General features: G+C 36.8%; 11 protein-coding genes across 13 annotated transcripts in view; 5 read left to right on the top strand and 6 right to left on the bottom strand.

Annotated features, from left to right (window-relative positions):
* Window positions 1-434: 434 nt before the first annotated feature.
* On the bottom strand, window positions 435-7,727 carry LOC103513849 (lysosomal Pro-X carboxypeptidase-like). Its single transcript, XM_008478726.3, has 8 exons — window positions 7,495-7,727; window positions 7,174-7,315; window positions 5,867-6,185; window positions 5,368-5,525; window positions 4,752-4,924; window positions 4,356-4,517; window positions 3,580-3,764; window positions 435-3,265 (listed from the first exon to the last, which is right to left on the bottom strand). The coding sequence occupies exons 1-8, from the start codon at window positions 7,579-7,581 to the stop codon at window positions 2,839-2,841; spliced, it is 1,653 nt and encodes a 550-aa protein (XP_008476948.1). The 5' UTR covers window positions 7,582-7,727; the 3' UTR covers window positions 435-2,838.
* A 2,293-nt stretch (window positions 7,728-10,020) lies between these two features.
* Window positions 10,021-23,845, top strand: LOC103513942 (organic solute transporter alpha-like protein). Its single transcript, XM_008478833.3, has 7 exons — window positions 10,021-10,239; window positions 11,162-11,393; window positions 18,975-19,126; window positions 19,490-19,728; window positions 21,211-21,307; window positions 22,001-22,253; window positions 22,584-23,845. Exons 2-7 carry the CDS (start codon window positions 11,183-11,185, stop codon window positions 22,763-22,765), a joined length of 1,134 nt encoding a protein of 377 aa, XP_008477055.1. The 5' UTR covers window positions 10,021-10,239; window positions 11,162-11,182; the 3' UTR covers window positions 22,766-23,845.
* Window positions 23,618-26,606, bottom strand: LOC103514090 (sphingolipid delta(4)-desaturase DES1). The gene is made up of 6 exons (XM_008478986.3): window positions 26,309-26,606; window positions 25,911-26,087; window positions 25,552-25,691; window positions 24,964-25,177; window positions 24,508-24,719; window positions 23,618-24,066 (listed from the first exon to the last, which is right to left on the bottom strand). Exons 1-6 carry the CDS (start codon window positions 26,388-26,390, stop codon window positions 23,929-23,931), a joined length of 963 nt encoding a protein of 320 aa, XP_008477208.1. The 5' UTR covers window positions 26,391-26,606; the 3' UTR covers window positions 23,618-23,928.
* A 384-nt stretch (window positions 26,607-26,990) lies between these two features.
* On the top strand, window positions 26,991-32,992 carry LOC103514182 (sorting nexin-12). Its single transcript, XM_008479084.3, has 5 exons — window positions 26,991-27,478; window positions 27,789-27,956; window positions 30,382-30,477; window positions 30,894-31,018; window positions 31,216-32,992. Exons 2-5 carry the CDS (start codon window positions 27,792-27,794, stop codon window positions 31,319-31,321), a joined length of 492 nt encoding a protein of 163 aa, XP_008477306.1. The 5' UTR covers window positions 26,991-27,478; window positions 27,789-27,791; the 3' UTR covers window positions 31,322-32,992.
* A 3,121-nt stretch (window positions 32,993-36,113) lies between these two features.
* On the top strand, window positions 36,114-37,597 carry LOC103517247 (cyclin-dependent kinase inhibitor 1C-like). Its single transcript, XM_008482306.1, has 3 exons — window positions 36,114-36,123; window positions 36,838-37,228; window positions 37,591-37,597. The coding sequence occupies exons 1-3, from the start codon at window positions 36,114-36,116 to the stop codon at window positions 37,595-37,597; spliced, it is 408 nt and encodes a 135-aa protein (XP_008480528.1).
* A 2,403-nt stretch (window positions 37,598-40,000) lies between these two features.
* Window positions 40,001-41,975, top strand: LOC103514343 (calphotin-like). Its single transcript, XM_008479250.1, has 2 exons — window positions 40,001-40,046; window positions 40,423-41,975. Exons 1-2 carry the CDS (start codon window positions 40,014-40,016, stop codon window positions 41,860-41,862), a joined length of 1,473 nt encoding a protein of 490 aa, XP_008477472.1. The 5' UTR covers window positions 40,001-40,013; the 3' UTR covers window positions 41,863-41,975.
* Window positions 41,976-43,545: 1,570 nt separating this feature from the next.
* Window positions 43,546-46,245, bottom strand: LOC103514435 (zonadhesin-like). The gene is made up of 2 exons (XM_008479341.2): window positions 46,116-46,245; window positions 43,546-45,962 (listed from the first exon to the last, which is right to left on the bottom strand). Exons 1-2 carry the CDS (start codon window positions 46,149-46,151, stop codon window positions 43,569-43,571), a joined length of 2,430 nt encoding a protein of 809 aa, XP_008477563.1. The 5' UTR covers window positions 46,152-46,245; the 3' UTR covers window positions 43,546-43,568.
* A 1,756-nt stretch (window positions 46,246-48,001) lies between these two features.
* LOC103514516 (zonadhesin-like) lies at window positions 48,002-49,865 on the bottom strand. Its single transcript, XM_008479444.3, has 2 exons — window positions 49,655-49,865; window positions 48,002-49,491 (listed from the first exon to the last, which is right to left on the bottom strand). The coding sequence occupies exons 1-2, from the start codon at window positions 49,697-49,699 to the stop codon at window positions 48,385-48,387; spliced, it is 1,152 nt and encodes a 383-aa protein (XP_008477666.1). The 5' UTR covers window positions 49,700-49,865; the 3' UTR covers window positions 48,002-48,384.
* Window positions 49,866-51,010: 1,145 nt separating this feature from the next.
* LOC103514608 (glutathione-specific gamma-glutamylcyclotransferase 1) lies at window positions 51,011-61,450 on the bottom strand. The gene is made up of 4 exons (XM_008479532.3): window positions 60,870-61,450; window positions 55,558-55,593; window positions 53,137-53,441; window positions 51,011-52,679 (listed from the first exon to the last, which is right to left on the bottom strand). The coding sequence occupies exons 1-4, from the start codon at window positions 61,044-61,046 to the stop codon at window positions 52,412-52,414; spliced, it is 786 nt and encodes a 261-aa protein (XP_008477754.1). The 5' UTR covers window positions 61,047-61,450; the 3' UTR covers window positions 51,011-52,411.
* Window positions 61,451-63,271: 1,821 nt separating this feature from the next.
* Window positions 63,272-65,651, top strand: LOC103514698. Of its 2 annotated transcripts, none has more exons than XM_008479630.3 (2): window positions 63,272-63,587; window positions 64,137-65,651. In XM_008479630.3, exon 2 carries the CDS (start codon window positions 64,178-64,180, stop codon window positions 65,165-65,167), a length of 990 nt encoding a protein of 329 aa, XP_008477852.1. In that variant the 5' UTR covers window positions 63,272-63,587; window positions 64,137-64,177; the 3' UTR covers window positions 65,168-65,651. The 2 variants fall into 2 exon arrangements, with proteins under 2 accessions (XP_008477852.1, XP_017303007.1); XM_017447518.2 differs by lacking the exon at window positions 63,272-63,587 and adding an exon at window positions 63,654-63,832.
* A 1,802-nt stretch (window positions 65,652-67,453) lies between these two features.
* Window positions 67,454-69,154, bottom strand: part of LOC103517433 (pollen-specific leucine-rich repeat extensin-like protein 2) — a 7,679-nt gene continuing 5,978 nt past the window's right edge. For both annotated transcript variants that reach the window (XM_026828212.1, XM_026828238.1), the window contains exons 3-4: window positions 67,907-69,154; window positions 67,454-67,588 (exon numbers count right to left, since the gene is read on the bottom strand). The exon at window positions 67,907-69,154 is cut by the window's right edge and continues 39 nt beyond it. In XM_026828212.1, coding sequence (XP_026684013.1) covers window positions 67,923-69,154 — 1,232 coding nt within the window. In that variant the 3' untranslated portion in view covers window positions 67,454-67,588; window positions 67,907-67,922. The remainder of the gene's footprint in view (window positions 67,589-67,906) is intronic.

Consider the following 69,154-nt stretch of genomic DNA (forward strand, 5'->3'; position numbering starts at 1 on the left):
CTATAAATTAATCATCAAATTTCTCCCATTCAACTTCTTCAAATTCAAGTGAATTAAGAGAAAAGAAAGAGGTCTGAAATAAAGTCAAGTTTTGTAAGAGAAAAAGAAAAAAAAATCAAAGAAACAAAACAATTTAAAAAAAAATAAAGAAAAAGAAAATAATAAATTAAATATTCAAATGCCTAACTAACCTTACAGTCTAAGCCTTTGTTTGAAAAACAAAAGGAAGAATCGGGCCTTTCCACAGAAGCAAGAGCACTTCATTTTCTTATTGGTGCTCGAAAGCGAAAGCCCAGTTTCCATGGTTACACCCTTTAGTTGTTGGAAAAAGTCGGAGGAAAAAAATTACCTCAAAATTGTGGATGTGAAATTTCAGCCCTCTTTCTCTACTCTTTATACTCATTCTACTTACTCCATCTCTGTATTGCTCTTTCTTCCTCTACCGAGTCTTCTCTATTTTTTTCCCTCTCTATCAGTAATTTCTCTCCCTCCCCTCTCTTTTCCTCTGCTTTTGTTCTACACAATGAAGAATTATTTATATTTTAAAAAGTTCAAGGGAGTAAGGAGGGACTTTGTAGTATTTCTCCCCTAGCTCAAGATTCCCTCAACTCAGGAGGATAGGTATGCATTATGAGCAGGATAAAAATGTACACTATATTTAGCAGGGCTGATGCAAGCTCTGCAAATTAATTTATGAAAATCGAGTGAAAATTCTGGTGGAAATTGGTCAATTAACTGTTTTCCTTTAAGATATCTTTAGCCACTACCTGCCTTTCTATTTCTGTATATCATGTACGTACCATTGATAGAAAATAATAATACGGCTTCTTTCCGTAAAGAGGACGGGACAGGTAACCCGCTCGTAAAATATAATAATAAAGTAATAATTAAGCGCTATAATACAACATGGCGTTTTAAAGCTATGAGTGCCACCTACTTTTATACTACAACACCTTACAATATTTTAATAATTACCTCTACCTGCCAATTATTTTTTATCCTCAATAGTAAGGAAGTAGATGGAAGTTTTGCAAATGGAGGACTTACTTCTTTTTTTCAACCTGTTGTCGGTAAAATAATGCAAAATTGAGTAATGTAATTTTCTTTTATTAAAAAAAGGGAAAAAATAGCAAACCTAACGCAACTGAAGCAAATCTAAGAGAATATATTTTTTTTTTTTTTTTATGTAAGTAGGTACCTATATATCTAATTTTCATTTCACAGTTAAAAAGACATTAAAGAAAGAAGAATGTAAGGAATTTCTTTGATCACCCTGTTTTAAAATACATAAAATTCGAAAATATTAACAACAAAAAAACCTTATCAGATTGTATACGAGGTCGTAAAATGATTATAATTAGAAAACGAACCCTAAACGGCTTCTGATTAAAACAACGACTTTTTATAATACATGTAGAAGTCTGGTATTAGGTAGCTGCTCGTACATAGGTATTATTAAGTAAAGCTTATCCCTTATGACACCAAAAACATGATGAATTTCTGTATCATTCGGAAAAATCGAGTTCTTTTAAAATTTAAATCAGAAAAATAGGCGAAATTGATAATTTTTTACACATCATTAGGAGGATAAACTTTCGATCTGAAAACAGTAAAGTATTGATTGTCTGTAAAAGCTTACCTACGTACGTAGGTATGTACATCATAATAGGTTTCAAAAATTTTTTAATTACCAAGTGTTGTAGCCTACACAACAATTGGTAATTAAACCTAGAGCAAAAAGAAAATAAAGTTAGATTGAGAAGGTAAGTATTTCTATTATCCATTATTTTATCAACCTAATTTTACCAAAAACAACAAAAACCAGAATCCTTCCCTGACTGACTTGAAAACCGAAAGATCTATTACTAATGAAATGTACAGGAAGCATCATAAATAATATCCTTATCTGGAATAAAATCTTGGACCCTTTTTAAGTCCTAGATATCTTAGGTCTAGGACAGTGTCTACTGGAATTTCTTTCACTAGGGGACCCAAGATAATGTTTGTTTAGATTAATTGAATTGTGTATTTCATTTAGGACTACAAAATTAGTAGGTAAATATTTTAGGAGTGTTTCTATTACAGTTGAAGAGTTTATTACTTAATACGATATAAGTAATAAAGGCGGATTATACTCATCATAGACACCTGATAAAGTATTAAAATACTACAATACCCATCTCCTTAAAGGAGAAAAATCTGTCCCCACAGAAATGAAGAATACAAAAGTTTCTTTTAAACAAAGATACTGGCAGAACTTTATGCTACAAAAAATTAAGACAAAAAACACAAAACTTATTGTTGTACGTGAAAGGTTTATTATTCAAATACTCAGCCTGTCTGACACTTCATTCTGGCGAACTTTTGAATACAAAACACAAAAAAGAGAAGAAAAAAAAAATGTTACCTAATTCTTCCATAAAATAAACCAACTTGTACCTTCTGTTTCATTTGAGAAACATTAAGTCGAGTACAACAAACATTTGCAACCACTTCAAAGTTTTCAGATTTCAAAAGGCGTTGAATTCAGAAGATTTCGCAGGGCAGCGAAGCAGAAATTGAAATCTTTTAGTTTTCCGTGAAAGTTCTTTAAGAAAATTTATAGTTCATAGACTTAGTAACTCCATTTTAGATACTTTTGTGCCTACTTAGGCGTACCTACCTAAAGAACGACGAAAGTTTTAGAAGTGTAAAAAGGGATACCTACTCAAAGATTTTACGTATCTAGTGGTGGACAGCAGCAGGTGATAATTTATAATTATTTATTAAGGCTTGAATCATTCGAAGATACTCGCACACTTTTGGTGATTTTGATCTTCTCATCTCATTTGAACATCTCTAGAATTGGATTGTCGTAGGATAATGAAGCCTTTGCATTGTCAGTGCAGGATGGAACATTCCCAAGTTAGAGTGCTTCTCAACATTTCGCACATAGCTCACCTCCTTTGTGGGCACTGTCAACTTTTCTTTCACCATTCTAGTTCCCTGCAAATACCGCCAGATGTCATTTGTGTCCTCGTTACCTCTCATTTTGTACCTCTTGAACTCTTCCCGATTTCTTTGTTCGCTTATCTCAAACTCGTTTATCCATTTTCTGAAAGTTCTCTCGTAGTATTTTCGAGCTTGGATGACGGACTCAGGATCATCCTTGTTGGCGGCTCTTAGGTCAAGATGGTGAGCACCCTCCGGAATAACAACAGCCACTACAGATGAGGAAATGTTGTGAAGTACACCGGCGTGTGACCAGGGGTCGAGAAGACCATTGCTGAAAAATGTTGACAGAGGACGAATTTTGTTTTGTTAATGTGCTCGACAAATACCTATCAGATTTAACTCAAGTCTGAGAAAATCCCAGGTTATAAACCCCAGCTTCATAGTCTTTTGTAACGTTATTCTCACTTTGTGGAAAATAGAAATTCCACAAAGATGTACATAACTATATAAATAGCTCATACTTTATCACATTTGAAGAAAAGATTATGATAATTACTTTTTAGTATATAGGTTAGTTCACGCCTAGTCGTCTATCTAATGCGATACTCTGTGTCAAAGGTGACTTGAAGAAAAGTAGAGTCTCACCTGAATATGATATTACTTGCTGCCTCAATTCGCAAACCTCCATACAGCTTCTCGGCAATGTTCGGATTTGGACTCACTTGGAAAGTTTTCTCACATTCGGCTCTAAAGCCGTCAAAACTCCAAGGATAGGGCTCAAACATGTCGTTATCCTTGCTGCAGAATGGCATCACCATTTCGGTGCAAGTCTGGGGACAGATATAAGCCATTAATAAATAATATTAGAATTATCTATTTATTTGGTCTATACTCTATTGGATATATTGGTGCCTATTTGTCTCAGATATCCTTTCTCTGATGGGATCAGATATTCTCGGATATTCTTTGTCAAATCTTTTTTTTTTTTTTTTTTTTTTTTTTTTTTTTTTTTAAAAAAATTCTTTTTTTCTTTAAATTTTTTTTTTTAAAAAAAAAAAAAAAAATTTTTTTTTTAAAAAAAAAAAAAAAAAAAAAAAAAAAGAATAATAATTATTCTCCATATTATAGGTATTTCTATGGTGCTCTCCTATAATGCTTTTTTCAACTTTTGTGAACAGTACATTTTGTGCTATCATTTGCTGGGTTCCTTATAAAAACCCTTTAGAGAAAGTATTTCCCTCTGTGCTTTCATAGGAGTCAAGTACCTAGATTATCCGTATTTTCTTATGTGTGACTTTGTTTTTTGAGTCATCATACGAAATTTCTCTTTGGATTAGTTTGAACGTAATGGCGCCACCACACCCGCTGCAAGTCCAAAGTCACATAATGAAATGGGGCTTAGAATATGGGATTTTGCATACCTGAAAGTACCATCCTGTCAATCCCAATTCGTCAATGCTTGATCCAGAGTCCCATTTGAAACATTGGGCATCTTGTGTGTAGTTCAAGTACACCTGGGACGCTTCAAACAATTTGAGCAGGACATTCGATTGTGTAGACGAGTCGAGTGCAGCGCAAAATTTCTAAGGGAGAAAAAAAAATCTATCAGCATAAACAAAAGGAGAACAAGAAGAAATTAAGGGAAACAAAAATATGAGGAAAAGAAGAAGAAGGGGAGAAGAAGAAGAAGAAGAAGAGGGAGGAGAAGGAAGAGAAGAAGAAGAAGAAGAAGGAGGAGTAGAAGAAGGAGGAGGAGTATATGAAGGAAAAGAGGGAGGAGCAGAAGAAGAAGAAGAAGAATAAATGGGACACTTTACCTTGATTGGATATCCAGGCACAGGTCTCAAGAAGCTGTTAGGGTAGGGGTAGTTGACCATAGCCAAAGTTGAATAGATATCTCCAATCCAACCTTTGAACTTTTGTACATCGTCCGTTGTTTCGAGGGGGGTGCATAGCTTCCAGTTGTCAGTAAGCCACTGCTTTCCCAAATCTGTGTCATAAGAAGGGATTTTATTTTGAATTCAAAGTCTTATCCCAAAATATTTAGGTATGAACAAAAAAACAAAAATTCTCGCTCTCAAGTCAGACGAAGCTGAATACAGACTTCAGTCAATTTTGGCCAATCAGATGTTTGAAATTAATGCTTTAGCACTGGTTGAGAGTCAGTACTTTGTTCATAAATATGGGTGTTAATTTCTGTTCCAAGAGACAAAGTCTTCGCTTTTCAATAAAGAATGTAAAATATTCTACCCTTTTTTTTTAAAAAAAAAGAGGTTTGACAGAGGGAACTGTAACTGCTATGGTCTTATCGTCCCGAAAATCGAAGAGAGAAGGAAGACAGGATAGGAGAAAGCCAGCCGTTCCGAGAACGAACATTATCCCATCAGGAAAAAATCCGCCCCGGGCGGGACCCTATTTCTGATAAGTACTTACTATCTTTGGTTACGTCGTCGATAAGCTTCCAGCTGGCCTTAATGCTATCGTGACAATTTTGGGAGGCATTTTTGAATACTTCAGTGACAGTTTTCGAGTAGAAGTTGCAAGGAGCCATGTTTGGGAAAGCCCAAATGGGTGCTGAAGCTGCCAAGGCACTAATAGGGAGACGAAAAAATATCGATTTATTAGGCATACCTAAAGTCTAAAGCAGCGTAGACACTATGGCCAGTCAGATCGACATCGCCTGGCGGTAGTGTGGACATGTCTCTTCTCTGACACTAGGCTTGCACGCCGCGCCGAAAGTTCCAAGTTCGATTAAAAAAATCCAAAAATTTCAGCCAATCAGTTTGCTTAAACCGATTTAAAATCACTTTGTCGTCCCCAGCCTTAGTTGGAGATGACGAGGTTCATTCTCAAATCTTGTCACTTTTTAGTCAAGTTGAATTGGTTTCCGTCTCAACTATTTTTTCTACTTATTTTGCTGCCGATTACATACCCTTGTACAATATGAGGATACTTCATGCGGAGCCAAGAAGCCAACATGCCCCCGTACGATCCGCCAAAAGCAATCACGGGGTATCGCCTCCCCAGGTTATAATCTCCCTCAAGGGCGCGATCTTTCTCCCCCTCGGCTGAACTCTGAATATACTCGATAACGTCTACGAAATCTTCCAGCGCCTGTTCAGAGCTGAGGTAGCCTCGTGTGGAGACGCTGTCGAAGGATTTGTTCCCGAACGGGAGAGAATCCCCGTAGTACCGGTGCTCAGAGAAGACGATCAGGGCCTTGAACCTCTTGGCGGATTCCCACAGGAAACCTAGGATGAGGAGGCAAAAACTATCAATGGTAAAAAATCTGGAATAGGTACCTCAAACTCGTCGAACTGTATACAAAAATACAAATGAAGAGAGGTCCCCACGAAAGACAAGGAATTATTAAAGTGTACTAAACTTAAAACACTGGTGGTGTGTTTACTGTGTGTAAAATAATAATAATAATAATGTCTGAGGTAGTAAATAGATACCTACTAAACACCTGCTAATTTTATTGAGCCTATCCAGCCAAATTGTGATCACTGACCTTAGAAATCCTTATCTAGCTAGGTAGGAATAAAATTCGATAAAGTTCTTTGTCCATTATGGTGTGATAAGTTAGTGATAACCACAAACCACTAATGAGATTTTGTTCTCAAACTTCTGATTATCACAAAGAAAATTGGATCCATTTTAATCCACAAATCTCAACGTGTATTTTTAAGTACCTACATGAGTAGCTACCTTACTTGTTACAAGTAAAATAAATCTGAGGAGAGTTAGTCGTAGAGGTAGGTACCAACACCAACCTACCTCGGCCTGCCTCGGTGGTGTAGTGGTCAAGGCGCTCGCCTGGTAAACAGGAGGGCGTGGGTTCAATCCCAGCCGAGGTATGGAATTTTATCCTCAATATAATTTGAGAATTTGACCACAATAATAATGGTAGCCTACTGCTGGAGCAAAGGGACTTTTCAGTCCTATGCGAGCAGTATAAATAAGCACTATTATTATTATTATTATTACCTCGCGTGGCAAATAATGTTTCTTGCGTGGCGTATTGCATAATCAAACGAATTGTCAGGCATTCATACAAATTATTGTGATAAATTTATGGTGTTAGGTATTCTAAGATCTAAGCTTCTAAGATCAGCAAGTTTAAATTCAACCCTCGGATTGAGCGATCTTATTGGTTGATTTCAAAAATTTTAGCCAATCAGATTGCTAAAGAACTAAACCAACTCACTTTGTATTCAAGAATTTGTCAACACTGACCTGTATTTTCGGTGAATACTTCCACTGCTCCTTCGTTCCCACAGTAAAAGAAAATCGGCCCATTCTTCTTATCCCAATATTTGTCATTGTATAAATATTTTAGCTGGAAAGTTTGGTTGCTTGTGTATGTAAATTGATCCACCTGAAAAAAGAGGCATGACACGTAGAAGTATCACTTTTAAGATCGGTAAAACACTAAGAACTCATTGTTTTATCGTCCTAACAGAAATAACAGGGCAAAAAGCAAACTACCTAAGAGAAGCACATTAAATTTCTGAATTCTTATTCCTAGAAACTAACTCAAATTCCAATCAAACTTACCTGCACATCCAGATATTTCACTTGATATTCATACCCGTGTATAGAAACTAATGAAAATAAACAAACGAACAAAATTGACTTGAACATCTCACAAGATCCGTTTACACATTTACGTAAAAAAAGATCACAAATTTTCTATCTAGAAATTATCTCTACGAGATCGACTTTATAAATCTAGTCGAATGTTGATAGAAAGAAAAGACCGTGTCGTTTACTCATCTAAATCATTTTATGGAGCTTCTTGATAATAGAATGTCTAGTAACTAACTCCTTGTTATCAGTTGGAAATATGTATTGTATAGATGTATAGGACTATCGTTAATTTCTCCTATACAGGGTTCACAATCAACTTAACTCCATACACAAAAATCCTACTCCGAGGCTTATGTGTAGGGGCAAACAACCCTAAAGGATGGGTTAAGCTTCTACGAATACAGTGTTCACTTGGGTATGATTAGGATCGTCATTAAGTTTTATTGATGGGCTTTTTGCCAGCCTAGTTAGCTTAGAGTGCACTTGCCTTGTAAGCGCTATATCGAGAGTTCGATTCCCGCCCAGGGTGAACTGTGTATTACACATAAGGTTAGTCCTTGGAACAGTAGGCTTTCTCCTATCCTTTCTTCCTTCTTGCTTCGATTTCGGAACGATAAGACCTCCGTTGATTAAAAAAAAAAAAAAAAAAAAAAAAAAACAAAAAAAAAACTAACAGCTAATTGTAATAATCTATGTTTGTGTCTAAGTTTTCATATGGAGGTATTTTCGCGTACACAGTAGAAAACTGATTAGTAGCTAACCACATCAGTGGTAGGACTCACTCAAAAATTGATCTAAGACAATTAGACAGTAGTAAATTGAACTCGTAAAAACTCCACACTAATTTTCTCTCTCTAATAAAATTAATCATTTTTATTTATTCAGTATTAACCAGTAGGTGCTAGTAACCAGTAATAGACTGTTAGCATAATGGATTAATGGATGATCTTGCTTTAAGCTCACAATCTGAATAAAGCACTAAATGACTAATTTTGCTAGGTCTGACTAACTAACAGCTGATCAAATTACAAAGTATTGAATATGATACTTTTTAAAATTTAAAAACATTGACCCAAATTTGGAGGCAACTTTAAACGCTGTCGTTGGTAGGTCACCTAACCCTTTATGGTTTATGCCGTTTATGGCATAGGTATGCCAATATGCCATGTACAATGGTATTAGGATCCGTGGAAAATAATATCGCGTCCCATGGAAAATAGATAATGGCAAAGGAGGGAGCCAGATTTTTTTCTGAACTCAGAACAAAGAGTTTCTACTTACGTAACTTGTCAGAATCCAAATATTTACAAAATTACCGAAGCAGAAAAATTGACAAAAAAAAGTAAAATGGAGAGTGAGGATTGTGAGGTGCAAAATGTAAACCGTAGATACCGTCCTTACAAGTTCGTAATGTCGGTGGTCCCTGTTGATGTCAGTATAGGTACCTTATAAAGTTATCTTGGGTAGACGGTAGGCCGTATGCATGATAATATCTACCTTCCTCACATTCCAATCCCTATACCAATGTCACCCTTTTTTCCTCCCTATACCTACTTATATCTACTATCTACCTAGACTAGACCTAGGTAGATAAATTGAAAAGTAAAATGAATAAGGGAAAATGAACAATTTGCTTTTTAGCCCGTCCTTCCTTTATTATTACGATAGTAATGAAAAGGTATAGGTATAGTGGCAAATTGTTATCATTTCCCCTATTGATTTTAATTTGTTTTATCAAGTGATGTGTATATTCTTGAAAGTTACCCAAGTTTTTAATATTTGAATATTAAAACAGAAAATTCTCAATTCAACCTCATTCACCCATCGAAAATATTGTTCGTCGTAGAAATAATTGTTCTAATTACCCAGAAGAAGAAAAAAATACATCAAGAAGATCGTGGTTATTTTCTTCATAATTGGCACTATAATTTTCAAGACTGTTTTGAAGAAAATTGTCATTCTCATTTTGCACTTCTTGTAACTTGTATTTGCTGAATAATTCATACGTTTTTCGATCACGTGCTTCAATGGAAAAAATGATCTCTATGTGTAGGTAAAATCTTAACTTTACAAACTTAGATAGGAAAACAAATTATAATATTATCTACAATGAACATACGAGTATTTATATCATTGAATGCTGGGATTGCTGGGTCAACACAAGAACACCAGAAATGAACCCGATGAAAAATTTGCAATCGAAAAACGAGTAAACATTTTTGTCGATGGTGGGCATCGAACCCAGGACCTTTTGCATTTTAAATAAGCGGGTTACCACTGGGCTAACCTTGCCAATAACTAGCGGGAAATCGTTTAGGGAAAACATGTAAATACCTACCAAGTAGTTTGTTTCATTTCCAGAAGAACAACAGCACAGTTGAAAGAGTTTCTGAAAAAAACTAAAAAGGAGTTTGCTTATAATCTCAAAAATGCACACAATATTGCATACTTTCATTTGTGAAGGCGCTACAAGCAAAAGCGTTCAAAAGTTTCAATGAACTTGCCCAGAAGTTGAGATATCTCATGACTCAGAAACGTGTGGCAGATTCAGTAGTATCAGTTCTGGCACTACTAGTCAGTATTCTAAATATCTACCGGCTGAGAAGTATGTTCGATCTCAGGAGTGGAGTCAAATTTCAAATTTTACGTGTTCATACATCGCTTTAATTTTTGATAGTGACTTCAAAAAGTTCGCCAGATGAAAAGTTTTTAGTGAGTATTTTTGGAAGTGCAATTTGATAGTTTAAAAAAGTAAAAATTGATAAATAATTTACCAACTTCATATTGTCTCCCATGGTCTCTTCCACTTACAACTTTTACCTAAAATAGGAGCATTTTATTATCTCTAATAGATGGTGCATTATAGATGGTGCTTGCGTTTTAGAAATTATATAATAATAATAATTAAAATACCATGATTTATTTGAATTTTTCCCATGAGGATCGTACACATTGGTAAAAAGGAAAAGCGGATCATTCTAAAAATTTCTTTTCAGACTGTTCATTTAACCAAAGAAAACCTCCTCACCCAACTTACCGTTATTTATTATAATTAACGCGACTAGATCACTGACATACCAATCTAAATATTTTGCATACCAATATCAACAAAGACATACATTCTTTCCGAACAAGGCTTAAATTTTCTTTTGTAAGCAGGTAGGTAAGTGTAGGTAACAAAAATTGGGGGAGAGAGCATTCTGTGTATTCCAATGACTCGCATTTAGGATTCTCATTTAACGTAATATATTAGGCCATAATAAAAGGGTCAATGTTAACCATCGTCCTTCCACAGCCAGTAAAAACTATCTCCAAAGCTGTGTCCACACGTAGTCGACCCCGTCCATCGACCGTCTATCGATGAGGTGAACAATCTATGTTGTCGAGGCAGTGTATACGGTTTCAGTTGACGTCGATCGACGGCGGCGACTATGTGTGGACACAGCTTAATAACCACTAAAATTGACATATTGTACAATATTTTATTTATCCTCGTAGTCTAAATCTCATAGAAGATAATAATAAATTATTCCAAAGGACCAGTGGAACATTCCCATTTGCAAAGTTTTTTGCCCGGCTAAACAAAGGGCAAAAAAGAAAGTAGCTCCTCACACTTGTCCCCTTTACTTTTCAGACGTCACATCAGTTTTACAACATGGATCTATCTCCAGAAGTGGAGTTAGACGATGGTCGAAATGTGTACGACTATTCGACGCAGTCCCAACCGTCAGATCTCAGTGAGTTTGTGACGTACAAGTATGTGGACGTTGGGAGCAGTAGCCCCTCCCCGATGGCTCCTGTGGTGTCCAATGTGTCCATAAGATGTATCTCAGAACATGTACCATCCATGCGAGAATATTTCACTGGTAAGTTGATTTTCGAACTGTTTCCTTTGTCATTAAAAAGAAAGATCAATTATTTATTTATAAGAAATTACCTAATTCTAACAGTTCTCCTGCTAGTTGGTAATAAAATGCATGCGTAAAAATACAACGTATAGCAAATATACCTAACATAGTAATAAATTAAGTAGACAGTTATTCGTGTTTTTTTTTTTTTTTTTTTTTGGTCCTTGTTTCTAGCTTGCAAAAATAAAATCACTCTGTGACGTTCAGAGACAGGTCAATTAGTATAAAAGGTATATTATACCTTATCTACTAATGTGGGGTTCGTAGGATAGAAATTTAATTCAGAAAATTTTATGTTTGAAAATTTGATCCCAAACTCTATATTCTACTCGTAGATAAGTAGTATCTAATGAAAAGAAAAGTGGTTGGGTGGAAGAGCTCCTTCAGGAGAATCCTGCCACATAAAAGAAACCGTAAAAAAACTGATCTAATAGAAAGCTTGAATAAAGCTTACCTAGTTACTTTTCAAGTGTACTATACAGGGTTTATCACAAAGCTATCTCAAGCACCCTGTATAACCCTATACCTAAGTCACCCTTATGTGGAAAGCTTGATGTCACCCCTTGAATGTTCCAGTCAAAGTGATACATAAACATAGGCTTGCCAAATATCCAAAATGTCGATTCGGGACGCGAATCCGCGAACATAATTGCCAAATCCGCGAACAAAATCGCGAAATCCGCGAACAAAATCGCGAAATCCGCGAACATAATCGCGAAATCCGCGAACATTGAAATCCGCGAACAAAATCACCAAATCCGCGAACATAATCGCGAAATCCGCGAGCATAATCGCAAAATCCGCGAACAAAAATCCGCGAACATAATCGCGAAATCCGCGAACATAATCGCGAAATCCGCGAACATAATCGCGAAATCCGCGAACATCATAATCACAAAATCCGCGAACATAATCGCGAAATCCGCGAACAAAATCGCGAAATCCGCGAACATAATCGCGAAATCCGCGAACATAGTCACGAAATCCGCGTACAAAATCGCCAAATCCGCGAACATAATCGCGAAATCCGCGAACATAATCGCGAAATCCGCGAACATAAAAATCCGCGAACAAAATCGCCAAATCCGCGACCATAATCGCCAAATCCGCGAACAAAGTAAATTTTATCCAAACCAAAAGTTCTCAGGAAGCTTCGGTTAGAATCTGTCCTAGTATCCTTTCCTTCCTGGCCCTAGAATCCTAGTATCCACCCCTTTTCTATTTTTTTTTTCTTTTTTTTTTATTATTAACACACATAAATCTTGTAATCGATTGAATTGAACGTATAGCTTCAAATTTAAGTTAAATCCAATGTGTTTGCGTGATTTCGAGAATTCCACACTTATTGGCACATCAATATTGACCGCAAATTCTGTCTTATGTTGACATGTCTCATCCGATTCAAACCCATGATCCGATGGTTTAGGTTTAGAGGTTAATTGATTGAAAGTTATAAGTTATAATACAGGCATATTAAGCTTTTTTGATTTCGTTTGAATCACGTGGATTTTCTTATCCAACAATCTGCAAAATTGCCAGCTTTAAACTTTTCATATCAATGTTTGATTTATAGTTAGCTATATGTATTTGCAAATGAGTTCTTTGGTACGTCTTATATTCTTGACTCAATAAAATGAAAATGGAAAGTTATGATGGAAAGTAAGGAATTACTTCATAAACAATTATTTTTTTTTAATATCCTCGTTTTATCCGGAAGCAAAATTCCTGTATGCACGCTTAGTTCTTTCGCTTTTATTGTTCACGTATTTTCCATAATTTTCCCATGTGCATAATGTGATATATTAACGACAATGCTTTTTTATCGGTTTTATGCTCGTCAGGCGATAATATTCTCAAATTCGAAAGCTTCTTTACATCACATGTGTTTATTTCGATGGTAAACACATCGATGGTAAATATTGCTCGGTGTCTATGGCTTGATTAGTGAGAGGGCGACGGTTCGAGTACCAACAGAGACACGAAATTTTATACTAATTAATTTGAGAACTTGACCTCAATTAAATAATAGTCGAGCTTTTTGCTGGGGTAAATCTATCGATTTCGATTGACGGCCGGTCGACTATGTGTGGACACAACTTAAAAGGTACCTAACTAAAAGGTTCAATACCACAAAGTTTGGTAGGAATACAGCATATAGGTGATATAGATATATAGAAGACCCTGGACCAAATACCTACTAAAATTGCAGTGACACCAAAAAGCAAATTTAAACCCCCTCAATGAACTAGGTCTGTTCCCAGCAGTATGACTATGAACCCAACAAGGATTTAGGATGTTATAATAGGTCTGTCTGATATTGAGTTGTAATGTCCGTGGCTCTGATACAAGAAGTGTTGTACCATTGAGTATTACATCACGAAGTCATAGACTTGATACTTTCTCTTGTGTTGTTTTTATATAACTCTTCTAATTCTGGTTGTTGTCTTTGTATTCAGTCATATCTACTTTATCATCATCGTTATCTTCATCACTAAATGGTCTTGTGCATTGTATTTGGAGCATGCCATGTTTTATAATAATTCAAGGGGCTAGGTCAAGGAAACAAGGAAGAATTGGAATCACCATGTGAACATGATGCTGCAATTATTTCCGAGATGATGATAGATAGATAATAGCATCTTTATTTTGATTATTTGATTGAACTCATTTACGTGTGTTCTATGATCACACTAGGCGTTAGAATAAATATTCATTGAACTGGTGTGATCAGGTCAAAGTGGTGCTATTTTGGTTTGGGTGTTAATTTGGAGTTCCAGACAAGTTCTATTTTTTACAAGTAACTCTTATTTTGACAAGTCGCCCAATATAAAATACATGAGTAGGTTGAGTAAGATTTTGTATTACAAAAAATATTCCATTCAAAATCAGTTACCCTACTTTAATTAACTAGGTACAAACACGTAGGTTGAACATTTTATATTTACTTATATCTAAAACATTTACCCTTTAGTAGGAATCTACCTACAACTAACCTAATCGCGAATTAACCATATTCGAGCTCGGACATCTAAACCAATATCTGCAGGATACAATTTAGATTGTGTATCCGGTATTGACGAGAACTTCCAGTCCTTTATTTTGAAAACAATAATCGTATCCAGGAGATTAGTCCAGAGTAGGATATCGACGATCAGTGACGACTGACGACATTCAAAGTAAACAAACAATATACAAACTTTTCAGGCGATTAGGTACATTACTTTCGTTTTTATAGCCTAGGACAGGCTTGTCCAACCCGCGGCCCGCGGGCCGCATGCGGCCCGCGAGCTCATTTTTGCGGCCCGCGAAGGCCCGCCTAAAAAAAAATGAACGAAAATGAGAAATAACAGTAAATATATATATACTAAAAAAATAATTAATGTATGAAAATTTTCAAATTTATAAAAATTATCCCAGTTTACCTTACAAATTTCAACACTCAACATGCAGGCACAAGTAGGTACACAACGGCTACGCATCGCCGGCGGGGAATAGGGGAGGGGGGATCGGACGAGTCCCTATCACACCTTCTACGTTTGTGTACCGAAGACGTGAATGTCGATATTCACGCACTTGTGTCAGCTGCAGAGTGTCCACAGAAATCGCACTAATGTCATCATGTGGTAAGTTTTCATAATAAAATAAAATTATATTATAATTACATTACACCAGGCGCGAACATAATCGCGAAACCCGCGAACATAATCGCGAAATCCGCGAACATAATCGCGAAACCCGCGAACATAATCGCGAAATCCGCGAACATAATCGCGAAATCCGCGAACAAAATCACCAAATCCGCGAACATAATCGCGAAATACGCGAACATAATCGCGAAATACGCGAGCATAATCGCAAAATCCGCGAACAAAATCGCCAAATCCGCGAACAAAATCGCGAAATCCGCGAACATAATCGCCAAATCCGCGCATAATGTACAGTGTGGATCCATTAATTCACATCATGTCAGGACATTCGCTAACGGTCTAGTGATCATAAATAATTAATAGGCTTGTCAAAACAATTGCTCAATGGTCAGTTCTGACTTCTGATGTGAAAACAATTAACACTAATTAGACAGAAGACGCTGTAATGTTAACATAATCATGATTTACTGATGAGTCTGATGACTATCATAGGATTCGTAGGTACTATACTATTGGCCTATCTGTTCAATTTGATAAGAATAAGAAAAAATATCAAATCAAATCTCAAATTCTTTGTGGTAAAGCAGAGCTTTTTCACAACTTTTGTGGATTTCACAATATTACTAAGTGCCTCCTTCGCAATCAATTTCCATACTTCAATAATCTTTTTTACACTGGTAATGCCGCCACTGGTCGCTACTCGACTGAAGTAGCTGCTCAATTGTCCTCACGAGGCTGAGTGTACCCCGAACTTCAAGCACAGAGCCGAAAAAAAAAACATCGGCCCCGGGCCTCCTGCGTGCAAGCCTAGTGTGATACCCACTCGACCAAGGAGGTTGCTTCAGCAAGAAGACATTTTGTAAAGTCATCCAAAGTGGCTTGGCATTATACAATGCAAGTAGGGCTCATCCTAACTGGCTCACTGGCACAGATACACGGTGTGTAAACGTTGTGGTGGGTAAAAGTTCATGTGGACAGGGAGAATTAGGTTTAATACGTACCCTCTTCGCGCCCAAGGTCCCCGTAGAAGGATATGTATGCAGTCCTGCTCATCAAGCATAAAATTAAGATTGATGTTATTGAGCCCAATTGTCCTCAACAATGGACATAGGGTTTGTTTTCGTTCCAAGCATGATTGTATGAAGACAGTTTGGTACAAGGTTGAGTACCTTGGGTGCGAATTACTCGAACACGGAAAAAAAAAGAAAAAAAAAGATGATGTCCAAAGAGGCTACTTATTACGTAGGTATGTAATGAATTTACACACATAAATCTTGTAATCGATTGAACTGAACGTATAGCTTCAAATTTAAGTTAAATCCAATGTGTTTGCGTGATTTCGAGAATTCCACACTTATTGGCACATCAATATTGACCGACCTAGGATAAAGAAAGTAAAAAGCAGGTTCAAAAAGTTAGGTTTATACCTATAATGACAATTATAGGTGTACCTAAGTAGGTAAGTAGCTATATCTGATGGAAATCTGGGTAAGATCTATAAATGAACGTTTATTCCTGTTTTATTTACTGGCATTGGTATTGGTATAAGTAGGGCCATCGGCTTTAATAAACGCCCTTTGTCACTGCGACCTGGTTAGATCTTTTGTGACAAATTCCCTAACATAGAGAGAGTTCTATCTTCTCGACCTTGATCAAGTCTCAATCTAGCTCTGTCTTCGGAACATACTAATTACAAGGGTCACTGCAATTGGCAATTAGGTCAATTGGTTCGACTACAAAAACGCGGTGTTTGAAACAATATTGATGGCTGTTGTTTATAAAGACACGAGTATTTTAAATAGTTTGCGATCTCAACTCTTTGGTTGACTGATCATCTTGAGAAAAGTCAATATCGTTGATAGAGTTTGAGACTTATTTTATTTCCACTAAGATATGATGGAAGACATCAGATAAATCACGTTTTGTTATAGACAAGGCTTTATTACAATTTTATTTTAGCTCTTTGGATTTAAGTATTTCACGCACATACTCAATCATGTTTCTCACACGGGGTGGATTAAAGTGAATCTTATTACAGTTATTACCTTTTTATGAATCGATAGGTGATAGGTGTACCAAAGCTATCAGCTCATCAGCGACTATTTTAGGCACTTCTCAAATGCTTCCCCACACCTTGTCTCAATCCTACCGATTAAATACCATCGATATTCAGTAGGTACCTAATTAAAATCTGTCGGTATCTCCGTGTATCATTTCATTAATAGATCTTCAAACCTAATCTGATTTATTTTTCGCCGATTGTCTAGGCCTCCTAGACGTTCTCCTGCTGACAGTTCAGTTCAGTAAACTCTTCCAGCGAATAGAATTCTTTGTTCTTCCCATTTTCAAAACTCATGCTCGGGAGTTCATGTATCTTATGTATCAGCATCACATTATAACTTATACACCCTTTCATGTTTACGTGTGAAATTGTTTTTCGATAGTTTTTGGTCGTAGAGCCAATCCATTATCTTTGCTTGGGTTTTTTTCCCATTGAGTTGGTTCCGAAACATAACCTACCGAAACATAATTTAGTGTAGAATAATAATGGAACACAGAACACTAGACGGCCGGTCCTTTTCTGTTAGGAACTGCCTGGTCCTAACCTAACCTACACTATGCAGATATGTACCTACTAGCCTCAGTGCTGTAGTGGTTACCGCGGTGTACTTCAGATCTGGAGATTGGTGGTTTGAGTCCACCCGAACTCTAAATAAAATTAGTAGATATGACTATTAAAAAGATTATAGTTTCCTTAGCGGTAAACCTACGGACACATTTCCATACAGTCCACCAACCTTTTCACTAAAATGTTTTACCTATTAAAATTTATGACCAGTGAACTCCTTTTGAAAGCAACTTTGAACTTTCCAAATATTTTGACGTCCACAGGGTCAGTTAAACCTATTTCGATGTTTTATTAAGTCGGTTGCTACCTCTCAGAGAAGTACCTATATGTCACTGTGACCTTTCTTTGAATCTACTATGACCAATAATCCCTTCAGTGTAATAAGTGCTATTAGATCCTCATAGGTACAACAAGTACAACATATTGTTAATCAATATTGCAACGGTAGCCACGTGTCACAGAATAGCATTGAAGACCAAATCTTTCCGCGACAATTTGACTAATTTCCTATGAGTGATTTTCTTACCAAGGTAGCTACGGGTAAATGGTATTAGCGATGTAAACATAGGGTATACCTAGATGGCAGAATATATGTAGCTATTTATGTAGGTATCTATTGTAGGTAAGTGTTCCATACGACATTCAACTTGTTCTTAGATAGGTATCCTGTGCAGGATAAACAGAAAATGGTTTGGTGTAATATCTGGTATTTCCGAGTGTCTTGTAGTATCTTGATATAGCCTGGATAAACATCAGGGTATTAGTGATTACGATTATCCTCGGTTCTTGGTCCATGACTTTTTTTCAGTATCCTATATAAACCAGGTGGCCTAGTCAAATTAAGAAATTCTTTGTTTCGCTTCAACTCTCGATAGGTTGGTCCGATTTCGATGATGCTAGGCAAACATATTTAGCACATAAAGGATAAAGTAAATTTGCTCAAGGAATTTTTGGGCCGATCAGGCGGGCCTCGTAAGGACCCTTTTCTGAGTGTTTAGAGTGCAATGAACCAATAAAATCTCCCTAATGACCGATTTCCAATATGAAATCATAATTATACCCGCCTATCACGCTCAACAGACCTAGGTCTGTCAGACTGTCGTCGGAACGTATGTGGCGGAAAATACTCGAGACCTACGTCCGTCAGACCGTCTGAGACCGCGTTCTGAAGCTTTTTTCCAGTCTGTCAAACGGTTTGGGCGTGAGTGACTGGCATTACACCTATGTTATTATTTTCATTATCCTTCTGTTTTTTCCTTTCAGCTATCAATATTCCCGGCATTACAATTTTCACTCTGGGTGGATTCACAGTCATTATTGTGCTTATCCTTTACATAGACACGCTGAAACATGTCCTCAAAAATGCCCCACCACGGGCTAAAACCCACACAGCTTTCGTCCTCAGTGTTTATCCGGTAAGCTCTGTTCTTTTCACCGTGCGGTAGTTAAACTTCCACTATATTAAAAGAGCTTTCATAGCAAATAAATGTACAAAGCGACCGGACCGGTGCCAGGATTGTCCTCAAAAACACCCCGATAATGCTGAAGTGAGGACCAAAAATAGAGTGGTTTGACGCAAAAACGACTTATAGACTATCAGATTTACGCAGGTTATTATAAGTCATGTTTGGGTCAAACCCCTTAATTTTGACCTAGCATAAAAAATTGCATTTATCTAGTTCACCAATGCAGTAAAAACTTTTCCTCCATTTTCCTCTATGGTGAAAACCTCATCTCCATTTCCCTTTGGTAAATTCAACTACTCCCTTCTGTGACAGGTGGTAAGCATTGTAACCTACTGTGCTATCGTTGTCCCTCGGGCTCAGCTGATAGCAGAAGCAATTACCCAGGGAACATTCATGGCTTGTCTCTACCAGTTGTTCTGCCTGCTGATTGCTTACTGTGGAGGGGAGGCAGAAGTGGTGCGTGCTGTCAAGGACACCCCTGTGAACCTTCAGGTTGGACCTTGCTGCTGCTACCCATGCTGCTTTGTCCTGCCTAAACTCACCATCAGCAAGTAAGAGAAAGATTTTCTTTTCAATTTTCTCCAGATTTTAAAACTATCCGTAGGTACTAATTTCGGATTTCTTAAAATTTCTTTTCAATTCAACTTTCTCAAAGATTTAAAATCATGGGTACTTATTTCGAATTTCTTATAGGTCGGTTATTAGATGATAGGGGATAGGATGTACATCGTACAAGTTGCAGACAATTGAAAGACGAATATTGTTGTTGAAGCGGCTTTAGCTTTACCCGATTTGTTGGTTTGTTAAGGTGTTGTTGGATTTGGTGACAGTGACGCACTCTGAAAGTAAAGTAAAAGTATAGGTAAGTTATCAATCTGTAGAGCCGGCCCTCAATTCTATCGGTGAAGCTCCTGTTTATACTTTCATATAACTACGTAGATAGGTAAGAGCCTGACTGTTTTAATGTTCTTCAGCAAAAATGTTCGAGGATGCCGATTTAGATGAGAGTAGAGGGTAGGTCACATGCATTGTTAATTTGTCAATTACTTGCTTCACTGATTTGTCTCGCTGAGAACTCAAAAAATAATTATTTTTATTTTACAAAAAATAATAATTAAACTCAAAATATAATCTATATTGTAGGTACCTGGTAGTCGTTGTTTATGTTTTCATGCTTTATTGACAATACTCATATTCACTGAACTCAAGTTCACCTGTGATTTCCCAAAGACTGAACTTGCTCAGAGGATAAAATGGATTGTGGTGACTGAAAACCACGATGAAGATTTAAGGATAAGGTTACTAGTTTTGTTTTTCAAGAGTTTATATCTACTGATGAATCTGAGCTGATGAATCGGATACTGTAAACTTACTAAACTACCTTTGAATTTGAGAAGGAAAAATACTAATAATAAACTAAAAGAAAAATCTAAACTCCTTAATGCTACATCAGCATTAGTAAGTCTTATTACCTACTTTCCGTTATACCTAAGTATACTTGTCATTTCGGATATTTCCCTTCAGGACTATCCAGACAGTTCGATGCGACGACAAAAATTATGAAAAGATAATACCTTCAAGACAAGACACAAGGATAAAGAGACTTTTGACGTCATCGCGAAAGCTTACTGATGTGGAAAATGCCCCGAAGAATGATAGAAAGTTATTAAAAAGCAAAAAATAATGAGACGTCAGACGAAAACATCATGAAGAAATTTTTGGCCCCAACAAGACGTTTTCCATCAAGAGTGATAGATTTTATTTCTGAAAAAAAAAAAAAAAAAAAAAAAAAAACACAACCCTTGGCCACCACCACCAAAAAAAAATAAAAATTAGGTATAGGTACCCTGCTTATACTGCCAGAATGAGACTGAAAAGTCTCTTTACTCCCTCTGTCTAAACAAGGTCTTGTATGTATTATATTTGGTATAATATTTTAGTACAATACACAAAAAATAGATAAAAGAACTTCATAATTAGACCAAAACAGTCGAAAAAAGACCTAATTGAGTCCCTTCGGTGTTTGTTTTCAGGAGACGCATTCAATACCTCAGACTTCTAGTTCTTCAGTTGCCTGTAGTGCAAGGATTGGTTTATTTGATGCTCCTTGTAATGTGGGCGGAGGAAGAGGCAAGTACATAAATATCGAACCCATTTACGTAGAGTAATCTCTGGATCATGCCTCGGTGGCGTAGTGGTCAAGACGCTCGCCTGGTAATCAGGAGGTCGTGGGTTCGATCCCAGCCGAGGTATGGAATTTTATCCTCATTTATTTGAGAATTTGACCACATAATAATGGAGCTCTCGGGGTTAGGTGGTAGAGAACGCCTAAGGCGTTAACTTCGCCTAGTGGTTGCCTTCCACTCAAGAGTCTATTATTATTATCATGCTTTGAAAGTAGGTACAGCAGAGAGTAGAACAGACTATACCTTGTTTATCCTAATCAAATGAGACTAAAAAGTCCCTTGACTCCAGCAACTTAAACAAGGTCTCATGTTATGGTCGTCCATAGTTGATTTTTCAAATTGTAAAATTAGTCTTGGGAATGAAAAGGAACAGTAATTATGTTATATCAGGGTGTCACATTTTTACATACCTGGTAGAAGATATTTCCATGAGTGCCATTAAAAGAAATCTAATGCCATAGTTTTAAAGCACGTTCCATTCAGTAATTTGATTCTCGGTAAATTTTGAAAAACAATTTGCTGGATACAATCTTTATCAGCCTTTGTTAAGTGAAGGTATGATGGGTAGGTATCTCATTTGATGGCTAGTGTTAACAAATTCACCAAATAAATATAAAATGCGATTCTCTTTCCCCAGAGTCTATATGAAGTCAACTACTTCTACCTGCAACCTATCGTTCTCACCTCAATCTTTTGCGGGATCTGGGGCATCATCACGACCATGAAGATGTTATCCGAGTATCTCAAGGACTTCTTCATTCAAGGGAAGTTCTTTGTGCTGCAACTGGTCCTCCTATTGGCCAAACTGCAATCCCTGCTGGGCAGAATAGCGGTGTGGGCAGGATGGCTACCCTGCAAGCCGCCCATCAACCCCACGGTGTATGCCAACTGTAAGTTTTCAATATCAACCTCGGTGTAGTGGTTAGAGTGGTGGATTCAGAGGTTGGTGCTTTTGCTTTGAGTCCAAAACGAGTTATACAATTTAAGGTAGCTAGAGCTAGTGTATCAATTGAGGTACGACATTTTGTGACGATTGTGTATGATTATGATTGATTAGTAAAACTCTAAAAAAAAAAAAAAAAAAAAAAAAAAAAAAAAAAAAAAAAAAAAAAAAAAAAAAATATTTTTTTTTTTTTTTTGTATAAGGAAACCTAAAAAAAAAAAAAAAAAAAAAAAAAATCTATATCACACTAAATGTTCATTTTTTTCTGCTGTTTCAGTGATCTACAACTGCACTATGCTTTGGGAGATCCTCCTGCTATGCTCGATCGCTCGGGTCTTATACCGCAGATATGTTCCCGACATGGGCCCCGTCAAATTTAAATACACAAACAACATCAACGTAATCTCCCTAGGGGATAATGGACAGAAGCAGGTACCCGAGCTTGGCAGAGTGGCGTAGAGGAAAAGAAAGCAGCTGTGTTTGATAACTTAACGGTGCGGGATCATCGTTGTTAACGGTCTGCTGCGAAGGGAAAACGTCTCACTCCGATGGAAAGCAGCTCCAAACTTCTCACTTTTCGCGTGGAAAAATTGACGATACTCTTTCTGTGCGGAATGAGAAGTGGAATGGAAGGTCTTCGAGGGTGGACGACTCAATAGTGTGAGATTGTTGAGTCAAACGATAAAGTTGCCTGATGAGGAGTAACTAGATTAGTAATAGAAATAAGGAACTGATTTTTAGAAGCTTAGAACTGTGATTACAAACAGAAGGGGAGAGGGATTTGAAAATAATAATAATAAACTTGACACAACCCATTTCATCACTAGTTTTGTAGACACTCTACGAGACCATGTTACTTGATTGTTTTCATTTCGGATTTTTATTTTACTTTCTACGACACAAAGGTTTGGCTTTGTACCCTCTAATCTTTGTACACTTCATTACAAAATTAAGAAATGCTTTTACAACTCAATATGATAACTGTCATGGACAAAACTTTATATTCCATTAATTTCTAAACCCATAATATACTTGTATGTAAATTTACCAATTAAAGAGACATGTTATTATTTCAGTTGCGATCATTTTTCATAATAATCATTCACAGAAATCAAGTTTTTCTCCAAGAATGGATGATTTCTTTCGACAGCTTGAACAACAAGAAATGCAATATTTCACATTATGTAATTACGAAATATAATTTTATTAACTCATAAATAATACAAAACATTAATAACATACATAACAAATAAAATTATAAATAGGTTAGAAGCGTAGTGCAATAAGCATAATACTATTTATGATATTTTCCGAGATTCCCTCTTTTTTCGTACTGAAAAAGTTTAGGAAGTAATAATTTCTACAATCAGTGATTAAGATAAACATCGGTGGGTAATGTAGCTCAAATTGTCATATAAACTTTATTGATAAACCTGAAATTCACATTATTTTATTGCTAGGTAATTAAAGTATTCCTTGAGAAAGTTTTACATAAATAAAAAATGGCAGGTACTTACCGATGTCCTTTGTTAAAAAAAAGTCATACTACGAGATCTTGTGCACCGAAGAAAACAATGAACAAAATTTAAAAAGGTTTGTCTTTGGGGGGAGAAAGATGAGATTTAATCCAAACCGCGATGTTTACGTTTCATGCGAGCGTAAGGTCCAATGTCAGGGTCCATAACGAAATCATAAAGTACAGCACTCCATGAATGATGTTGAGGTAGATTATCGTAATATTCACTGGCAATTTTCTTAACCTGGAATAGAAATGAAGTTTGTTACCAAAATAAGAAAAGAGTCTCAGTAGCATAGTGGATATGAATGTCCACGTACCTACTCAGTACAACGGTTCAAGTATCAAATATCACCTATTCTATTCTAGATGGTAAACTGGAACAAAGGTCTAGAAAAAGATCCTTCATCACCTTTTGGTTAACTTTAAAGTTTATCTTCAGCTGATACTTCAACACACTTGGCTTACACACGTAATATTCAGATTGAGTACAAGAAAAACCTTCGAAGTATTTATGCCCTCATAAAACCCCTTATTCCCACTGGTGTACGTGGCATAGGATTCATAATTTAGGGGAATGGTTCGACATAAATGAGTCAGAGGCGGACCATTTGCAAGATTATGTTCAAATCGATTCCTAAAATCGATTCAAACAAATCGATTCCTAAAAAATAAAAATCCTTACCATGGGTAATCTTGAACCAGGTACAGCCGGAAAGTCGTGATGTTCATTATGATATCCCACATTGAAAGTAATCCAATTCAATGGCCCATAGTATGAATAGGTTTCGTATCCTTTCTTGAACATGTAGTGTTCTGAGACAAAATGGCCTGCGACAGGATGAAGTCCCATGGCCATTAGAGATCCAAGGAGCATGTAGGATAACATTCTGCCTCCTGGAAATATAGGGTAAAAATGATATTAATCGACCGAGCGTTATGAGGTCCAAGTTTAACTCAACAATTTTATATTTAAGTAATTAGGTAGGTACCTAGATTGTTCTGCAATAACAATCCATAAAATTATTTAAAATTAAGTACCTGAAAAAGGGTTTAATTGGGACTCTGAGAGCCTCATATGGGACCCTTTTTCAATGTTCATTTTTTCCAAAGGACACTGTAAAGTTACAGTTCTACTTACCCAAGAAGTAACAAATGAACACATCAAAAGATATTTGAACAACAGTATTGAACAGTTCCAACGCTGTTGGGGCTTTGGGATAGGTAAATATTGGTCTAAAAGCGTAGAAGAACGGTTGCAAACAAACCCAAATGAATTTTCCAAAAGTTGTGCAGAACAATCTGGCTTCCATGTATGTAGGAATATCAGTGTCCAGTTTTTCATCTCCTTGATACTGAAACAGCATTGGGGTATGATTAGAGTAAAGTACTAGTTTCTGGTTCTAAACTATCATGTGACAGTGTTTGTTAAACTCTAAGAATACTTGGAGCCTGTTTCGGCAGTCACAGAACATTTTCAGAGGTTAGTAAACACTTTAACATGAGATAGTAGACCCCAATCACATAAATACTGACCTAAGAAGTATCATCACAGATGATAGGTAGTTCACAAAAGTTTGTATAAAGAGGAAAGAAAGGAAGGTTATTCCAAAGATTTGCATGCAGAAAATCTTTAAAATGAGTAAATGACAAACTATCAACTAACTATCTTTATAACAAACTATCAACTATTTTTTAATATAGGTACCTATAATACCAATAAACTTACCCTATGGTGTTCAAGGTGATAGTACTTGAATGTTATGGCAAATGGAATCCCAATTGGTAGATTTGCTATCAAAGATAATATCCTATTGGCAGTAGGTCTGGAATGTCCAAAAGCTAGGTTGTGAGCCATCTCATGAATTGCTGAAAAGAAGCCAATTTCATATCATGTCAGAACCTCAAGTTATGAAAAAAAGGAGGGAATGTACAAACAGAGGAGGGAGAGAGGAAGTCAAAAACACAAAGAGCTCAAAGTTTACAAATTATTGGTTAGCTGTTAGCTGACTTCAATATTTACCCACAATACATGGTGGGCACTGGTTATTTTCTACCTATTTAGTGATGATAAGAAAAATAACTTACACAACATTAGAGAATGGTTGATAACACCGCCAAAGCAGTATGCCACAGTAAGAAGAACAGGCCATGAGACATTCCGGAGAAAGTACATCGAAACAAATTGAACCAACACCATGCTCAATACAATGTACTTGAATTTGGGATCAGAGCCAAAGAGTTTCTTGATTTCGGGATATTTCTCTGGTGGAGGGAAACAGAGTTAAAGTTTAATATTCCAGATTTTAAAAGACATGAGTTATTGGTACAATACGATCAGGTATAGATTCTTACAGTCCGAACACAAATGTTTCATATAATTTACTTGCAAAACTGATGTTAAAACCTATTGCTCTCTACCAATATTGATTGCATAATAATTTCTTCCTTATAGGCATCACACTTTTTCAATAACTTATACTTACTGAGAATTTCCTTCCTTCGAGAGGCATGGGGCTCTTCAGTGTAGGTCCATTCAAAATCTGTCCTAGAAACTTTAGCTCCCATTTTCAGAGCACCAAAAAACTGGAACACTTCTTTCTTCTAAGTAGGTACCTATGTCGTTTTATTACAAACACTACAAGCTTATCAAGCCTGCGATTTTTTTCCAACTAAGCAAAACCCTAATCAACTCAACATTGCATAACACCATATCACTCAAGCCTAGGAGTGTAAATTAATGCAAATTGATTAGGATTAGCCATCGATAAAATTGATTCAAATATCCGGTGGAAATCATGTAAATTAAATGATTACAAATTCAAAATTTCGCGCGGTTGAAAAGAATTTTTCTCTGTGCGTTTCCTGTGTAGGCGGCTCGTGTAAAAATATGGTCAAGAGACGGAAAATTTATAAAAATTAAAAATCATTAGAATAATAAAATTGTTAAGATAAGAAGGTGGAAATAAGATAAGATTAGATATTTTATAGCTATTCAAATTAGGAGATAAAAAATAACGTCAAATAATATTATTTTTTAATCGGAATACCTCTATAATAAAAAGTGAAACACTGCCCTTCGTTGGGTTGAACGTGTAAACGGTGCGTTATTTGATGGGAGGAAAACAGCCGGAAAAAATCTTTTTTTTTTCCCGTACGCATTCATTCAAGTTTTCTTTTCATTTTCAAGAATTTCAAGAATCAGAAAGAAAAACGAAATAAAAAAAAGTTAAAAGTCTAGAAAGTTTCTTTCGGAAAGTTTTATTCTACCTTTTTGTTCAAACACTTGAAGTGTAAAGTCCTAGATATTCTAGATTTTCTTCCGTCTTTTGTCCCTCATCTCAGTGACAAATCCAAAGTTTACTGTTCACACCACTGTTGCAATACCTACCTACCCATTGAAAATCTTTTTGTTTCTTATCTAGCAAAATTTTGTTTAAAACCTAGCATGTGAAAAGTTTTTGTGAATTCAATAAAATACTCAATAAAAGTCTAATAACTGTGATTTATTTTTAGCTTAGTTAACCTCTTGACTGTTCTTTTCTCTCTAATCAAATCCAGCTACTGTATTCAAACACATTCCATATTGTATTCTGAAGAATTCTCCAGAAAGTCCGTACATCTCAGAACCTACTAATTTAGACTAATAAATACAGGTAATTATTTATCATTGACAACCCTATTCTAAGTTCAACACCAAAATGCTTTTGTTAAAGTTATGGTCCGTGTTACTCGATAACTTGAGGCTATCAAAGTGAATGCTCAATGTTCAGTGGGACACCTTTTTCATAATAATATTTAATTATTATTATTATTGACTTTGTATCTGGAGGTTGTTGGTGCAAGTACAAGTCAAGTTGTTAGGTGTATTTATTTTTTTTTTTTTTGTCTGAATCAAGAGAGTCAAAAGAATCAAGATTCATCCAGAAAAGCTAAGCAAATATGTTATCGTACTTTTTCTTCCAGATCATGGTAGACACAACAGCAGAAGCAACCAAACGTTTACATGTTAAAAAGCAAACCTTAGATGATGCATACGCAGCTCCTGCTAACTTCTTAGAAATAGATGTTGTCAATCCAATCACACATGGAGTTGCTAAGAAAAGATACACTGATTATGAAGTTAGAATGAAAGTAAGTACCTTTATTTTTTCTTGAAATAAGATCACCATAGTAGTGCCTAAAATAATTCTATAATAACATTCATTCTTCTACCTGCCCAGCCCACTCTGAATAAAACAAGCAGATATGAGTGCAGAGAATCTTCACTCAATATCCTCATACCTCACAATAGTAACATAATTCTTATTGAGATGCCTAAAAGTAGATAAGTAATAGCCCATAGTATGTTCCAAACATTTGATCTTATTCTGAAAATTTGAAAAGTTCTACTAAACTTAAGGGCTTCTGTGCAAGTTGATGTTTTCAAATGTCAGGAACTTGACCCTCCTGTCTAATAATGGACAACATAGAGTTAATTAAAATAAGATTAAAAAACTGGGGGTGGATAAATATATGTTTTTTTTTTTTTATTTTTTTTATTTAAGAAAAAATACCTATCTTTTGACCTATGTCAATAATTACATAGTTTTCTAATGAGTCATGTCTCTGTGTGTCTAATGAGACTAATGAGTCAGGGACTACCAGTCATGAGTTGAACTGTCACAAATCAAACATAGACAGGTAAGTAAAGGTGATTAGTTTTAATGTTTACTTTGATTTTGTTTACATGCAGGTTGTTCAATTTATTTTAAGTAAAAGAAAGAGTTTACAAATTTATTTAATTAAGTATCTGTAAGCTATGTAGGTGGGTACTTCATGTGTAGACATCTTTCATTCAGCTATGTATGTAGGTACCTACTTGAGAATAAATTATTACCTCTCTTGTCCTCTGGTCAACTCAGTAAGGCAGATCAGTCTATCTTGGATCAATTGATTGTTAATTAAACCAGATTTTTATTATACCTTTCAAGAAGTATTTAAAAGGTACATTGAAAAATACAAGTACCTACTTACTTTCCCAATATTAAAAGATTCAATGAGACCCATTCACAATGGACTAATAGCACTTAAATACTTACTTATCAATATGAACTAGGTATTCTCTGATATTAATTATTAGTATCAGGGAAGCACAATTATATAATGACAGACTACATGTTGGATTTAATGACTCATTTATGTAATTTCAACTCCAATTGATTAACTTGGGTAATTTCTTATTGAATGACGTTTTTTGTTGTGTATTTTCTTCCTTGCTATACATTGTGTTGGCAGAGTTTTTAATGACTCCAGAACATACCACATAGCCCTAAATATAGTGTTCTAATCATGGGTCTCATTTAAATGACTTATCTAGAGTCTCATCTCAGTTCCTATTGAATTCGTAGGGCAACATTAAAGACTGCACGTTCATTTAGAGTTGAGATAAGCTTATCATATGTATTGAGATGTTGATTAGACGATTAGAGTACGAAATCGACCCCTTTCCTAGACCGAAGATATTGACTTAGTAAATGCAGTCAATAATGGTTGAATTGAACATAGCAAGAAGGATATAACTATTTTGATATGGGCATAAAAAAAGGTTAAGTATCTCTTGTGCCACCTCGTTTTCAAAATGTTTCCTAGAGGTGAAATTTAGATTGAAACAGTACTTCGTATATTTGATTCCATGAAGTTTGTCTTTAACTAGGTAATAGTTGCTTGTATTATGCCTGGTACAGTGGCACAAAGGTTACCATAATCTGATCGAATGAGAGGTAACAGGTGTTTTTCATGTGATCAAGTTTCAAACGAGAAGAACCTTTCCTCTTCAAGGAAACATCACGAATCTTCCTAGAAAATTGTTCACAAGAAGATTATTTTTCCCAACACTCTGTAGCACCTACGTCATATTGATATTGGGATTTCAGTTTCCATAGAAACTCTTCAACTTCCTATTATCATCATTGTTCTGTCGTACATGTTCTTGCATATATTACATATTGGTCTTCGTATTTCAAATATACCAAGCTTTGTGAGGAAAATGTCTGTTTACTCACATGTTTTTCCATTCTTTTCAAGTGCATCAGTGAGGAGAAAGAGTATGTAATCTTATCAGGAAATGAAAGTGAGGCGAGGTTGTTTTCAATACTTTGGAAGGATTAGATGAAATGTCTAGGACGGAAAATACACATTGCTCTCTTCAACAAAATGGGTGGTTTTTGTGTACTTGAACCTCTGTGTTGAGGACGATGAACAATATTGTTCAACTTAAAAGGAAATGAATTTAATTTCGGTTCCAGTTAGGAATTGAATATTTGGTTACAGTTGACAGAAATGGAATTGTATATTTGCTTCCAGTTAATAGGATAGCGCTGGTTGAATCTCTGTCGAGGCTTGGAATACTCATTTATTTCAAGTTCTTTTTGATCTCTTAACTATTTCTTCTGAGGGATGGATTAAAAAAATGCCTTAGGCATTAATTCAAACCCACGACCTCTGAGCATTTTACCCATTCAACTTCAGAGACCGGCAAACTGTGCTTTAATCTGATTGGCTGATTATTTTCTTCCAGACGAATCTGCCTGTATTCAAGACAAAGGATTCAAACGTGAGGCGCAGATACAGTGATTTTGAGTGGCTGAGGAATGAATTGGAACGTGATAGTAAGGTAAACTTGGCAGCGGACATCTGGGGACTTGTTACTTGAGGGTTTAGGGTTCGAGTATCAAAGTACACTGTAGATGTGAGATTTTCTTCACATACGTTATGACAAGTCATACGTACGAGTATTAATAATATTAGCGCAGTAAAAGAAGATTAATGAGATTATGTACTATCAATCCAAATGCACGAATATGTAAGCTATTCATTTTTCAGTACTCATGTAAATATTTTCTGCCCTTGAAAAAAAAAAAAAAAAAAAAAAAAAAAAAAAAAACATCCCACTGAAAACGGGTGTGTTTTTTTTTAAAACCATTTTTGTGAAAAAAAAAAAAAAAAAATCATCTCCAAGTTGACAACGGTTGTGTTCATTTGTCAATCACTCTTGATGTTATCACAATATCATCTCTCCCGTTTTTTCAGATTGTGGTGCCTCCTTTACCGGGGAAAGCGTGGAAACGTCAAATGCCCTTCCGTGGGGACGATGGCATTTTCGAGGAAGAATTCATAGAGGACCGAAGAAAAGGCTTAGAAACATTCATCAACAAGTAAGTGTCAAAAGAGTTTAAAGGGAATTAGAGGGGGCAATATGTATTTAGAGGTAATTAGAGGTGGTGCATATGTGGGTAGGAATTATAGAGGTCATAATAGTTCGGTGAACTGTAGAACTCACTTACAGATAAGGAAAGTGCAATGGGGGGCCAGAAACTAATGAGGAAAATTCCTGTACATTTCTTATTTTCAGGATCGCAGGCCACCCTCTCGCTCAGAATGAAAGATGTCTACACATGTTCCTTCAGGAACCCACCATCGACAAAAACTACGTCCCCGGGAAAATCCGCAATACATAATCTACTCATTTCTTCTCACCCTCCATTCGATGTTGAAAACCATCCTTCTATATATTTTGTTTTGCCCGTTCTGAGTTTTGGAGCCTCCTTTTATTCCTTTCTTTTTCCTTCCTCTTTTTAATTACCTACATTTTTTTCAATGGAAACTTCGTCAGAGTGGTTCAGTTTCATTATTTTGTAAAGAAGTAAAAAGTTTATTCATAATTTGGGTCGCGCATGGTTATCCGAAACTTGAAGAACATTATTTAGAGAAATGAAGGCAAAAGAGATGAGAGAACAAAGGGAAAATCTGTCCACTATTGACAGGTTTCTCTGAGAAGAGAATATTGTTCATAATTTGTAATTAGAAGAAAAAAATTAACGAACGAAAAAAAAAAAAATCTGATGTTGCTGAAGTGAAGTAGGTCGTTATATTTAAAAACATCAAAAATAAAGAAGGATGGTATGATTCTGCGAAGTTTCCAAGTAAAGTTATATTATAAACGGTAGTAGATTCGATATTATTACTATACTTTGCATATTATATGATAAATATTCTTGTTATTTAATGTTAAATGTACCTTTACCTTGTCTTTTTATCTTTCTTCTTGATGTCTACCCAAATAAGGATCTTCAGAGGAATATGAAGTTACGGTATTTGTATAAATAATAGATATGCTGTCTTCTTCATGAAATTGAAGTGGTACTCTTTAAAGTTACTGTCTGCCATATTTATTTAATTTATTATTTGTGTAGCATATTACATATTACTCAGTCAAAGTTGATAACTTCTGTATTGAAGAAGTAGATCAATGTGGACAGTAAGGAGGCCAGAACAATTTTATTAAGTGTAGAATAAGTTCACTATTAGACGCTCGAAATAGGACAGGTAATCTCAATATAAGAACACTAGTTTACAATGTCTGAAGGTATATTTTGTATTGCTCAAATCAGATCCTTTTTTTTCGTTTTTGAACCTTCAAAACATAAAATAATGTCCCTTATCCTTCCTAATCTTTCTATATCCCCATCTCTTCATATCAGAAGTGTTCAACATGAAAGCATTGTATTATATTGAAAAAACTTCCAAATTGGGCAGCCTCGAATAAAAATTAGAGAAAAGAGGGAAATATATTAAAAAATTATTACATATTCTATCCCACATGATAAACTCTTGGAGATGTACTGTGCTCTCCTGTTGAATATTTCTGCTTTTAATAATAATATTAATCAATAAACTTAAATTTAATAAAGAACAGGAACAGTTTTTAAGATTTCAATATTCATAAACTCTACTTTACGTACTATTATATTTTGTAATTTATTTAGTCCAAGATGATTATTTTGATGTAAAATGTTGATGTTTTTTGTGTTCTCTAAGTGCTTGGTGGAAGGTTTTCATCTTTCTGTCCTGTAAGGTTTCCACCTTTTTAGATACCCTTTTTTTGGTATCTTGGCAACTGGCTGTGTTTACAGTTTAAATAGAAAAAGTAGGAAAATATTTTAAATTTATTTTATTTTTATCACCGTATCTTTTATTTTTACAACGGCCGAAAGATCCTATCAACTATTTTCTCTTCGTCCTTGATTTTTTCTTACCCTTATAGAACACAAGAAACTCTTCTATATTAAAAATGGAAACCTATTATATTGATGTAAAAATAAAAACACCTAAATTATATTGAAAGCGTATTAGCTCTTTTAATTTATCAGGGTATCTCCCTACTGCTGTCCTAATTTACCAAAAATGGTCTGAGTAGGTTGTACTTTGGTCTTGTAGCTATGAGAATGTTACTCGTAGTTACCTATATATTTTTGAAAATTACAAGTTGAGCTGTCATAAGGTTAAGAAAGTCCCTAGTTTTTTACTTCTAGAAACAATAAGGTGCATACCGTGATGATAGTATAATTACGATTGATAATGTGATAAGTATCTCACGGTTTGATAAAATTACATAACGTCCAATGTCATTGCTATGTACTGAATGTAGAATAATCATATCTATTCGTAAGCTAATAGATAGGTAAGAAAAGAATATGAAAATTTGCTGACTCAATGCATATTACTATGAATTTTGTTCATCCACAGTTACTCAGCATAACAGGTTCGAAATTCAGTACTTGGTTAAGGGGAAGAAAGGCCTTTCATAACTACCATTCACCCTCTAGGTACTCTGCCAACACCATTCGGCGAGAGCTAAAGCCGCTACAACTACAAGAACCCTCAAGGGTAAATTTTGTCACAACTGTCCCTGAGTAGTTGCATTTTGTCCCCTTTTCTGGTGTCACCCTTCATGTAAACCTAATTTTACTTTGGTACCTGATTTAAATTAACGGTTGGTGCCAAAACTTACTTGAACATCAACCTCCAGATCCAAAGTCCATTAAACTACTGAGGTTGTTTTATTACTCAAAGCTTAGCAAAAGATACCATCTTCTTTCACTTTATTAAGCGTTAGTAAAATTTAGTCTAGTGGAACTTTTAATATCCTCTTGTGAAGGTTGAATTGAAACTGCCCCTGGTACTGAGACGGGATGGTACTGTGTTTGTGTTTACATTTTACTGATGCATTACCTACCTATTTGTTATTGCTTGTAGTTTTTATTAAACAAAAAAAGTTTTCACTTTCATTGAACCTTAACCCTGAAAAAATTTAGGTTTATGTGCCTTGTTTTATGATTTAAAAAAAAAAAAAAAAAAAAAAAAAATAGGGAAACAAACACACATTCATTTTTATATATTAGATAATAATATTTCACCACTGACTGTTTTTCGTCTTTGCCCGTTTATACGGGAGCAGTAAATAGAATATAGGTGCCTACCGAATATAGTTAATTATTGGCAAACTCCTTTAAATCTAGAGTTATTTTTTATTTAGGCAATCACTCCTTTTTGGATGTTTAGTCTGACTGGGGGCCTTTAAAAGGGGGATATCAGTCTGAAATTTTCCTTGCTAAAGAAATAGACTTTATAACTTTATTAAGCACTATTAGAAAGGTCCTATTTCGGGCTGGCTGGAGGACTTTGAACAGGGAGGATATCAGCTTGAAATTCCCCTTGATGGAGAAATATGTAGCAAAGGTTGAGTGCGAAGGGCATCCACTCGTAAATTTTTGTAGCCCAAAGCAATCACCCCAGGGCTGATTAATTGAGAGGCTGAAGAAAAAACGCCGACCTCGCCTGAACACAGGAATAGGCAAATGAAAAGAAGAAGAAGAAGAAGAAGAAGAAGAAGAAGAAGAAAGGTATCTACTATTTACGTATATGTTCGGATACGCGGAAGAAAACGGAACAACTGAGAAACCAGGGATTTGGCTCTAAAATTTATTTATAACTTTAATAAAGAGACCCCTAACATTTTCTGCTGGAAGTGACGGGACATTTTTTATTTATCGTATGGAGTGTATTTATTTTTAAATTGGGTGTGAGTAGTCTTCCTCCACATTGGTGCACCCTGGATAACGCTAAACAGACTACATTGGATGCCAAACTGTCTTTAAGATCTCCTGGCGAATTTATTTTTAAATTGGATTATACGGGACATCATTTTGCCGATTTTCATGAAATTTGCAAAAGTACGTATTCAACATATTTGAAGGGCGGCCCAGGGGAACTAAAGCAATACTGGCTGTAGGCCAGTTTAGAAGTTATTAGAACCAGCTTTCCAAGACTTAGGTATGTGCATTTGTATGCAACTCATTAACTCTTCTTCTTCTTCCTAGTCTTTTCCTACTTAAATAGGGTCGGAGTGTCTTGTCAATCCCTTCCAGGCAGCCCTATTGTTTACCTCCTGCCCTGTTAAATTTTTCTCACTCAAGTCTTGACCCACATAATCCTTCCATCTTTTCTTCGGCGCCCTTTTCTTCCCCTCACTTCCTTGCCACAGTTAATGCAACTCATTAACTAACTTTTCATCTCGAAATGAGGTATGTGTGAGGCTTTAGTCCGTTCTTCCTCTTAGATTTCGGCCAATTTGAACCTCCTAGGGCCTGGTAGAAGCTAGGTATTTTTCTGAGCCACTAGAATATCTAGTTATTCTACGAGTTCCGTAAGCTGTAGATTTCATAACGGGATTCAAAAATCTGATGTGAACATCACACGACTTTCCTTATCGTATTGAAAGATGCTTATTTGGGTGTTCTTCTATTGTAATTTTTATAATATCTCTAACCGTTTAGTCAGTATAGCTGAAAACCGCCAAAAAGTGGTCGAAAGACGCCAAAAAGCGGCCGAAATGCCACCATCTGCAGCACCTATCCTAACCAAAAGTTTTGTGTCACATCATTGTCACATTTGACAGCTGCATGCCAAATTTCAAGTCTCTAGCTCTTACCGCGTTCTCGAGATATTTTGTTTACAGACAGACAGAAGGACAGACAGACACACACACACACACACACACACACACACACATTTAGGCTTTCCATGCTGTATTTCAGCAAGGTAAACTCTGTAGTCTCAATTTTTTCATTTCTTCGTACCATTTGAATACTCAGAATCATTTCCAATGTTAAAAAGATTTCCTTCAGTTCCCCTCTAAAGTAATTCGTTTGCAAAATTCATAGTTTTTCTGATCCACATACAAACTACACAGTACCCATTTTGATTTTTGATATACACCAAAAGTACCAAAACTCATTCTTCCATAGTCAGTAGCAAAATAACATTGAAAACACTTTTCTTTCTCAAATTCCCACTAACATTCACCCTTTAGACATCACAGCCTGCACTCTGCCGTATTTTAATGGTCATTCTCTGTCGATCAAAAAGTGAAAAGACGCCGAAATAGCCAAAAGTACAATTTAGAACAAAATGGCTGATGGCTGAAGTAGGTGACTTTTCGTTTGGTGATCACTTCTCTCTTCACCTCCTTCCTGTTTGTTCTGTCTATAGACGAGTGCAATCTAAGTCATTTTCAAATTAATATACTAGTCTCAAATTTAGCATAAAATTCCATATACCCCACATGTCCCATGTACATAACCTTATTTATTTTCCATTGTAAAAATAAACATTTCACTCCACATGAAATCAGCATTTAAATTGATAAAATTGTATTGTATCTTTATTTTTATTTTGATAGGTACATCGTACATATTTCTATCTAGCTGTAACTGGTCATAGCAATAGCTGTTTTTTTTTTTTTTTTCCTGACCAAAAAGACTCACAACTAAAATACACAGATTGTCCCACTGGTTTCTATTTGGGTACCTAGGTCTAAAAGAAGGGGGAACAATATCTAGATACTTTTCTTTCTATTTAAAACTACTAGCCGAAATCCGTCGCTTCGCTCCAGATTTCTGCTAGTAAATCCTTAAGGCATGGCCGTTCATGTCACTCATCCATTTAGTGGTCTTGCTCGGCGTAGCTTAACAAAAACGAACCGGAAAGTAGCGTAGCCTATAACCTTCACGGGAGTGCAAGCAATAAGTTGACAAAGTTTCATAGCAATCGGATGAGCGGTTTGGCCAGGCATAAAGTTCCGTGAAACCAAACTTCGTTGTGACACCACTTGTTGAGACCATTTCCAAACCAGAATTCTCAGTTGTGCCTGTACCTGAAACCATCACTGTGCCATCTTTCCAACTGGCTCCAGCCCCTTCAGTCATCACCAAGCCAAACTTTGTCATCCAAGAATCCAACGTTGCTGTGGCCAAACCATCCTTCGTCGTAGAAGAAGTCACTGAAACCATTACCAAACCCGAATTCGTTGTCCAAGATGTTCCCACCACCCTGGTCAAACCAAACTTCGTGATTGAGGAAGTTCCTGAGGTTATTGCCAAACCAACTTTCGTTGTTGTGCCATGTAGTAAACCAGCTCCAAAACCTCTGCCCCTGCCAGCTCCTCTACCTCTGCCCCTGCCAGCTCCTCTACCTCTGCCCCTGCCAGCTCCTCTACCACTGCCCCTGCCAGCTCCTCTACCACTGCCCCTGCCAGCTCCTCTACCACTGCCAGCTGAGTTTCTACTTATTTTGACTTTCGTTGATTTTATCAGAAAAGGAATGTTTCGTTATGAGCGAAAAATAGTTGTCGTACCTAAACCCACTAATAATATAGCATTTTCACGTTGCATATATTCCTCGGAAAAATCATTTTCCTTACCCGTCAATTACGATCACGTCAGATACCTACTCCTTAAGCTCTCGATAAATTTTGCTGACAAGATTTATCTGAAGATTACCAAGATAGATCTCTTTATCACTCAGGTATGAAAAATAAACGTGTTTTCGTATGTAAACCGAGATTTTGAAGACTAGTTGATTGTTGTATATAAATTATGACAACCAGGTGTTAGCGATCATACTTCACAAAGAGTGGACACAGTTGGTAGCAGATTTTAAATCTAATTTAAAATCATGAAGCTGACACTAAGCGTTTGTCTGGCACTGGTGCAGGTAAGAGAATTTTCTTTTTATTTATTATAATTAATATGTACAAGTCCACGCCTCTGATATTTAGCATGAAAAAATGGTCCATCTTATGAAAAGATACTCGGTTTTTTAATTAAAAATAAAAGAATTGCGAATTGTACTAACAATATTTCTTCCATTTCAGGTTTGCGGAATTTTCGCATTCCCACCACCACCTGCCCTGACATACCCACCACCAGCTTTGCCACTCCCCGCACCTATCCCTCCCCCACCCTGTTCAGCTGTCGTGGTAGAGAAGCCAACATTCTTGGTAGAGCCAGTGACTGAAGTCATCACCAAACCCAACGTGCAGATCCAGCCTGTTGTGGAGACCATCACCAAACCAGAGTTCATCGTCCAAGATGTACCATCTGTCATCACAAAACCCGAATTCGTTGTCACCGAATCCGTCCAAACATTGGTCAAGCCTGAATTCGTCATTGAATCTGTGCCAACCCCAGTTACGAAGCCCGAATTCGTAATTGAAGAAGCTACCGAGTACATCACCAAACCAGAGTTCATTATTCAAGATGTACCACAAGTTTTGCAGAAACCATCTTTCGTTGTTCAGCCACAACCTCTGGGAGCCCCAATCGTCAAACCCGTCTTCAACACTGTCCCAGTGCCAGAAGTAATCACCAAACCAACTTTCTCCGTGGCTGAGGTTCCAGAAGTGATTGCTAAACCAGAATTCGCTGTCACTCCAGTCCCAACTCCACTACCCAAACCAAACTTCGTCTTGGAGGAAACTGTCATTCCAGTCGCTAAGCCAGAGTTCATTGTCCAACCAGAAGTTATCCCAGTGCCAAAACCAGAATTCGTGGTCCAAGAAAACGTGCAAGTTGTGAACAAGCCAATCTTCACTCCAACCCCAGTGCCAACTCCCATTGCTAAGCCAGTCTTCTCTGTCGCTCCAGTACCAACTCCAATTTCCAAACCATCTTTCGCCGTCCTTAGGGACCTCGAGACGTGTTTTGGCACTAAAAACTGACCGTCGAAAATTTGACCCGATTACATTACTTTCCTTCCTGTAGGATAAGGAAAGTAAAAACGGATGATCAAATTCCCTTTATCTGTTGAACACTTTTACCCAGATTTCATCAAAATCGGTCAGACCGTTCGAGATTCAGAAGCTTGAAGCTTACAAAACACCTGGTCCTTTTAATAATAAGCAAGTCACGGAAGATCTAATTCAAAGTCCTTCTTTGACTTTCACCTTTTCATAGTCATCGTACTGACAAAAGACTTTTGCAGCCGCTGAACCTGCTCAAACCTACCCCCATACCTACTTGAGAAATTCTAATCTTTGATGTAGGTACCTCGGTAATTGTAAAAAAAGCATGTGCCTTGAAGTACTCGTAATGCGAAAGTGGTGCCGAGGTACATTAAAAAAGGTAGGTACCTAATAATATTCTAGGACTTTCTGGAAGGGGAAGGAAGGGTTGTCTGGAAGACTGACTAGGAACGCCGACCCTATTCAAATAAGAAAAAGACCAGGAAGAAGAAGAAGAAGAAGACCTAATAGCTAGGAACGAGCAACCTGGTAGAGAGATCACGTTGGTCTTTCGCCTGAAAGAAGTTCACAAGTATTCACCAGAGTCCTCTACATAAGAAGAATCTTGATCGTTGCGATTATCGCTACATTGATAACAGTATCTCTCCACTTATGACATTCTTTCTCAAATAAGAAGAATTTTATCTCGGTTTTTATTCACCTAAATCAGGTAGTGAAATCTTAGTTTCCCAGAGAAACAAAGAAAGCTTTCGCTTTACTAAAACTGCACAATCTGAAAACCATCCCATCCGCGATGAGTATAGTATCCATTGTATCTGGAATTTCCCCAGGACACTTTCCGTAGGTATTTAGATAGGTACCAGGCATTTCACAGACCTAAATCGTGGTACAAATGGAGACGATCGAAAAATTTTGGTGTTAAAGATTACGCTTTGATGGTGGGGTGGGTAGGAACCTACCTACTAATGGAGAAGTCTAAAAAGAAAGGCTAGATACCTCTGAGGTATACCTACTTGGTAGGCAATACATAGTTACATAGTACAGTACCTATTTCTAATAAGATGTAGGTACATATTCTAGAATTCTTAATTTATGAAACGGGATAGTAAACTACCCGCAACACAGATTTTGCATCCGACAATTTTACCTTCTTTTCTAGCTATTTTCTCTAAACAATATACCTTGCAATCTGTAATCTGTGCAGATTTTTCTTATCGACTTGAAATGTGAGTATAAAATGTTCAATATTGTTACTGAAACTTCACTGGTTCTTCACTTCTCTCACCATGAACACCTTGTTAGCATTTGTAGGACTGCAGGTAAGTCAATTTGCTAACTACTTGAAACTATCTAATTCTAAATATTAATTAAATTACAGACTTTTAACTCACAAAATAGGTGCATTCAATGTTTTGAGTACCTACCTAAGTACATTTCTTAATCTCATAACTTCTTTAAATGAATTGTATCTTACTTTTGAATTTTTTCAAGCAAGGGCTCTTCAAGGAAGGGCAATTAATATTGTATGACGAAAAGTGATGATAATTGTTAAAGGTTGCATTTGATCTATTTTTTTCCAATAAAAAAGTAGCTGCCTAGTTATTCAATATTGTTGCTATCTATGTTCAAGTGCATTAAATTTATGGAGGTTTAAAGTCCGCACGTATTAATATTATATTTTCTCCTTTTTTCCAGATTGCAGTTGTTGTAGCGCAACCACTTCTGCAGCCCTACAAGCCTTTCCTTCCCCCTCCCGCTCTGCCCCTTCCCCCTCTCCCCCTTCCAGCTCTTCTCCCCAAACCAGCACTCCTGCCTCCTCCTGCTCTCCTCCCTAAACCACTACCCCTCCCACCTCCACCATGTGCTGCCACTGTTGTGTCAAAGCCAAGCTTTGTGATAGAACCAGTCCCACAAGTCATCACTAAACCCAACGTGCAGATTCAGCCTGTTGTGGAGACCATCACCAAACCAGAGTTCATCGTCCAAGATGTTCCATCTGTCATCACAAAACCCGAATTCGTTGTCACTGAATCCGTCCAAACTTTGGTCAAGCCTGAATTCGTCATTGAATCTGTGCCAACCCCAGTTGTGAAGCCCGAATTCGTAGTTGAAGAAGCTACCGAGTACATCACCAAACCAGAGTTCATTATTCAAGATGTACCACAAGTTTTGCAGAAACCATCTTTCGTTGTTCAGCCACAACCTCTGGGAGCCCCAATCGTCAAACCCGTCTTCAACACTGTCCCAGTGCCAGAAGTAATTACCAAACCAACTTTCTCCGTGGCTGAGGTTCCAGAAGTGATTGCTAAACCAGAATTCGCTGTCACCCCAGTTCCAACTCCACTACCCAAACCAAACTTTGTCCTGCAAGAAACTGTCATTCCAGTCGCTAAGCCAGAGTTCATTGTCCAACCAGAAGTTATCCCAGTGCCAAAACCAGAATTCGTGATTCAAGAAAATGTACAAGTTGTGAACAAGCCAATCTTCACACCAACCCCAGTGCCAACTCCCATTGCTAAGCCAGTCTTCTCTGTCGCTCCAGTACCAACTCCAATTTCCAAACCATCTTTCGCCGTCCAAGAAGTTGTTGAGAACATCGTCAAACCTGAATTCGTTGTCCAACCCCAACAAGTGCCAGTGAACAAACCCTCATTCGCTATTGAAGAAGTTGTACAAACCGTAGTGAAACCAAACTTCGTTGTGACACCAGTCGTTGAAACCATTTCCAAACCAGAATTCTCAGTTGTGCCTGTACCTGAAACCATCACTGTGCCATCTTTCCAACTGGCTCCAGCCCCTTCAGTCATCACCAAGCCAAACTTTGTCATCCAAGAATCCAACGTTGCTGTGGCCAAACCATCCTTCGTCGTAGAAGAAGTCACTGAAACCATTACCAAACCCGAATTCATTATCCAAGATGTTCCCACCACCCTGGTCAAACCAAGCTTCGTGATTGAAGAAGTTCCTGAGGTTATTGCCAAGCCAACATTCATTGTTGTGCCATGTAGTAAACCAGCTCCAAAACCTCTGCCTCTGCCCCTGCCAGCTCCTCTGCCCCTGCCCCTGCCAGCTCCTCTACCCCTGCCAGCTCCACTGCCCCTGCCTCTTCCTCTTCCCAAAAAACCATGTTTTTAGAGAAGCAATTAAATACTCTCAATCACACCTGAAATCTATCCAATGTATGATTTGAAGCAAATAATTTTCGAATAATCAATCGTAAATACAAACTATACGAGTTCTACGCAGAATTCTTTGGCAAGGTATTTATAACAAAAAGAAACACATCGAACAAAAGTCAAAATCAACAATATCGAAGTTACTCATTCAAATACCTATTTTATTTTTTTACGAAACCTGTTGTCCGTTTTTGCCCTAAACCCCAAATTTACCCAACCTTTACCGACTTACAAAATAGATTCTTTACACATACCTATCCAATCCCCTACCCGTCACCGTCACATATAAATTTTTACACACCCAATTTCCTACCCATTTTTACACACAAACTCCAAATTACCTATCCGTCAACCACCGAATTTTGCCCACTACACATTTCGAATTACCGACTCATACTGAATTACCAACTTTTACACCCACCGAATTACCTATCCAATCAAAATTTTCGCACAACCCGAATTACCTAATCTCATCCTGAATTACCTACCAATTTGTACAGCCACAGAATTACACATTTCGAATTACCTACTCATACTGAATTACCTACCAATTTTTACACCCACCAAATTACAAACCAATTTGAAGTTTTCGCAATCGACCAAATTCTTTTTTATCTCCTTCGTATACCACTGGAACATTTCTAATTGTAAAACAAAAAAGCGATCTGTTTTTCATTTTCCCCCTATTGATCTAAATTTCAGTTTCATTAACTTCTCTAAACCAGTTAATTTAGGCTCAAAAAGCACTGTGATATATCATTATTTTCATTATTAATGCCTTTTATATTCATAGTTAGCTCTCTTTGATATTTTATTATTTGATTTTATTTCATTCATTTTTTAATGTATAATTTTCAATTTATTTCATCCATGTTAATTTTTACCTAGCCACCTTCTGTGAATCTAGTCAGACGTATTTTTGTTTGTTTGTTAACTATTTGCTTTGTTGTTATTGTTGATAAAAAAAAAAAATATTTATTGAAAGAAAAAATTCTCAAGTTTTTATTTCGAAACAATTAAAACAATTTTCTTTTTAGGTATTTTGCTGCTCTAGTGTACAGCTTGAAATTACACGGCAAATATGACGATTTTGGACTCGAACCACTAACCTCCAGATTCAAAATCGATTGGGTTAACCTCTTCACCAGTTACACTCTTGATTTTGGTGTATCTTAGCAAAAGAGCTTACAAGTCAGTCGTTTAGATAGATATTTAGGAGTTATTCATGAACCTAGTATTTGCTTAGGGTGTGAATGTCACATCCACTCTTTTTCGAATGTAAATTGATATTTGTGACGTTATGACTTCTCCGTTGGTATTTGCTCAAAGGGAGGAGAAGTGATGTGGTCTACTTGGGTACTTTTAATATGTATTATTTGAGCAATCGCTGAACAAACACACTCTACAACTCTACAGGTTAGCCATACCTTTCGCTTTTGGCATTAAAAATATACCTTCGAAACCGTTCTTTTCTAAGGTTTTGATAGTATCTACTTTTATCTAGGTAACTGAAAGGAAAAAGAGGGTAGGTATATATGGAAGTTTTTAGTCAGTACAATTCAGTTTTAAAAAAATGGTTTCTATATAGCTATAAATAACTAGCAACAATACAAATGTTTAATTTGGAAAGCCGTAGATTTTATTTTCCTAAGACAAACATTATTCTTATTCTTCATAACTTAAATAGTCCGAATCACTCTCTGATGCAAACTGAGCAGATTTGGAGTCATCTTGAACAGCATCAAAAAAATATTCGTTTTTTGGATGTGGCATTCCGTCGTCTAAATAATGTTCATCATCCTCAACCAAGCCATGAAACCCGTATAGAGTTTCAAACAGCTCTTCCGCTTGGGATTGGTCCACGTTTTTCTTTACCTTAATTTTCGGTGGCAAGAATTCATTAGATTCCTCGGATTGGTAGCCTGATTTGCTTGCAATTACAACGCGTCCGTGATGATCCCTTTTGTAACCATTTCCGACAAGGGTAGATGATGAAAGAGGAGACCTGTGTCCATGAGATTTTACTGGATGTGGATGGGTTACCTCAACTATTTCCAAACCGTCGGTATTAACTACAACAGGGGCATGATTGTGTGTTACTGAATGATGAGCATCAAATGGTCCTGCGTGATGATGAGGAATAGAATGAGTGCTTGAGCGGAAGATAGGATTGGGTAACTCTTCTACCACTTCAATAGTTTGCGGTTGTATCGACTGTGGGATGATAACTGGTCCTGAATGAGTATGTACGGGCGTAGAATATGGGAGCTGTGACACAACTCTGGGAGCTGGGTGAGAAAATTCTTCTATTACATCAATAATTCGAGGTTGCACTGAAGGGGGTATAACAACTGGTTCTGTCCGTGTAGCTGGTTTGACTCGATCTACAGCTACTTCAATGTATTGGGGAACATTATTGGATTGAACTCCAGGACCAACTACTATTGGTATTTGTTTAGGGTTCCCAAGAGGAGCGATTGTAGGTCTTGCAGGTGTATCCACTACTACAACTTTGGCAGGGTTGTTTACAACAGAAGCTGAACTTTTGAGGTTGTATTTAGAAATATCAAACTCCTCTCCCGCCGGATTTGAAGATGAAATCACAACAAACTTGGGTTTCACGATTGTTTCAATGATGTCATCTTGAACGAAGAATTGTGGTTTTGTAATTACTTCAACTTCTTCTTGAATGAAGAATTCTGGTTTAGAAACGGTTTCAACATTCTCCTCGATGACATAGTTGGGCTTTTGAATAACCACGGGTGTTTCTTCCAAGAGGTAAGTTGGTTTCTCAACAGTAACTGGAACATCTTCGACCAGATATTCGGGTTTAGGGATCACTTCGGAAACTTCTTCGATGAAAAACTCTGGTTTCACAACAGGAACAACAGTTTCTGCTACCACAAACTGAGGTCTTGAGACAGGAATCAATTGCTCCTCCACAACAAAACGGGGACTGACAACTGTTTCTGCGACCTCCTGCTCAACAAACGTAGGTCTTATTACCGTCTCCGTGACGTCTTCAACAAAATATTCAGGTTTCTGAACAATAACCTGGCTTTCTTGTACGCTATACTCGGGTCTTTGTACGGTTTGCACAACATCCTGAACTAGGAAATTTGGTTTTTGAACTACTTGTACTTCTTCTTGTACCAAAAAGTTTGGTCTTGGGACTGGAACAACTTCTTCAGTAATAACAAATTCCGGTTTCACGACTGTTTCTTGAGTTTCTTGTACAAAGAATGCTGGTTTTGCCACTGGTATGATATTTTCTGTAATTTGATACTCTGGTTTCCTAACAGGCACTGGGACCGGAGAAATGACGATGTCTGGTTTCTGAATAACTTCCTGTGAACTTTGAATTACAAAGGTTGGCTTTTGGATTGGAACTACATTTTCCTCAACTACAAATGTGGGCCTTGGAATAACTTCGGTAACCTCCTCGATTTGGAACTCGGGCTTTACAATGACCTCAACGTTTTCTTGGATAGCAAACTCTGGCTTTTGTACGACACTGACTTGTTCTTCAACTACGAAGGTAGGCTTCACAACGGTCCCAACGATTTCTTCTTGAACCAAAAATTCTGGTTTGGACACTACCTCGGAAATTTCTTGTATCAGAAATTCAGGTTTCTGAATGACGCCAAGAACGTTTTCTTGAACAACAAAGTCCGGCTTTTGTATGGTTTCAGTTTGGGGCTGGAGGACAAAGTTTGGTTTGGTAATCACTTCTTGTGGCAGAGGAACTTCAGTTACTACTGTACCTACTCCAGAACTAAAGCCACCATTAGTTCTACCCGGCAGAACGGTTCTTGGTATGGTGCTTGGGATAATTCTCTCCTGCTGAGTTACTGTTGAATAGGCATAGGTATTGCCAATTACTTTGTCACCGAGATAGTCCACGTAGTTATTTCCAGATTGAGTATAAATATCAGGCTTCTCAATTGCTGAAGGGGAAGCAAGATATGGATGAGGACCTTTTGCTGATGGCACATACTTATGAGAGATGGAGTTGGTATTGGGGTAGGTATGGAAGTGATTTGGATGAGCCCTAGATAACTGTAACATAAGAACATGTAAGTAATGAGTTAGCTGTTAGAGGATTTGAACCAATTTTTTTTAGGTACAGCACCTACTTCCAGGCTTAGGTACCTACAGGCTATAGAATCTATTAACACGCTTGACTAAACATACCTATTGCTAATAACTTACCTGAGTTAAAGCAAGAAGGAAAATCCACAGAAACATGGCTCTTGTAGAGAGCTCGTACTTTTGAAATTGAATTTGAAATATCAAATACACTAAAATAGGAGTTCTTCAAGTTTGGTAGTCGAATGGTCTACTGAGAAGAAACTGATCTTGTTTTTGCTGATTTTCCCGAAAATATTGATTTATATCCAAAATAAACACAAAGAGTTTTCTAATCAATAGAGGAAATGGTTTCTATGCATGTAGCTATACCTATTTATTATTTCAAACCAAACGGAAATATTGCTGATGGATGATAGAGCGATCAAAGTGTCCATTTCAATGAAACAAAGACTCTGGTTTGAATGAGTATGTACGAGTATCTACAGGGTGAATAAAGCTCGTGCATGGCGTACTTTCTGTGATAAAAATGATCACAAGTACACATTTACCTTTCATATCCTATGGAAAGTGCGAAAAGTACGAGATTTATGTACGCGTTTCTCAGAAGAAAATGGTTTGTGGCTTCGTGAAAAATTGACATATTTGGACAAAATGGGTATTTTTGGAGAGCTGAGACTTCAGGAATAGTTTTCCTGTTGCATGCCAGCAGATTTGACCTTTTTTTCCTGGTCAAATTTCCTCTTGAAATTTTAAAAGAAAATGCTGATCAGGTAAATTTCTAAATTAAACCAAACGGTACCAAAAAGATAATTTTACTGTTTTAAGTTTTATTTATTTTAATGGAAATTTTGTGCAGATTTCAGTTATGAAACCCATTTTTCTTTGTTTAACTGAAGGTCACGTATTTTAAAGAAAAAACAAAATGGCGGATATCTCGGAAACTAAGCGAGATACGAAAAAAAGTTATGGAATGTTTTTTTTTATTGGAAATGACCTCAGGAATCTACTATAGGCTTTTGGTAACGTTTTTCGTGTTCACCCTGTATATCTCAACGATGGGTTGGTTTTTGTCTGGAATTATAATATTTTCTTATTTTTGTTTCCGGGAATAAGGATTCCGCATGCCTGATTCATAAATCTAATATATTTTTAAAATTTCCTGTTTCGAAGGAATCAATGGATATCTTATCTGGAAGATATGTGATTCAAATTGAAACAATAGAGTGTCTCTTTGATCTCCGATAATGAAAATTTATTTATAATTATAACATGTGATTTTCCGAAAAGTTCTCAGTTATAGTTATGCACTAACACTATGCTCTATGAATACCTACTGTGACTTGATTCTGGTAGATAAAAAATATTACTTAAAAGACAAAATATATCTAGCTCCACTTTTACAACCGTTCTGTTAGAAGCAGAATCAAAAGTGTCCTGGTTCGAGGCCCGACAAATGTATGGTTTCAGCCGTTATTCAGGGCAAAAGTTTTGAAAATGCTCGAAAAAGTTCACGTCTCTAACGAATATGGTTTTTGCCTAAAGAAGTTTATTATTCTTTATAAAATGTAGATCAAAAGTCTCCATAGGCCGAACCTCGAGAAATTTACGGATTCTTATTCGGAAATTTACGGCCACCACTCGGACTTCAAAATTGCGCTTTTCTGGGCACATGTTTGGTGTAAAAAGCCAAGGAAACTCGCCCAAACTCTGCAGACTGTTTCAATTAATTTTCTTAGATCAAAAGTGTCCCTGTCCGAGGCTCGAAAAATATACGGAGTCAGGCCAAAAGTTTTGAAAAATATCGAAAAAGTTCACTCTCTTGCGACTTTAGTTTTCGCCCAAAGGCGTTCAAACTTTCTTAATAAAATGTAGGCCGAAGCTCAAGAATGGTCGGTTCGGCCACTGTTGGGCCTTCATTTTGAGATATACTTGGCTCATGTTAAAATACACCCCCATCTCCCTAAATTTGAAATGATAATAAAATAAATCACACAAAGAAATAATTAATATTTTGCATGTCGCAACATACCATTTTATTGAAGTCAGTTCTGAGAAATCAAATCACAAGCTTTGAAATAAATAGAGTAAAAAAAGTCACAGTCAATAAATAAATTGCCTACTTTATGTACAAGTGGATATCTTCAGACACAAGCAATTAGTTGGCCAATATCCAGAGGTCAAAGGTCAGTCTGAAATTCTAAATCAGGAAATCTCTCTAGATTGAAATTACTTGACATTATGAAAGTGCAAAATGACAATGTTTTTTCAAGTGAGATTCTAATGAGATACCTTATTACCGATTTACCAATTCATAGATTGACCTTTGCCCAAAATTTCAATTGAACTAAAAATTGGATCTAACGCCGCTCGCTCAATAGCTTTACTATTACTAGCGTCTGGCTGCGGAACATTTTTTGCAACCGCAATCTGGGAATGGCAACCAAGACTTGTATTGTTCCTTGACGACCACTTGTGGCTTATTGTCTGGTCCATGGGTAATTTTAAACGGCACTTTCTTTTCCTTGATAATATACTTGGGTCTCTTGATAACCTCTATGATTTCTTCAACTTCATATTGAGGGGTATTCACAAGTTCTACGTCAGACTGGATCTCAAATGCTGGCTTTTCAATAATTTCCTCGTATTCTTCAATGATGTATTTCGGTTTCTTTACTTTTTCTACAGATTCTTGCACCAGATATTCAGGCTTCACGATTGTCTCCTTCACAGGTTGAACCAAATATTCTGGCTTGGCTACCCTTTCTGCGTATTCTTCCACCACGAACGAAGGTTTTGTCACAACTTGGACTGCGTTCTCGACGACGAAATCTGGTTTCGTGATTACTTCTTTGTTTTCCAATACTTGATAGGTGGGTTTTGAGATTTTTTCGACTTTCTCCTGCACCACAAACTCCGGTTTCTGGATGTACTGAGGTGCTTCGGTGATCTGGAAATCTGGTTTTACCACGGGTATGGGTTGAGGTTCCACGACGAAGTTAGGTTTTTCTACATACTGCAGGGTTTCTTCGACCACAAAGCTTGGTTTGAATACAACTTGATTCTCGTCCTCCACTATGAACTCTGGCATGGCAATGTACTCTACTTGTTCAGTGACTTTGAAGTTTGGTTTCTTTACAACTTCCTTCTTTTCCTCCACAACAATATTTGGTTTCTTGATAACTTCCACATTCTCCTGTACAGTGAATGATGGCTTCACAACAGGCTGAGGAACTTCCTGGACAAAGAATTCTGGTTTCTCCACGCTGACGTATTGTTCGTTGATTTGGTAACTTGGTTTCTTCACCGTTTCAACTGTTTCCTCTACTACAAAAGTCGGCTTAGGAATTACTTCAGCTGGTGGGGCAGGGGGTAGAGGTACGGCAGGAGGGAGAGTGAGGGCTACAGGTGGTGTTGGAGTCTGGTAAGTGGGTAATATTGTTGCAGGGTAATCCTGGTAGTTGTAGACATTGTTGGGAAGTGAACTGGAGTATGCCCACTGTAATCAAAAATAAACAAAACCAATTATAATAAAAATATTATGACTTTCGGAAAATATAAGACCAGTAAATTAAAGAGTGGTTTAAATGAAACGATTTGTTCTTCAACTATTTAATTGACAATATACTGTGTACGTCCAATTAAAAACTTTGAGTACTTACCAAGAATGTGAAGCACACAGTACGTACAATGAGGTGCCTCATCATGTTCAATTCACCAAACGTCCGCTCTCTGGACTGTGCGGATTGATCTGAGAACTAGTTCAGTCGAAGATGATCTTAACTTTAAGTTTTCCAGATAACGGTCCAGATCTTCAGATAAGTTGACAAGTATAAACAATTCGCTATAATCGTGTCTTGTATTACGTAAGTGAACGATGTGACTAACGTAAACAAATTTTACTGTAGAAATAGTTTGACATAATAGAAAGTGTCATGTGTCTTTTAAAAACTGATTGGCCCATACTTATAATAGTATTACAGATACGGTTAGACAATAATAAATTATTTATTGATGGTAGATAGTCCTATTATCACAGATCATTTTAAATCAATACAGAAATCTTCAGATTTCACAAGAATACATACAAGGAAAATTAATCTAAGAAAGAATCAATAGAACCAAAAGTTAGTTAAAAGGTATCTAACCCCTCGCTTCTATGAATCCATGTTGAATTAATGTTGGTTAAACCTTAGATTTTCCAACGATCTCCACTTGTGAAGAAGCCAAATCCTAATTTCAACGTGTTATAGTTATAGGTACGGAGGTAAAGTTGTCAGTGTCTAATAAAAACAGGACAATATTTTGTACTTCAAGTGAAAATTCAAGTCACTAAATATAAGGTAGGTACCAGCAGAGTTTTCCTGGTCTCAAGTGTTGAATGTCACGAGCAACCTTGTCCAGAGTTGCTGATAAGCCTTCTTGTCACTTGATTCCAATCTTGTATCTTTCTGTTTTCTGCTACTCATCTGATAACATTTTTGCTATCAATGCTTATGATAACACGAACTAGCATCTTCTATGTCAATCCTTCGTTATGTGTAGGTCTCACTAGAGATTAAGGGCAGGTTTCATTAAGGTTTGGTAGGTAATGTTAGTGGACTTAAATGGAACTTTACCCCAATAAAGCTGTTATCATACTTGGCACCAAACTTCGAATTGAGCGAGGTCTACTTCTAATTTTCTATGTTTTTAATACAATTTCAGTTCCCATTCCCAAAGTTCCTAAAAAGTAGATTTATGTTAAATAAACTAAGAAAAGTTTAGAAAATGAAATAAAAATATAGTGTCAATTTTTTATTATTCGTCACTTGTGGGCTTTTTGCAAAATATATCAAATTATTAACAAACAAAATATTTCTTAGAAATTAAGCTTATTTACAGAGTTTTTTCATTATTAAATAATAAAAAACAAGGAAGAGTTCAAATTTGCAATGGTAAGTTAATAGTAAGAGAAGGTAGGTACATAAATCAAATAAACTCAACAAAAAAACATCAAATACTTTACAATAAAATTTGAGGCATTTAGAGGCAATGAAAACTTGTGTGATGTCCGATAATATCAAGTTTAACTGTTCCTATCTACTTGGGTATTTAGTCACGGCTTCTACAATCCTAAAGATAAATCTGCCAATTTCTGTCACTACCTTTTGATCTCATAACAAGAGGATCCATAATATGTTGGAATTGGTTCCTTATAATTATAATCGAGCATATTGTGTCGGAAAATTCATTACATGTGCATAGTGCTCATATGATTCACTAATTTATAATTTTATTATCTTCCCTGTACCACGCGCAAGCTTTAGATTTATATCCACAGTTAGTACTTTGCAAGCCAATGTAGAAGAATTATTCAATATCTATCATAGTGAATTACTCTTTTAATTATACATTGCAAGCGTAACGCATCAGAATTATTGGCCACGAGTATGAAGTCCTATTTATTATGCACGGGACATGACTTTAAATGTCAAAATATTTATTTAGGTACTGCAAGTTACCGAGGTACATTTTCATTATGATTGTTTAATGCGTTACGCTTGTGTAGATCATAACACGTGCTGAATACCGAGATGCTATCATCAGAGGTAGGACCATATCAATAGCAATAATGTCTACTAAATGACAATGTCGGTATTTGAATAGAACGGGGTGGTTGTTAATATTCACAATACAGGATGTCCCATTTATGGGATCATGCCATAAGGGAAACATGGGCTTCCCCTATCAGGGGTGATATATAGATATGGGTTCTTGGATCTTATTGGATTGTTCTAGGAAGCAGTCAATAATCGAGTGACCAGCACTGCGATTACTGCCAAAAGACACTTATTTCATCCAGCATTCAGTAGTTCAATTGCTAAGACTTATCTTAAGACTCGGGGCAGCTATTTTAAATGGAAGATATTTGTTCAAATAGGTATAAGATCTTCTATTTAAACACAGTTAACCGGTAAATTAGCAATGAAGTTACTTAGGTCCTAGAGCCTAATGTTTCATAACTAAATACCTAATCGTAAAAGTTGAGTTACATAAATACAAAAACATTGAACAGGTGTCTTGGACTTACTCCTGCATACAGTCTGCAGCTGTGCCGTCTGCAAAAGTTAATTCTTCCTTAAACGGGAGACCAAGATTTCTGCAGAGTGCGAAGTTGCAGAGTGTATATCTGTATCGGCACATATTCGACGCCGTCGATCAATCGACGTCGACTGAAACCGTACACTGCCTCGACAACATAGATTCACCTCTTCACCTGGTTGATCGACGGCGTCGACTATGTGTGGACACAGTTAATCAATAGTGTCCCGTTTTTTAAACAGAAAACGTTTGAAGCTCCCTGGATTTCCGGGTGTTTGTCAGTACTATTCGTCGTACACACTGACAAACAGTAGGAAGTCATACGGTAGTTCAGGTCAGTTGATGTTCACACAGCGGAGGTTCTTATTTGGCAGCCGGGCTGTGAAGTCAAACGACCGCCTGGACACTGGTCTCACGTCTAGGTCGTCCTGGTAGCTAGAGCTGGCGTTGGAAGTGCTATCAGATGGAGCTTCCTCTCCCATGATGACGTGAAGGGGGATTTTCTTCTCCTTGAGACGGGAACGGATCATGATTTCCAGCGTGAAAAGTTCTGGATCATGAACGTGCGCGTCCGGGATATTCTCCCGCATGAATATCGCTAACCTGGGAAGAGAATGGGATAGAATCAATACTGAGAGACTTGGAAACTGATTAACTTGGAATAGAATAAAACCGATGACTCTAGGGCCAGACACTCACTATCATGTAGATCTGATAGGTACACCTGATCAGATCTACCAGGTACACCTCATCAGGTCTACCTGATAGTGAGTGGCTGGCCTAAGTCAACAATTAACCAGACTGTTTACGAGTATGCGAAAATGGGAAGTAAAAGGGATTCGAGGAAGAAAGGTCTGCCTTCTTCAGCTAACAGTTGAGTTCTAACCCTTATCTTAACCTGCCCAAGGCCTGATTGTGCAAGCTCTAAGGCTACGGTTCCATGGTATTAATATTTCTAGTCTTACGACGCGCGACGGCGTCGCAAGATTGAATCAACCATATTGATCTCTATGTACCAGTATTTGCACCTACATATACTTAACATTGCTTCCTAATTTACCTAAGAACGTATTCGGCATTATGTCCACTAGGTCCCTTGCAGGAGACTATCTGGTTGGCAATCTCATGCAAGGGTGCCTCTCCCAACCACATACTATTGGTGGGACAAGCTATGAACATCATGGTACGAATGGGTTGACTGGTTTCACTGAGACCATCTTCCGAAGACGAACTTTGATCAGAGTGATCTTTGGGGTAGAATTGTTCGAATGAGGTTTTGTAGCCTCCTAGGGTTCCTTCTCTGGTGTGAAGGTAGGGGACGGCAGATTTTCCGCTTACGAGGAAGGCGCGACCCCAGACAATACTCTGAAAGCATACAAGGAAACCGGAAATTGTCAATGAAAGAAATTTCAATGTTTAGGGCCTGGGGAATTGTCGAAAATATCTTTCCCTGAATACCTTGTGTTACAATTTATGACTTGACTTGTACAATTCCTACAGCCCTTTCCTGAAATGAGAGAGAAATTTTCATAACTATCCGGAAAATGATATACCTATTTCAAAACGAAATCTTATAACATCTTGAGTACTTGAGTTCCAGAACAGTCGTAAAGACCCACTTGTCAGTAGTACCTTCAGCACTTCGCAAGTACTTACTCGTGTAGATAAGATGTGACCGAAGTACCGTACTTGAAGATGATAAAGTAAAAATAAAGTAAGGCTATTGTGGGTCACATATGAATAAGTATCTAAATATTTAGATAAGACACAATAACAATGAAGTGTGTCGAAAAAAATAGGATCCAAGTACCAAAAAGGCTCTTACAACAGAGTAATCCCCTAATCAAAGAAGGTAAATAAGCTAGATTAGAAATAATTTATCTCAGAGAATCAGAGAAATGTGAAATGTCTCCTAGTGTGGTAAATGATTAGGAAGCTCCCCTGCTTAGCCGTGTTATCAAATAACGAACAAAGCTAATGTTACCTTCTGTTTATTAGGCCAATCAATAGCGGGATTCACGGTTGATGAGCTACTGAATTTTAACATCAGCTCGTGAGTAAAAGGGGTGAATATTAAAAGCAAAAATTATGCATTAATCTTTCCAGTCCCTGAGCTTGTCCTAAAATTCCAAATCACTTCCTTTGTCCAAATATAATTATCGCCTTATATCTATTAATAGAACCGCCCTCCCCCCATATAAAAACAACAACAGAAATTTTGCCAAGATATTTTATTGGAATATGCACCGTACATTAGACACACCAGCCACCGTCAAGGCTATCAAATTCGCGTGGCCTTATGGTAAACTATTTGAAACTTGCGCGAAAATATTTTTTACGCTCAATTTATGACTTTATGTTCTCCAAGACACCAGCCACCTTTCAAGGCCGCTGAGGTCGCGTGGCCCCGTGGAAAACTATGTTTTGCGCCCAATTTTTGACTTGACGCTCCATAAATTTTACGCCAATGTTTTGAAAAGGGAACACGCTGGTACCTAAATTGATAAAGACTAAAGTTCGAATGTCACGGTGCGGTGTATGGAATTTTCCATTTCCCAATTTTTGGTCTTCTTCTACTTCTACCTTCTTCTCTTTGGACACCATAGTTATAGTCGTCTTTGTCTATTTTCGTTACCTAAAGCTGATTGGTCGACCGTGAAGAACAGTCCTTTGTTTGAAAGGCTTGACTAAGATTCTTAGTAAGATAAGTAGATATTGTTATTATCTACTTATTACTCTTATTAGTAATAAAGTTACTTTTTTGGACTTGTGGGTAGCTGATAAGTTACCACGAAAGCCATTGATTTAGCCTCCCATGAACATGGTTATTAGCACAGGTTTACGGTGTTAGTTCTTCTCTCGACCCATACTTAGATGTAGGGGCAACTGAGCCAAAAGATGGGTTCAGCTTATATGAATCTACGAATCTTTCAAACACACAGAACACACTGTATATTTTTCTATTCTATTGAGGGAACCCTGTATGTAGTTGAACACTCGGTCAAAACGTGAACGCGCTACTTAGCCGAGAATGTTGACATCAAATCTCTGCATCATAAAAACACATTTTGGCAAAATTAACATAACCTAGATTATGTTGCTCTCCCGCGATAACTCTCTGATGCGTAGATAAAATAAACGTGGTAACCCGCCAACGTAAGCTTCAAATAACGCGGTTAGGGCATTAAACCCTAGTGAAGTATTTATGTGGCGCGGAAGTGTATCAGCGAATTTCTATCGCCCAAAATTTTTCTCAATGGTTATTTTTGATTTCAAGATACAAGATAGGCCAAACAAATGTTGTATTGTACCTAACCAAGAACGTGACTAAATTGAAATTAATGACAAAAGGGACTTTTTAGTCCTACGTCTCGTCGCGTTGGTGCGATATTAAGCTGCGTCCAGTCGACATCGATCGACGGCCGGTCGACTATGTGTGGACAGGTGGACACACCTTAAGATGGGTGGAAATAATATTTACCTCGGGTTCTTGTACTAGAGTTGCCACCCGACCAGGCTGAAACAAAAGAAAAAGAAAGTTTTGCTTAAATTAATGATTAATTTTATTGTCAATTGAACTTCCTTCCTATAAGATTAGGGACAATATGAATGGGTAAGATGCAGAGTGGACTATGTCCAAGCAAAGCGTTTTGAGATAAATAGAATTAAAGTTTAGAACTAGCCTAAGTTTGAATAGACATAGCCATTTTGTTTTTACTCTCATTTCAACACTAAAGGGAAGTTAGCAACCAATTAAAAAGTAAAAATAAGATCTTTTCGTGCTGTTTCCAGCGATATACAATGCTCAAAAAGTCAATTTTTGAACTTGGTCCGCTCTGCCTCTTACCCATTCTTATTACAACCAGCGAAAGGGAAAAAAATTGCTCGTTTTTAGGTGCATGCTCGTACGTTTCGTCAATACGAGTAGGTATGTAGGTAACAATCATTTTGCTCTCAGTGCAACAAACCCAAACTTTCAAACTGCTTGAATTCTATGTCATAAAAAATGCTACCATTCACCTGTTTACTGAAGTAATGACTTTATAGCCTTAAGTTTTACTTCTTGAGGCTAACACACTTCCATGTCGAAGCAAGAACTTTGAAGCAGTAATTTTAGTCATTTAGCAGCGAGTGCAGGTGCACGTGGTAGATTGACTTTATATCAATAAGTAATAGTATGCTTCGTTATGAGATACGTGAGAGTGTACTACTTGAAGGAAAGTAACCGCTTAGGCCAACCACTCACTATCAGGTAAATCTGACAGGCGAACCTTTTCAGCCGTACCTGTGAGGTATACCTGATAGTGTGTGTGCTCATCAGGTATCAGGTAGACTTGACACGCGGCCCTGGTCAGGCGTACCTGTCAGGTCTACCTGATAGTGAGTGGCTGGCCTAACAGTACCCTTTACCCCGGATATAGCCTCGGTTAGTGTTATTATAGTCAAACTTTGAAATCAAGGCAGATAAAATCCAATGTCTCCTTTGGGATTCGAACCAGCGCTAACCAAGCAGACAGGCCATCTCGATCAGTTTTAGATGGCATGTCATTTGTTACACATTTTCCCCTCTACTTTTCTATACATTTTATCATGGGTTCACGAACTGATCCTATGGTCTGACTGGCAGGTGTAAATATGACCCTACTTATATCAAATCCATGTGATAATTAACAATGCTATTATCATTATGATTATTACTACTATACTATAACAGCTGTTAATGTAGTATGTACACAAGTCAAGGTCTTGGCTAGTTATGTGGCTGGTGGCTGGTTCTGCAGCAGTCTAAACTGATATGCCGAATACGACTGGTAAGTACGTACTGTATACTATAGGTAGTACTCATTTGGTGTACAAAATAATAGGTATGGTATGTAGGCAGGTACCTACTTAGTGTGTACACTTGTACAGATAAATTGGGTTCCTATAATGTTCTTCTTTGGCGAAGTTGAAACTGTTGTATCAGATAGGCACAAGTATTCTAATGTCACTCCTCGTTCACTCTCGTTTTGCTGATTTATGAGTTAGGTATGTCATGAGTATTATGATTTATGACAGTTAGTCGTATCGAAGTGTTATGACAGTTAGTCATATCGAAGTGTTATGATAGTCATATCAAATCGTTAAACCATGAGAGTAGCAAACAACCCTCTGTGATTCAAAAATAGATAATCTCGAAGCCAGCAAGTCACATCCTGTTTGGCAGATCATCATTGCACTTTGCAACTGGGAGCTTTCAGTAAAAAAGAAGAAGGTACTAAGATAGGTATAACATCAACTTAATTGCTGAAAACAAACAGAGCTCTTAAGTTGATTAAAACCATGTAAAAAACTAACCATATCGTATTTTACAGCACTAGCATCTTGTCTTGTCAATAAGGTACCTATCAACTTTTTACTCATTATTGTTAAGTACTCGGTGATAACTGATAACGAAACATCATTAAAAGCAACTGTGTTTGCCGACATTTGATAACAACTTCCGGGTATTCTCTTGCAGTCAAGTTCGTCTAGTGGGCATTATGGCCTTGTCTATGAGATCAAATTACCATGTTGTGGTCTTGTCACTTAACTTTCAGGGTAAGCAAGATCCTGAGACGATTATCTGAAATGTAGGCGCAGAGCTCTTGCGAAATCACCGTCACGGATAGTTGCAATACTGAAAAGATTGCAACACTGCATACCTGCAGAAGTGACATAAAATATCTACATAAACCGATACCTACGTACATATTGGTAAAAACTTTTAGTTTTGAGTCTAGGTCAATACTTATCAATAAAACCATGTTGTAAATTTTATTAAAAGAAAGAAAACAGGCGTACTGCAATATTAGTCCAAAGGGTCAACCGAGTACCTATAAAACTGTTTGAATTTCCATTGCCAATAATGGTGTGTAGGTATAAGGCTTTTATTAGGATTTCATTGCCAACTCCTACACCTACTACAACATGGTATATAAAACCCGGACATTATTTAGGACAAGGGCCATACTCATAGAATTAGTGATAGCAATGAGATGTTGTGTTCAAAGGTCCATGAAGTACGATAAGTTACCAAGAATTGAACAATTCTTTGCACTGAACAAGTGATAAGTTCTAAATTCCCACGGTCTTCCGAAGAATCGACTTTTGACGGAGATTTTTATTGGATCGCTGTTGTATATCTACATTACCTCCCCATACCAGTAGGAATAAGTTTTATTTTAATATTGATTAGCATTATTATCTAATCGATTTGTTTATTTTATAAGTATTTGTTGATATAACTTATGTTTCTCTTTATCACATTCAAGTTGTATGCCTACACGACGTTTTAGATGTTATTAGGTAGGCTTCTATGACATTGACTAGTTTTACATTGGTTTAACACATTGTGGTTGTAAATAAAATCCTCAAAAGACGAAATAATAAAGCCTACTTTTCCCCTTTTCTTTTAATCTATGATATAACTTATCTCAATGCCCTGCCTTATCTACATTCCCTTTAATATGTAGGTAGGTACTCTCCAATACCTACTCTCCATTCTGCCTGAGTGTACTCAATTTCTCATTTCCTTTCTTGAATATGTCAATCTTATCTAATATAAAATGATAGACTCTGATTAACAAGGCTTAATTTAGATTGACATACTAAACTTTATCGTGAGTCTCTTAGAATCAAAATAGGCACGAGTATACCTATACCTAGATAGATACCAAGATACCCCACTTATTGAGAATATCAAGTAGTTTAAAACACAGTATACCTACCAATAAAATGACGAAGAGGATCGAAAAAAAGAAGTTATTGATGTAATTCTTTAGAATCAATTCTTTGGAACCCTTCAATTCCTTACGAAGAAGTCAGAATTTGCACACCCCCGAAAGTCCCAGACACTTCAGTTATTCATAGAGGCACAATTGAAGTGTGTTATTTTTTGTGTCAAAAGAAAATACGAATTAAACCTACTTGGACTTATCATTTCGATAACTGCAAAATAACCATACTCAAATAAAGGTAAGTACTTACTTTCGTATATATCTGGGTTAGGTTAGTTATAATACATAGTTAGGTATCATTTCTGTTACCTACACCTACTCTAACGCACAGGGTATAGGCAGGTTAGTCCGCAGCATGTTAGTACTTTCTATACGGTTTTTCTTTATCTCTAGATAACACATTTGGGTTCAATGCCACACTATCATAACAATAACCACGTGGCCAGACACTACTTAGAAGGCTATTTCACTATTTTACCTCCTACACTGTTAAGGTGTATTTTCCTTTCGAAAAACGGACCTTTGGAAAATTGACCACTGCTCCAATGAAAACTGAATGAAGCGGTGATCAATAAATTTTTACAGTGAATAGGTAATTCCTGAAAGGCATGATGGTGCTGTAGTTACATACAAACTATGAATTTTACTATGATCGATGATCGCCCTTATGATTATAAATCCCCTTTTATTACTTGTAGCTATGTACCTATCACACAAGGTACGGTTTTCCCTAAGACCTACGTACTGAGTAGGTATAAGTATGTATAGGTAGGTTTTCCTAATTTAAAGAGAAATTTCAATGGAATTTTCCATTTTCAAGCAGTCAAAACAAAAGGGTTTTCAATTTAATAGACTATCAAACCAATCAATAAGACCTATAGGTCCAAATTTTTACAGAAAATTCTCCTGTGTATTTTACCTTGACTAGGAATTCGGCCCTTAGGCAGTTCACTACTAAATAAAACCTACCTTTACATACACCCAGGTCACCTGGGTATATTCACAAACCTATTGTTTATTTTTTTATTGTTTTCTTTATTGAAAGCCGGTTTTAAACTGGCGCCGTTTGGGTTATTTGAGTGAAACCATCATCTTACTGCTTCGTACTGTGTCTAAAGTCTAAACCAGCAATCAAGAAACCTAATTGATCGTTATATCTTACTTGATGTAGTCTCCAAATAATAACTCCTCAGTATCAGACAATTAGCGGTTCTTGGTAGACACACAGAAAGTAATCAAATAGCATGTAAGAATATTTGTAAGATAGGTAGGTACCCATCAGCAAAATACCTACTTACTCGTACGTATACGTACTTCTATCGCATGTAATACGAGTTCACAAAATATTCGCGCTGTATATGACGCAAGAATGAGTTGAGATTTCATTATTCCTTGAAACCTTATGTTAGGTGAGGAATATAAAGATACAGCTTGAAAGTTGAAAGTGAATATGTCTGCGGTCTGTCACGGAGACAGCAAAATAAATTCTCTACATGACCCGTTTATAAATAGGTCAGGTCTAGAGTCAATTCTGACAAAAGAGTCATAAGTAGAGGTATTTTGGGACATGAACTGTCGTAGGTAAGAGAAAACTAGTGTTCTATATGTTATCATTTAAATAGGTACCCATTAGGGCAGATAACGTTTATACCACCCACATTCCTTTGCTATCTTATCAATACATTGTCTGTATCCAGGATCATAGCATTGTCTACGTTTGTCTAAGATTTTATAGAGATTTGAATGATAAAACGCCGAAATGTATACAACTTTTAGATACACACTAAGTATATAGATAGGTACATCTGTCTGAAGGTTACCAAAAATGGTAAAACTGACATGGACCAATATTGTGAAAATCGATGTTTCCCGAATTTACTCTCAACGTTTTCGTCAACTTACTGTTTGCCAGAAAATTTTGTACGAGTAGGTAGGTATGTAAAAATAGACTACCATTTCCTGTTTTGCAAAGTATAAATACTAGGATACCTCCCTATGAAAATATTACCACCAGGTTTTGAATAGGAATACTTACATTATCTCGAGTTCCTCTGTGCTGATCATTTCCTTGCCAGAATTTCCTCGTGTATCCTTTGACATATCCTGTGGTGGACTTGTCATAATCGAATCCTGGGTGCCAGCACAAGGATCCGTAGCCAAAGACCCAGATGGAAGAATTGAGATCTTCAGGGTTAGAGTCGGGGTGCTCCATTACTGAAGATAATTCACTATCACAGATCACGATGAACTAAATCAATCTCAGGTAACTGATCATTCGATTGACTGATGGTGTCAACATGGAATGATTTTTACTAAGGTTAAACACAACTCAATAACTTGTTTCTCGAACTACAGCAGCGCTTTGAGTTGAGAACTAACGGGAGAAAGTAGGTACCTAATGATTGATAGTTTTGTAAACGACGCGATGTTGAATATCTGTAAAATATATCTACTATCAATAAAAATCGGGAAAAAATATTTGAATTTTCTGATAAAAAATTACTAAAAAAACACACAAGCTTCCACTACCTCTAAATGGTTTGAAATGAAAATGTGAATTGTTTCGCTGTTTGGAAGGTCACAAGCTAGCTTGTAGATAACAAACTGAACGCTAAACTCACGAGTAAAGCCCCCTCTGTGTCTAACTTGTCTTTGTTCTTTTTATCAATGAAGCGCTTGCGTATTTTTACATTCCCTTCTGCAAAAAATGTTTCCTCATTGCTGAAAGAGAATAATGGTAGGTATAATGCTTCTCCTATTCTTATAGGTATTGCTCAATGGTTTATTTTGGAGGTATTTAGAGGTACCTATTAAGCAGTGATGAACAAGAACGGATCAAAGATCAAAATACGTTCGAAACAAAAAATATTCAGCCAGCTTAGTTGACTAATTTGGTAGCGCGTCTGCTTTGTAACCGCTAGGCCGCGGGTTCGTCTCCCGGGGTGGATTTTATTCTGAACGGATAATGTTTGTTCTCGGCTGGCTTTCTCCTATCCTGTCTTCCTTCTCTCAATAAGACCTTATATCAGTTATAGTTCCCTCTATCAAACCTAAAAAAAAAATCCATAGATGTTCGAACTGTCAAAGGACATGAAAGTTCATGTCTTCTGACTGTTTCATTTTTCTATACACGGTGAGTTTTGAGTCAACAATGTGTGATACATGATTACCTACTTGATTAGATTCCTAGGATATGTGTCAGGCCCATGATTGAATTAATAATGAAATTTTCAAAGTTGACTTGGAAAAGTTCTTGTAATTATGCAAGTCGTTGAAGTCGGAAAATAGTCAGTACCGCAATTATGTAAAACCAAATAAATGGACATATTTCGGCATAATAATAACAAAACCCTATCCCAAACCAAAACCGCCAGACCTACAAAGTTGAAACATCAGGTGATGGGAGTACCCAAATGCCTCAATCAAAACAAATTATACACTCATATTAAAAGAATGTGTGGCATACAGTAAAAATTCCACTGTGTTTACAAACATATGTACCTATAATGGTAATTGGGCAATTTCGATTGTTCTCGTAAATAAGTCTCTTGGGGGTCTGAACCTCCGAAACCTTGTGAGGTGATAAAAAGATAAAGATTATAAATTCAATAAATTCAGGACGGAGTTACCACTAGCGATGCGATATATGTTTTGAGACATTAACTTGTGTTGGGGGGCCTTTGAGCTGTAAACATCACCAGCAAAGCACAAACAAGGACTCTTGTTGTTGTACCGACTTGGAATACTTGAAATGGCCTTTATTTTGGTTTGAAATTTGTAAAAAAAAATAAAATAATAATAATAATAAAAACACCGTTTGAATACAGTGGGCAATTAGTGGTACCTGTCATCACCTCTTTCTTGTGCTTTTCATAGTGAATACCTATCTCGGAGGCAGGTAGTTTAACCAGAAGTTTTCTTGTGCTTCATGAATCTCGTGTTCAGATTTCTGTAAATCGAAAAGACGACATCCTAGGTCTATGTCTATACTCTAGTTCAATGTAAGTAGGTAGGTATTAAATTTTGTGATGTTCCCAAAGACGATTTTTTACTTCTATTCTTCTTGAAATATGAATATGAAGAAAACTTGTTTTGATACCTACCCGGGAACAATAAATTAAACCAATTATATTACCTAAATACCTACCAAGGTATAAGGTTTACCTATTTGATCTTGTGATATTTACAGGGTCAGTTAAACCTAAAGTGTTAGGTATATTCAAGTCAAAGGTCACCAGGTACCTACCTACCTACAAAGGATTATCTCAGATTTGATTTCAAGCGTGGATCAAAATGGTTAGCTTTGGGAACCTACCGAGGTAGATACCTATTCATAAAATACGCCTTCAAATTTGGAGATACTACACGCTTTTAATTTCAGAGTCAAGGTTTTTTGGCGCGTAATTTTGAAATTTCAAAATTTGAAATCCCATTTTTGTGAAGTTGAGGTTTGGAAATTTCAAAGTTGGATTTATTTTAAGTTCAGATCTTTTATCCAGGAAGATTTTTGTTCTTTTGCTGGACTTTCTGAATCCTCCTGAAGGAATAGTAATTTTCTTGTTACTTTGATATAAAATGTTCATTTTATCCTGTCTGGATCTTATCCTGTGTTGAAAACAATCTACCTACCTGTTTGCAATTGGACACTTCAGGAAGTTGCTGATTCTGGATTATGCTAGCTCCTGTGTCCTGATAAAGTGAGCTCAACCTCTACTCAGTTTGAGTTCTCTGTTTGGAACTCCATCAGTTGATGGTAAATCTTTCAATTATTACTAGCCTATTTGGTTTGTTTTAAGTAGTTCATCTCCATTTATTAAAGTTACAATGACTATCATTCAGCTCACCTGCTTCAATAAAAGATTGTGGAATAAATCCAACTCAAATCATTTACTTTCTTTGAAACGCTTTACCATACAGCTTAAGTGTATCTTGAAAAGAATTGTGACCTCTTTGGGTAACATCTTATTTAAGCTTATTATTTTTTTCTTTGATTAGAGGGTAAGTCTGTATAGTCTGGTTGGGGTACTTTAAACAGGGAGGATACAAGCTGGAAATTTCCTTTGCTAAAGAAAAGGTTGAGTGCAAAAGGCATCCTCTTGTAAAATTTTTGTAGCCAAAACCAGATGTCAAAGCAATCACCCCATCTAGGACTGATTGAGATTCAATAGATATATATATTGGTATATTGTATTCAATAGATTTTTAAAATTGAAGTGTATTTTCCTTTTGGGAAACAGACCACCCACATTTTTTGGCACTTGAAAATTGAATTAATTATTTTATTTTTGCTTTATATTTTCAGATTTTACTGACTTGCTATTTCAACAAAATCAATTTTGAACAATGCTTAGCAAGCTTGTAAACTTTGTGTCAAAACGCAAAAAGACATTTATATTCCTAGGAATATTATTTGGAGGATATAAGTTAGCACAAAGCAGCTATGTTCAGAGTTACATATTGAAATGGTGGCAACAAAACTACATGGAAAAGTATGAGAAGGGAGAACTTTTCAAGTTCATCAATTCAAAATCACAAGAAACTATCAGAAAGTTTCAAGTGAATGTGTTTGAAAAAATCAGCCAAATATTTGCTACAGAAGAATTACTTGAATCATACAAGCAAGCATCAAGCAGAAGTGAGAAACTGGAAATATGGGAGCAGCTTAAACTGACTACTTTCAGTCAAATTGCAACCCTATTGTATGCTAATATCATGTTTATTCTAGGAGTCCGAATTCATTTTAGTGTTACAGTTTCTTATAAGTTTGGTGATCAAAATAGACTGTCAGACATTGAAAGCAGTCATTTGAACTGCATAGGAAACTTCATTGAGAACAATCTTCAGGAACTCTGTGATTTTGTGAAAGCTAAAATGCAGACTATTGTGGCAGGAGCTTCACTCACAAGCATATTCACCTTCTTGAACTTGAAACAAATGTTTTACAATTTCCAAACATCCATGTGCCTTGATGAAAACAACCCACTGAAAAATTTGAGGCATTATTTCTATGAGAACTCTACTAATGTGTTGAGTGATACAGATGAGAGATTCAACTCAATGATCCATGAGGCAGGATGTTTTCTCAATAGTGATGAGGTGACATCACTTGCCACATCCTTAGTTAATAAAAGCTTCCATGTGTTCATGGCAGATATCACTTCCGACAGTGACTTTGCTGAGATGAACACGGGACTTCCATTAGTCAAAATAATTCCAAAGCTATGTAATCGACTGAACTCAAAACACTTTGATCAATTGTTTCTCAATTGCATTCCCTCATTAGAAACAGTCCAATTGTTATCTGCTAATGTGTTTGAAGCATTTTGTAGTTAAACTCGTGAAAATGTTTAACTACCTTTGACATGGTTAAGTGTATATTGTATAAGTACGGGTGAAAATTTTAAATTTAATTAAATCTAGGGTTGATGGCTACAAAAGCACCAAAATGTATATTTCAAAAGGAAGGTTGCATTTTTCATTTCAGTTTTGGTTGAAAACCATTTTATTTTACCATGAAGGTATCATTTTCTTTTCTGCCTTTTTTCGTTTAATAGTATTCATTATTTGAATTTGTTTTATTTAAATCTCAAGTGATATAAATATACCTGTGTCATTAAATTTCATTTTGTATTGGGTAAGACACGGTAGGTTTTGGAAGCATTTTGAATGTAGGGTGAAGGTTCGAATATTTCAGTGGTAAATTAGGTGGCGTATGATACATAACTATAAGATTTTTTTTAAAGGACTCTTACCTATATGTTTTTGTCCGTCCATCGATAATAATCAAAATGGAACGTTCAGTTTGGGTGATAAGGAATAAAGTAGTATTTCTTCATTTTCTTATCTTCTTTGTACTCCTTAACTTAAATCCCTGTTATCTAATAATTTCATTATCCTCTTTTTTTCTCTGTACCAATCAATATAAATTTGAACCTTCAAGATGTAAAAAAAAAAAAAATCTTTCAATACGCTAGGATGGGTATACCTAAAAAACTGATTACACAAAATTCAACTGATTGGCCATAAGGAGTGCGAAAATTAGCTGACTGACCATAAGGCAATATGCAAAACGGCGGTTTACATCGTTAGGCGAAAGAAAATTTCGGAAAAGTCGTACCATTTTCCAGTAGTCGGAAAAACCACTTTCGGGATCATAAAACTCAACTGATTGGCAATAAGGAGTACGATTCCTGTACTACTGGAAAATGGTACGACTTTTTCAAAATTTTCTTTCACCAAACGATGTAAACCGCTGTTTTGCATACTGGCTGGAGGTCAGTCAGCTAATTTTCGTATTCCTTATTGCCAATCAGTTGAGTTTTATGATCCCGAAAGTGGTTTTTCCTGTACTACTGGAAAATGGTACGACTTTTCCGAAATTTTCTTTCACCAAACGATGTAAACCGCCGTTTTGCATATGGCCTTATGGTCAGTCATCTAATTTTCGCACTCCTTATGGCCAATCAGTTGAATTTTGTGTAATCAGTTTTTTAGGTATACCTCGCTAGGATTCTGTGAATAAGTAGAGTTGTAGAGGACTACATGATTACATCTCAAGCCCCAGAGAAGCAACAAATATAATTGTAAAGAGAGAAATACTATGTACAATATTTTATTTAACAAAATCAACAATTTCATTATCCTAATGGTAACTTTTCTAACAACACCTTTGTATTCCTGCATTATTTTCAACAAAAATCGTCACTGTACCTTTACTGCACCGTCTCCTCCCTCACCCAGCCATAGTGAGGTCGGTAAAAGTCAGCAACACACAATTGCCTATATGGTCACCCAACCGGATACCAACGCTGCTTTAGGAATCCATGGGGAACTGATGTATTCAATGTGCTATCTTCGCTGGCTCTTTCTGTCAATATCTTGTTAGTATTGTTTATTAACAATCTCTAAACCACTCATCTGGAAGTTTTACAATACTTTTTAAAGAGCTCAAAATAGAGTAACAATAAGAAATAACTTAAGCATACTGATGACCTACATGATGTTTCACTCCCCATTTGAAATGGGCGTGCTTGTTAGTTTTCTGATAAGTGTGAACAGGGCCTGTAATCCCTTGATGATGATCTCCCCTTCTATAAACGTCATGGACTTTGAAATTATCTAGCATACCTTCAGACTGATTGTCATAGTCGTTTCTAACAGCGGCAGGTTTCTTCGGCTGCCTAATAATACTCTTGGGATTATTTCTGAGGACCCCTACAACATCGTAGATATTCTTCCCGAAATTCCGTTCATATTCTTTCCCTTGAGAAGTGAAATCATCCTCATGCACTCCAATATTGCCTAGACTGCCAATATTTTCAAGACCACCAATGTTTCCTTCAAACTCGGATGCTTGGGCTCCAAACTTCTCTCTATAATCATTCCCAAGAGTTCCGAAATTCTGATCGCTTTTGATCTGAGACGAATAGAGTCCGGCAGAATTCTTGAAGTCGTTCAATTTCTTGAAGAGTTTACGTTTTTGTTCTTTCAAAAGATCGTCGTTATTAAATGGAGTGATTTCTGTAATTGCAGGGGTGTTGTATTTCTTCTTGAATGATTTTTTCTTGGGGATTGCTTGAATGTGTGATTTCAGGACAGGTGGGTTGTCATAGTCTAGTACTTGGTTCCGATTGAAGTCTGTGGCGCTTATGACATCTTGATAGTTGGCTGTGACGTTTTCATTGGTCATCTCAGGTTTCAAGTTTGAGGCAGAGGCGGTCCTCTCAAAGTCTCTACTGTCTGCTTCCACAAGATCTGGAAAATGAACAGTGTAAATTGTTAGTCCTCTAAGAGAAATAATTATGCATTACCCAATTTTAAAATGCATGAAATATGGTTCCAGTGTCGGTCTCTATAGAAACCTTTTGGAAAACTTCATTGTTATCAAATTGATTAAAACGTCAATAGAGTAGAAAACATGAACCAATTGCTAATACTCGTACATATAATCATGTTTTGCCATTAAATTTATTGTAAGGAATATTTTCCCCAAATATAGTTATCTGTTTTATAGCACCTACAACTACATGTTGAGTGTTCGATTTCCACCTGTTCCCTCATAGAAGTACTTACGAGATCTCAGTCACTCTTATCTTTTGTTGAACGCTCCCTGTCTCACGCCCCACTTGAAAGATCCATTCTTGAACGTCTTGACAAAGGAGTACACAGGACCCTTGACCTGACGCACTGGAGACTTGTAACTTGTCTCATCCTCACCATCTTCATCATCATCTCGTGCTTGTCTTCTTTGGAAAGAGGAGGATGGGAAGGGTTCGTCAGGATGAGGAATAAAACTATCAGTGGCGGTACCTTGGGGGAGGTAGGAGTCGGAGAAAGGAGTGTAATTCTCTTTCAGTGGTTGCTGAGGTGGGGAAGAGAATCTCAAATGATCATTAGAAGCCGCCGCAGGTAGATTAGTGAAAGGGGATGGTTTGAAAGTCCCCCAGATAATACTTTGTCCATGCTCATTCGCTCGTAAGCTTCCATGAATTGTAAATTGACTGTGTTGTGGGTTTAACGCTAGGACTGGTGTATTAGAACTAGCTGATGAACTAATGACTGGGGGAGCTACGGGTCTACGGGGGGAAGTATTCAGGGTTAGAGTTTCATAGTCCCCCACCCCAGGACCAGGGTTTGGGGAAGGTTCATATAGAGGGGGGTTTAGAATTTCGCTCGCGTCAAATCCAAGATCCCATTTGCCTTGAGGTGGAGGAGCGCTAATTTGTGGACTGCTGCTAACGATTTGATCAGTTGGATTTACGAAACTTGCAAAATTGCTCGAGATTTCTCGAGACTGAGGTGTCACGAAGTTTGAGGGTGTTACAAAATTTGACGGGGGTGTCACATAGTTGGAATTTTGGTCAACAAACCCTTGCTGGTTAGTGGGGAAATTTGTGGGGTTAATGTTTGCAGGAGAATTAATGTCGGATTGTAAAGGGTTGATGTTAGAGATAGAAGGGTCTACATTGGAAAAGGCTGGGGAAGGTTGTTGCGGGGGAGGAAAAGGGTTCTGGAACGGTTGCTGAACGGAGTTTACATTATTAGACGTGGCAGGGAAAGGTCCGTTGTTTTGAACAGGAGGGAAGTTTTGGAACGTAGGACTTGGTGGGGTTAAATAGTCTATGAGTGTGTCGGTTTCTGGAGGGTTGGTTAGATCTACCATATCGGCAAAACTAAGAGGCTTTTGGTTGAGAGGAGGAGGGGGATGTTGCTGTGGTTGTTGGAAGGAAGGAGATAAGAGAGGATCGTAGAGAGGAGGGTCAGGGCCAGGAAATCTGCCAAATCCGTTGTTATTGGAGCCGTGAGATTGTCGCTTAGATC

The sequence above is a fragment of the Diaphorina citri genome, unplaced genomic scaffold, assembly GCF_000475195.1.
Source record: "Diaphorina citri unplaced genomic scaffold, Diaci psyllid genome assembly version 1.1 scaffold3, whole genome shotgun sequence".
NCBI classification, from domain to species: domain Eukaryota; kingdom Metazoa; phylum Arthropoda; class Insecta; order Hemiptera; family Psyllidae; genus Diaphorina; species Diaphorina citri.

Bases quoted from the DNA above. Each gene is read 5' to 3' on its own strand.
- LOC103514090 (XM_008478986.3), bottom strand. From the start codon at position 26,390: ATGGGAGCTAAAGTTTCTAGGACAGATTTTGAATGGACCTACACTGAA. The intron at 25,692-25,910 runs GTAAGTTATTTT...GCTTCTTTTCAG, and splicing joins CAACCATTCTCTAATGTTGT to CAATTCATGAGATGGCTCAC. The intron at 25,178-25,551 runs GTAAGTTTATTG...ATGCTGTTTCAG, and splicing joins ATCACCTTGAACACCATAGG to TATCAAGGAGATGAAAAACT.
- LOC103513942 (XM_008478833.3), top strand. From the start codon at position 11,183: ATGGATCTATCTCCAGAAGTGGAGTTAGACGATGGTCGAAATGTGTAC. The intron at 19,127-19,489 runs GTAAGCTCTGTT...CTTCTGTGACAG, and splicing joins TCGTCCTCAGTGTTTATCCG to GTGGTAAGCATTGTAACCTA. The intron at 19,729-21,210 runs GTAAGAGAAAGA...GTTTGTTTTCAG, and splicing joins CCTAAACTCACCATCAGCAA to GAGACGCATTCAATACCTCA.
- LOC103513849 (XM_008478726.3), bottom strand. From the start codon at position 7,581: ATGTTCAAGTCAATTTTGTTCGTTTGTTTATTTTCATTAGTTTCTATA. The intron at 6,186-7,173 runs GTCAGTGTTGAC...TCCTCATCCTAG, and splicing joins AGTATTCACCGAAAATACAG to GTTTCCTGTGGGAATCCGCC. The intron at 3,765-4,355 runs GTATGCAAAATC...ATCTGTCCCCAG, and splicing joins TGACAGGATGGTACTTTCAG to ACTTGCACCGAAATGGTGAT.
- LOC103514516 (XM_008479444.3), bottom strand. From the start codon at position 49,699: ATGATGAGGCACCTCATTGTACGTACTGTGTGCTTCACATTCTTG. The intron at 49,492-49,654 runs GTAAGTACTCAA...TTTTGATTACAG, and splicing joins CTGTGTGCTTCACATTCTTG to TGGGCATACTCCAGTTCACT.
- LOC103514343 (XM_008479250.1), top strand. From the start codon at position 40,014: ATGAACACCTTGTTAGCATTTGTAGGACTGCAG. The intron at 40,047-40,422 runs GTAAGTCAATTT...CCTTTTTTCCAG, and splicing joins TAGCATTTGTAGGACTGCAG to ATTGCAGTTGTTGTAGCGCA.
- LOC103514182 (XM_008479084.3), top strand. From the start codon at position 27,792: ATGGTAGACACAACAGCAGAAGCAACCAAACGTTTACATGTTAAAAAG. The intron at 27,957-30,381 runs GTAAGTACCTTT...ATTTTCTTCCAG, and splicing joins ATTATGAAGTTAGAATGAAA to ACGAATCTGCCTGTATTCAA. The intron at 31,019-31,215 runs GTAAGTGTCAAA...TCTTATTTTCAG, and splicing joins TTAGAAACATTCATCAACAA to GATCGCAGGCCACCCTCTCG.
- LOC103514608 (XM_008479532.3), bottom strand. From the start codon at position 61,046: ATGGAGCACCCCGACTCTAACCCTGAAGATCTCAATTCTTCCATCTGG. The intron at 55,594-60,869 runs GTAAGTATTCCT...CTTTTGTTTCAG, and splicing joins ACAGAGGAACTCGAGATAAT to CCTGGTCGGGTGGCAACTCT. The intron at 53,442-55,557 runs GTAAATATTATT...GTATGCTTTCAG, and splicing joins CTCTAGTACAAGAACCCGAG to AGTATTGTCTGGGGTCGCGC.
- LOC103514698 (XM_008479630.3), top strand. From the start codon at position 64,178: ATGCTTAGCAAGCTTGTAAACTTTGTGTCAAAACGCAAAAAGACATTT.
- LOC103514435 (XM_008479341.2), bottom strand. From the start codon at position 46,151: ATGTTTCTGTGGATTTTCCTTCTTGCTTTAACTCAG. The intron at 45,963-46,115 runs GTAAGTTATTAG...CTTATGTTACAG, and splicing joins TCCTTCTTGCTTTAACTCAG to TTATCTAGGGCTCATCCAAA.